Source organism: Cibotium barometz, chromosome 33 (assembly GCF_041138505.1).
Source record: "Cibotium barometz isolate CiBa-2024 chromosome 33, ASM4113850v1, whole genome shotgun sequence".
NCBI lineage: Eukaryota > Viridiplantae > Streptophyta > Polypodiopsida > Cyatheales > Cibotiaceae > Cibotium > Cibotium barometz.
This window is the reverse complement of record NC_141078.1, coordinates 30055091-30127179: the sequence shown is the minus strand read 5'-3', so window position 1 is coordinate 30127179 and position 72089 is coordinate 30055091.

The window sequence follows — 72089 nt, the reverse complement described above, 5'->3', positions numbered from 1 at the left end:
AAACTAAAAATAACCTGCCTTCCCCAAATAAACATTTTGAACTAACATATCTACTCTCGTTCGTTTTTGCCTCTTCCAACAGACACTAATAACGCAAGGAGGGAGCAGAGAAGGAGCACACACGGGTGAAGAAAACCGACCAAGAAAGAAGACTCACTTTTTCAGAGGTGAGTCAGTTTGTCCTTTGCCTTGTCTCCTTCGTCAGATTTGTCCTCAGATTTGTTTATACTATTTTCTCTTTGCTTTTTGGGTTTGTCTCCGTCCTTTTGCTTCTCTAGTTGCGATTTTGGGTGAACGATTCTGACAAGGGCGATAGTGGGCCTTTTATAAGGACACATTGTCGGAGGTCGGTCGCTTTCAAAAAAACTTTTGCGTAGATCGCGTGTATATATGCGTGTATCCTGTCTGCACAGACTTTTCACGCGGATATACATGCATTTCTAGATGGGTGTATACATGCGTTTTTGGACGGGTGTATACATGCATTTCTGGACGGGTGTATACACGAGACTGTGTTTCTTGTTTCTATGGTTTGTAGGCTGATATGTGACTTGGATGATGATGATATTTGTGCAAGTCAAGAGACAGCCCATGATGTACATGAGGATTATTTTTGCAGATTCTTTATGGATATTCCAGGTTCTTCATCTGATCCATTTGCATACAGCAATTGGCTGATGGAGATGCTAAATCATTTTGGGCACCATCCTGGTCCAGTTGAGCTTACAAAGTACATGTATGCCCATCCCCCTCCTTCCATGCCTGGTGTCTATACCCCTATCGGCCGTGAGTATCCAGGGCACTCCATTGCCGTCTATGCCTATGAGTCCGATGAGACGGCATGCAGCTTCTCCTCTTCCATGCCCATCGAGGAGACATACCTCATCCCAGACACACTCACGCACACCCTCCCAAGCACCGTCACGTCAGGACTCACAGCCACCATCACGTACTCCCTCGGAGCCACCGTCACGTCAGGGCTCACAGCCACCGTCACGTAGACAATCCCCCAGTCGTGACTCCACCCGCAGCAATAGGAAGAGTGGGAGTGGAGGATGCGGCGGGTGCTTTGGTGGTGGGGGAGGTAGTAGGGCACGTGGTGAGAGAGGAGATAGAGGGAGAAAAGTTAGAGGAGACATTTCAGAAGAGGAGGAGATGAGAGAGGTGGAGGGAGTAATCTGCTATGATGTGACGGATAGGGGCGAGATAGTGATGGATGCGAGGGGGAAAGAGGTAATGGAGTACATGTGTGGGGTAGTATCAAACTTGTATAGAAATTGTTTTATTAAATTTAAAGATCAAAATAGCCGATTAGTTGGGGAGGTGATAGAGGCTGTACATAGTCGGTACCCGAATCCCCCACATGCTACATTCTCAGATGTATGGGGAAGGACGCGAATAAGGGAGATCTTAAGTAATAAAAGACCTCACCTTAAAAAACTCGCGTACGATGATGGGCTAAATGTAGCTACGGCGGCGGGTGGCTATCCTGCCGAGAAACCTGCCACCACTGCGCACAAACGCGAGTGGAAGGAGGCAAAGAAACGAGTAGAGGGTGGCGTGAAGAGCAGGCAGCATGTGGAGGCATGACGGATCCAGATGGAGACCATTGGATCTTCGCATTTCAGATCTGGCGGCATCGAGTCATGGGAGGCAGAGTTCGTAAGTATCTTGCCACTTTATTTGATTGTTTACTTGATTCATTAATTCTATGATTGTTTTAATCGTACAAATTGTGTTGATTATGATACAGCGAGACGGGTTACGGGGAGGAAGCCCACAACCCACCACGATACTGCGTATGCTCGCTGGCATAGCAAACGTGACACGTGGGCCATCTTCAGAGCCGAGGGACGTATTACAAACATGCAGTTTGAGATGGCCATGAGACCATACGGTCGACAGGTACTTGAAAACTCTAAACGAATGATTTTGGTTTATTGAATTACATATATATATACTTATATACTATATATTACTTGAACAGGCACAAGCTACTGATGATCCACCCGCCGCCACTGCAGAGGGTGGACGTGAGTACTACTCATCGGACATTCCGACCGATGTGAGCTCATCTGAGCATGGAGGGAGCACCGAGTCATCATCTGGGTCTGAGTAGTACTCAGACTTATAGTATCACATTCCATATTGAGGATGTGGTTGTATATATTTTTTTGTAAACTCAAGCCATGGGCTACTTCGACATATGGACTCCCTTGTATATATGTGTGAAATTTTGATAGTAATATTGAATCGTGAATCGATAATATTGCATTCATGTCTGTCTTGAATCATGTATTGACAATGTATGCATTCATGTCGTTCTTGTCTTAATCTTCCTCGTGGATATGTTCTTCGTGGATGGTCCAATGCATTAAAAAAAAAAAATCCAGAGAGTGCTATTGGGTGGTGCTAGAATGCTGGAACAGCATTCAGGTACCAAATAGCACTCTTTGGATTTTTTTTTTGCTCTCTATTCGCGTGTATAAACGCGTCAGAATTGCAAAAAGTCGCGTGTATATACGCGGATAATCTGTAAAACACGCGTGTATAAACGCATCAAATCTGAGAAATACGTGTGTATAAGCACATCTAAAGTCACAAAATGCATGTATAGACGCTTGTATCAGCGCGTCTAAATGTAGCTGAACTGACAGAACGCATGTATACGCCTGTGTATCAGCGCGTCTGAACAGTCCTATACACGCGCTTTTACACGCATGTCTCTGGCCGTGATGATACACGCGCTAATACACGTGCCCGCTAATTTTTTTCACAAGTCATTTTTAGCGGCTAGGAGCACGTGTATGAGCCCGATCCCTTGTAGTGAGTATGAGTGAAAAAATGTGTTGTAGAAGAGGTTTTCCTCAATAGTATCTTCTAAAGAGACTCATAGGTGCTCCTTCCCTCGCTCTCTTTCTCAAGTCTCAACTTGTAAAACCATGTCTCATAAAAAAACATCAATCAAGAAGACACGAGTACAATGAATCATGCGAACATATGTGCAATGATAGACACGTGGTGACAAATAGTCCAATCACCGTGTGCCCTACTACCTCCCCCACCAAAGCACCCGCCGCATCCTCCACTCCCACTCTTCCTACTGCTCTACGGGTGGAGTCATGACTGGGGGATTGTCTACGTGACGGTGGCTGTGAGCCTTGACGTGACGGTGGCTCTGAGGGAGCACGTGATGGTGGCTGTGAGGGTGTACGTGAGTGTGTCTGGGACGAGGTATGTCTCCTCGGTGGACGTGGAAGAGGAGAAGCTGCATGTCGTCTCGTCGGACTCGGAGGAATAGACGGCACTGGAGTGCCCTGGATACTCGCGGTAGGGGTATAGACACCAGGCAGGGAAGGAGGGGGATGGGCATACATATACTTTGTAAGCTCAACCGGACCAGGATAGCGCCCAAAATGATTCAGCATCTCCATCAGCCAATTGCTGTACACAAATGGATCGGATGAAGAACCTGGAATATCCAAAAAGAACCTGCAACAAACATCTTCATGTACATCATGGGCTGTCTCTTGACTCACACAAATATCATCATTCAAGTCAGTTGTGTTGCCTGCAAATCATGAATTCTGAAACGTAGTCTCGTGTATACACCCGTGCAGAAGCGCGTGTATATACCCGTCAAAAAACGCATGTATACACCCGTCCAGAAACGCGTGTATATCCGCGTGAACAGACTCTGCAGACAGAGTACACGCGCTTTTACACGCGTTTCTACATGCGACCTGCGAAAAAAAAAATTCAAAAGGACCGACCCCTGCCCGACAAAGACAAAGTGTCCTTATAAAAGGACCATTGTCGCCCCTGTCAGAATCATTCACCCAATCGTGTGCACAGAAGCAAAAGGACGAAGACAAACCCAAAAAGCAAAGAGCAAATAGCATAAACAAATCTGAGGAAAGAGACAAGGCACAAGACAAACTGACTCACCTCTGAAAAAGTGAGTCCTCTCTGCTCCTTCTCTGCTCCCTCCTTCTCCCGTGTGTGCTCCTTCTCTGCTCCCTCCTTGCACTCACGTTTCGTTACTGTTGGAAGAGGTGAAAACGAAAGCAGTGTTGATATGTTAGTTCAAAATCTATATTTGGGGAAGGCGGGCTATTTTTAGTTTAAACATACCGTGGCGTTTATAAACACGTGTATATTCGCGTGTATGATGTTTTAGCTGTGTTTATACACGCGTTTTGCAGGAATTACCCGCGTTAATACACGCGATTTTTAGGAAGTAGCCGCGTTAATACACGCAATTTTTAGGAAATAGCCGCGTCAATACACGCGATTTTTATACTTTCATTAAAAACATATTATGAATTTGTGTTTTCTGGTTTGTACATAGGATGTCATCAACCTCTTCAAGCAGTTCTGGGAAAGATGAGACAATGCATCATCGTAATCACGATGTGTGGTTGGGATAACGGATCAAATGTATGTGTAATCGATGTCAAGGATGCATTGTACGAGCACGTCGAATTACCTTGAATCACATCTCCATGTATGGAGAATGGAATCAAACAGGTTTATAGGTGAGTATATGTAAATTGATGGTATTCAAATGACTCATGGTATCCAAATTAAATTAATAGAGTTGTAATATATAAACTCTAATTGAAGTAGGATGCAGTACCACACCCTAACATGGTACCCTACGCGCGACGAGAGCACGTAAAGCGTCGACGAGATGATGCTGGAGCTTCGGGATCTATTGTCAGAGATGAGTGGGAAAGGGATGACAATAGCCCTGCACCCCACGAAGTTGTGGAAGAGGAGGTGCTTGATGATATGGTGCGGAATATTTTTAAGGATGATCCCAAAGTTGTGGACGACGATGATATGGAACAAGAGCATCTTTATAAGGCTTCATCGACATCGGTGTTTGAAGGGTGCACATTCTCTGTTTTACGTGCTTCACTTGAACTACTTAATATACAAACAGTTTATGGATGGAGCAATGCAAGTCTTGACGCATTATCGAAGTAAGCATTCTAACTTACAAATTTGAATTAGTGGTTTAAGGTTTAGGATTTACGACTAATTATAATTGATGATATTGGATGTAGGCTATTATCAAACATGCTTCCAAAGGAAAATAGACTACCCACCTCAAGAGACATAGCGAGGCGCTATGTGACATCTCTTGGAGGACTGGATTATGATAAAATACATGCATGCGTCAATGATTGCATTCTCTTTCGTGGGACGCATAAGGAGGCTCTACATTGTCCCACTTGTGGTGAAGCAAGGTACAGAACAGATATGAAGAGTTTTGATGTACCTCGTAAAGTCTTGCGACACTTTCCTATAATTCCTCGCATCAAACACATGTTCAAGTGCAAATCCATAGCAGAACTCATGTCATGGCATTGCTCACATCGATCGAATGATGGCATGTGGAGAATTCCCGCAAACACTCATGCTTGGAAGCATATTGAAGATGAGTGGCCCAGCTTTAAAACAGAGCCTAGAAACTTGAGACTTGGCCTGGGTATGGATGGAGTGAATCCATTTGGTTTCAAAAGCACCGCATACAGCATGTGGCCAGTTGTGTTGGTGAATTACAACCTTCCACCATCAATGGCGATCAAGAAGGGACATCTTATGTTATCCCTTCTAATTCCAGGGAAACATAAAGTCAAGCATATGGATGTTTATCTTGAACCATTGATTGATAGGTTGGAGGAACTATGGAGAGGTGTTGCGGTGGTGGACATTAGTAGGCCTCCCTCCTCTCGACACTTCGACTTAAAAGCAGTGTTGATGTGGACAATGCATGACTTTCCAGGATACAGCGATTGTTCTGGTAAGAATTCTAATTACCTCCCTACTCTATTACTATTGGCTATATATATTAATTAGACGGTTTGACTTTATTATTCTAACTTTTATTTATATTTTAACAGGTTTGAAAACATCAGGTAAACATGCATGTCCTGTTTGTGGCCCTTCGTTAGTACATGAGTATGCTGACAGTTTGTGTAAGACTATATTCGATAATCATCATCGATTTCTCCCCTCAGATCATCCTAAATATGTTGCTAGTAAGAGTAACATTCCTCCACAAACACTTCGTGCAAAAGATTGGAAGCGTATTTGGGAGTCTACAACTATTCTTCCTCCAGATGGCATGAATAGGTATAGTGATGTTTTTTCAATCTTGTTTTGTGTAGTCTCTAATTGGATTAAAGGTCACATAGAGAAATCCCTTGTGTAGGTACTCCATTTTTTTTCGGCTGCCATATTGGACCCATCTTAAGATCAACCATCTTCTTGATCCCATGCACATCTTCAAGAATGTGGGATCTGATATTTGGGAACATATTATTGGTAAACGAGACAATGTTAGCGTACGTGAGGACTTGCGGGTCGCAGGACGTATGCGTCAAGCTTGGCCACGAGAGGTGGGTGGGCACGTTCGTCTTCCGCCTGCACCATGGATTATATCAAAGAAAGAGGAGAAGCAGGTAAAGCAGGCCATCACCACTTTGCGTACTCCCACTGGATGCATGAGATCATTGAAGGGAGCCTTTACAACCACTAAGAAAAGAGGCGTTGAGCAACTATATGGGTTGAAGTCCCACGATTGGCACAAGATGCTTCAAGTAAGTGTTTTCCAAGTCTTGTACGTACGTTGAAATTAAATTTTATAATGCCATAAACCATACATACATGTGCTCTTATGTGCGCAGTTCATACTACCTACTAGCATCGACCATTGTGTAAATAAGAGTTTGAAAAAATGTATTTATAAGATGGGCGAGCTTGTGAGGTATGTAAAACCCATGCTCAGATCACCCTTCATTATACCTTGCAAAATGAACGTGCATGAGGTATAACGTACTATTTATTTATTTTTCAGATATGTTAGTTCCAAAGCAATTGATCCAGCCACGTTGGATGATGCACGTGTTATGGCAGTGGAGGTAGTTTGTTTGGTAGAGGAGACTTTTCCGCGAACCATTCTCACAAGTCAACTACATCTCATTGTGCATTTAGTGGACGAAATTGCTTTATGTGGTACTGTGCATGCACGCTGGATGTTCTTCCTAGAGCGCTTCATGAAGACCTTAAAAGACTTTGTGAGGCAAAGTGCAAGGCTTGAAGGAAGCATGGCCGAGGGTTGGTTGATACAAGAGTCTCTTGTATATATTTCAGAATTTCTTGGTCAGGTGGACAGCTCTTTGCCACGACTATGGAGCAATGAAGAGCACTTGAGGATGACCTCTATTGTGCCTCAAGGAAAAGGACAGAGTAAAGTAATTGACAGAACATTGATTGATGATCTCAATTTCACTTGTATCCTTAATAGTGATGTGATGAGCAGATGGGTTACAAGATATGAGGATGCAAAGACAAAAAGGCAAGCAGAAAGAGCTCTCTTTCGGAGGCAACATGGCTCTCGCAAGGCGTACCCTAAGCATCTAGCAACACTTCCGAATGATATCCATGTTGATTGGTTGCATGAGGAAATGGAGAGAGCAGAGAGCGACGAGGGGCTGCATATCACAGCGGAAGAATGGGAGTATGCACGAGGATGCATGTCAAAGGTACATAGAACTAATGTTTTGCATTAGTTGTAAGTGATTTGCTTTTAATATTTATTCACATTGCTTACACAAATATTGCTTCTATTTTGGTCCAGTGCACTATGTTCAATGCTATATGGTGTGAAGGCAAGCATTTTCGAACACAAAGAATTGATGAAAAGAGAAATACACAAGATTGCGGTGTCATTAGTAGCTTTGAGGGAGCTAATGGAAAAATGGATGATTATTGTGGCATAATCCAAGACATATTTAGGCTTGAATTTCGTCGCTTCTTTGTGTATGTTTTGGATGTCAAATGGCAAATGAACGTGGTGGAAAAAGGGCCTGATGCAACGATAAAACGCCATGCAAGTGGATATGTAACTATTGACTCTACAAAGTTCTGGCAAACAAAGAAAGATAGGCTCGTATTGCCACAACAATGTGAGCAGGTATGCATTTTTTTACTAATGTGTTTCATGTACATATATATCTAAGCTCGCGTACCCCTTCACTTTTGATATGCTAATTAATTACTGTACTATGTGTATTTGAGTAGGTTATCTATCTACCAATGGTGCATGATATCAAATGGTGGTACGTCATCCCTATTGCACCACGTTCCAAAGTGATGTATAATACATTCACTGATATGGAGCATATGGAGGATGTAACAAGCCGCAATGAAGATGATGTCGAACATGCCATTGAAGATGTTGTGATCGATGATCAAGAAATAAGAGATGATCATGATAATGAGGATGAGCATGCCATTTCTCATGATCATGAGAATGACCCTACCATTGAGGATGATGGTGATGTTGATGAGGATGATCAGGACATCGATACCATTATCAATGGAGTACAGAATATCGATAGTGGAATAAATTTAGTCGTAGCCTTACAAATTGATCAAATGGATATTGATGTTGATCGTTTGGCAAGGATGGCTCTTATTGAAGATGAGATCGAACCCTAACCAATCCGTCACTGTACGTTCTAAATTGATGACATTTTTATCATCTCATATGCATGATTTATTTTTGAATATATTTCATTGTTGTAAATGCATGTAGTGGGATTCTGTAATGATGTATACTGTAATGTACTGTGAGATGGTTTAAAGAAAATAGTTTTTAATTTTGTAAAGGAATTCAGTTTTTCTCTGCCATGCGTGTATTAATCCGTGTATAGTGGCGTGTATTAATCCGTGTATAATAGCGTGTATTAATTCGTGAATATTACCGTGTATAGATGCGTGTATATAAACGCGTTTATACACGCATTGATAAATGCAAATATACACTCGAACTTAAATGCTAAAATACACGCGCTCGATTCTATTCAAATACAGGCGCGACCATACACGCGTTCGTAATTTATCACGTGTATGAAACGCATGTATGGCAGCATTGTCTTGTAGTGATTCAAAGAAATTGTTAATCAACCTACTGCTCTTGGTGCTTCTACTGCACAGGACCTCAACTTGTTTCCTAGTTTCTTCACACTATCAAAGATAAAAAATATGATAATATTTTCATTATTATTAGTTACAAAGATGGTATTGATTTTGATATTTCTTGCATATCAAAGATGGTATTGATTTTGATATTGCTTGCATATCTCTTATTGAACATTCACAGCGTCATGAATAACGCACAGAGCCCTCTGAAGATGCTCTTCTTACATGTCACTTAGATTATTTTGAGGATGATCTTCTTATCTCTAAAAGCACCCCTTTTCACGGTTCTCTCGTGGTGGAAATCGCTTTTCTCATGGGGGAAGCTGTAACCGACAATATGGTTCTAGTAGCAAGTATTGCAATTATTGTCACAAAAATGGACATTATGAATATGATTGTTTTTCCAAACTATATGATGACGAACATTGGTTCTCTCAATCTTATAAGAAATCAACCACAAGTCCACCTATGGCATGTATATGGTGGTTGTACAAATCATCCCACTTCTTAATGTCTAAAGAAAAAATATAATGATGAACGTAATCAAGCTTATGCTATTGATAAATCTCATGATGATATTGATCATGAGAAGATGAATTGTGTTAACCATCATATTTCATCAGATAAAGTGCTTCTTGTTCGTGATGGTGCTACATTTATAGTGGTTTTTGGTGCCACTAGTAACATGACATATCAAACTCAATAGCTTCAAAATTATCATGCTTTACCAATCAAGAAGATGGTTTATCTTGCTGATGAGAATACATGTCAATTTATGGGTATTGGTGATCTTTATGGTTGGGAGCACACTCCTCTACTTGAATTTTGCTAGGTGTTTTACATGTTCCTGATCTTCAATGCAATCTTTTATCAGTTGCTCGTCTTGTGGATCTTGTTTTTTTTTTGGGTTTTGACCATACTCAATGTCGGGTTGAGAAGGATGGACATACCTTAGAAAGTGTGCCTCATCAAGGTAATCTATTTGAGCTTTCATTAATAGATGATGTAGCTAATGTTGTGACTTCACTAGTCAATCGTGATAGCAAACTGTGGCATTCTTCACTTGCCCATGCTGACTTCTCAAAAATTATTGATTTATATCATTTTTAATTAATGTGTGGTCTTCAATTGAAGCCTCGCTCAACTCTTAGTGTCTATGAACATGTCTATGAACATTGCGCTTTGGGCAAACATCACCGAAAACCTTTTATTTCTTCCACTTCTCATCACTCTCAAGATCTAATAGAGCTTATTCATATTGACGTTTGTGGTCCATTCCCTCCATCCTACTTCAAATTCCTCTATTCTCTTATATTTATTGATGATTTTTCTTGATTTACACACATTTTTCTTGTACGACATAAATCAAAAGTTTTTTGTGTATTTTAGCGATACCGCAAACATGTTGAATTTCAAACTAGTCGGGATATCAAAACTATACGAAGTGAAAATGGTGGAGAATACATATTGATTTTGAAGAATATTATGTTTAAATGAATCATGAACTTAATATTCCCTATTCTCCTTAGCAAAATGGAGTTTCTGAGCGCGAAAATCGGACCATTATCAATGCCATGAGGTGCCTTCTTATTCAAGTCGGTTTATTAAAGATGTTTTGGGTAGTCACATTTCTTACAGAAATTTATATTCAAAATTATTTACCTACAAATTGTCCTTTTGGTAATATTCCCATTGCAAGTTGGACAGGTACAACACCCTCGGTCTCTCATTTATGTGTCTTTAAGGCTATAAGTTTTATGATCCTCTCTCCAATAAGGTCACTTTAAGCCGCCGTGATGTAATTTTTTTATCAACATACTATGGGTGGTGAATGGTCCATTGATGCATTTGATGATTAACAAACCATTCTAACTTCGTTTCCTTTTTTGGCAAATGAATCTCATATTATTGATTCTCAAGTTGATGTCTCTATTCCACTCTCTTCACTGGATTGTGACAAAAATAGCCCTGACATTGATATATGCATTGATCTTCCTATTAAAGATGAACATGGTTCTCATACTCGTTGATTATGATGACATTGAATTTGATGCCATGCCCATTATTGAAGACCGTATTACCTACATGCAAACTATTTCTTCTCCACAAAAGGATTAGTGGTGGCAAGATGCTATGCAAGATGAGTATGATTATCTCATCTCAAAAGGTACTTGGATTCTAACTGATCTTCCTCATGGAATGAACACCTAGTGTAAGTGGGTGTACTAGACAAAAGTTAAGGTTGATGGTTCTTTTAACAAATTTAAATCTCGTCTAGTTGCCAAAGGACACTCTCAAGTAGCAGGTGTTCCCTATCATGATACATTCTCACCTATTGTTCACATGACAAGTACGTGTTCTTTTGGCATTTGCCACTCAATTTGATTTAGAAATTCATCAAATGGATGTTAAAATAACTTTTCTCAATGGTGAATTGAAAGAAGAGATATATATGGAACAACAACTTGGTTTTGTTATACCAGGAAAGGAACATCTGCTATGCATCTTCATCGAGCTCTCTATGATTTGAAACAGGCTTCTCATGCATGGTACTTGGAAATTTATACCTTTCTTTAATCACATGGATTTGCTTCATGTTCTTCTGATCCAAATTTTTACTTGGAAAAAAAATACCACTTATTTATTATTATTACTTTATATGTAGATGATACCATCTTGGTTGCCAATGATTTATCCTTCCTTCTACATACCAAGAAGCTTTTATCCTCAACATTTGAAATGGTGGATCTTGTTGAAATTCATTCTTGTCTTGGCATTCAAATCCAACAAGCTTGCGAGAAAGGTATTTTGCTTCTTCGACATACAAAATTAATTACTGACGCTCTTGCAAAATTTTGATTGGTTGATGCACATTTGGTATGTACTCCTATTGTTATGCATTCTTCTAAGAACATGCCTTCAAAATATGATCAACCTTTGATGGATGATTTTCCATATGCAAACCTAGTTGGTTGCCTACAATTGATTGGTCTGAATACACACCCTAATGTTCTCTTCACTAAAAATCTTCTTGGTCAATATATTGCTCAACTTTGTCATGGAAATCAGATTCATGTAAAGCATGATTTGAGGTATTTAAAGAGCACTAAAGATCATGACGTCCTCTATTGTCGATAGGCATCTTCATCTCACTCTTCACCTTTATGCCTAGTTGGTTATTGTGATGATGATTAGGCAAGTTCTAATTCTTGAATGAGATCTACAAGTGGAAATTACTTTTTGGTCAATGGATGCTTGGTTTCTTGGACGAGAAAGAAACAACGTTGTGTTGCGGTTTCAACTACAGAAGCTGAATATGTAACGACATCATTAGCATCTCATGAGCTGATATGGTTACATCAGTTACTTTTAGACATTGGGTATCCTCCACCTTCTAGCAGTCCTCTTTGATGGATAATCAAAGTGCTATCAGTCCTTACAAAGGATTATGTTCAGCATAGCAAAATCAAACACATTCCTGCTCATTATCACTATGTTCACCAATGAAGTGATGAGTAAGGGATATATTATGGTTGAATATTGCCCAGCTGACCAAATGGTTGCAGATATTCTTATGAAGGGACTTGGTGAAGCTTAATTCACTTGTCTACGCAATGAACATGGAGTGACAATCGAAAATTCTTCGAAACTTATCTATGATCATCATTGTATATATTAGTTCAAAAGTTAGACACATGCACCACACATCATATTCATCCACAATTTATGGACATCGATGTATATATATATTATTGAGAACTTATCACATTCATGCACATTTAGATTATCACATTCGTATATAAATTTTCATAGATGTATGTAGCAGCTCAGGTTTTTCCCTTGTACTCCCCAAGGATTTTTTCATCCGTAGTAGTAGCTAGAGACCCTAGTTTGAGAAAGCATTTTGGACTATATATAGTTCACCCTAACTTGACCTAGAGCTCACCTATACCTATGCACTATCAATAAAATACACTACTTTGAGAGTGATGTCTCGTGTATCTCTCTTTCTCTTTTGCTCTTTATCGTATCTATCAATAGGCGTGCTTATGGTAGGCTGCAGCATCGACGAAGCCTAATACTAGGTTGTCATTATCCGCATGGAAGGTGAAGCCCTGAATGTAAGCGATGATGTCATCGATACAAAAGAGCATGCCCTGGAATGGGCCGCTTGCTCTGGATCCCGTAATGTTGGGAGTGCATAGGAACTTGTAGACGTGAGTGGGGTTGAATTGGAATTGCAAGGTGTTGGTTGCGACATCATAGGTAGCTGCCGTGACGTAGTAAGAGTGCTACTACTACTGAGTAGCTCCAGTTGATGATCCGAGTGCCTAAAAGGATGTCAAAGTGGCCTAGATCTCATGTTGTTATAGCTTCATCGGCAAACCCTTCAAGGTCACATGCATGAGCTCCACACCTACGCGATGTTGCTAAGCCAACATAGTAGCTGATCTAATGATAAGACTAGGCCTTACTATTACAAGTGGTAATTGTAGGTGGGCTACGAGCGATGATGTAGAGTGAGAGTAGCCACCTCCTCTTTATACGAATGATGTAGTGCAGCCCACTACATAACATTGCCGTCCATACTTTAAGAGGGGGAATAAAGTAAGGCCTATGTTGTTGACAGAGAAGTAGAGAGAGATGAGAGACTTTAAACATAGCTCCCAAATTGTGTGGAAAGTACACTGAGGCTAGGTATATGTAGGGGTTAGGTTGGGTAGGCTATATATAGCTCCAACACCCCTGCTCAAACAAAGGTCTCTACCTGTGGATGGAAAAACCTTTGGGGAGTAACAAGGGAAAACCCCAAAGTCTCCATATATGCCTACCATTGTATTATTATATTTGAAGTGTTACAATGGAAATATAGCAAGTACAATGGTCACATAAAGACCCTTCAGAGCCTTTAGAGCTATGGAAATATTACTGTTAGGGGCAAGGCAAAGAAGGCATTTTGGAAGGCACAATGGACGACAAGTGTGAAAGCCGGATTGAGATCCGAAGAGTTGTGGCCTTTTAGCCTTTTGGCGATCTATGTATTTGGCGGATTAGTTATCATGCAGCGTGTTCTGTAGGAAGCGCAAGATTCAGTATTTTGTCATGTGTTTTGGCAGTTTGTAGTAGATGAAGTTTCAGTTTCTGTTTTGTTTTTCCTTCATGATGATGTAGCCTTGTTTTGGATTGATGAAGAAGCAGAATTTTCGGTGTCTTTGCAATTCATGTTTTGTCACATTCATTGTCTTTGTTCATGAAGAATGTTAGTGATGATTCTCTTCTCTTTGGCACGCGAGTAAACACTGGCGATCACGGTGATAGTGGTGTGATACCATGGTCGAATTCATCATCTTCTGTGCATGGGTGACGTTTCGTATCTCCAACAGAATTCAGCGTGAAATCAGATAGTCAGACCTGGAGAGGTCACAGCAACCCACTCGCATTTACAATTTGAGGTCAAATTCATCAAGATATGGAGAGGAATATTGGAATGTTTGGGCTCAAGGTGCAGCAAGTGATGACACAGAAGGGGCAGACCAGAATGCATATGTAGAAGACTTGGAAGATGTGGAAGAATATGATGGTTCAGACGGAGAAGATCGTCGAATTAGGAAGTTTATTGGAGGAGCATTTATCCATGGAGCTTTGCGGTCAAGAAGAAGACTGCAATTTGATCCTTTAGGAGCACCAAGACAGTTGCGGGTGCGCATTCCATTGGCATTCTCAACACCATCCTCGGTGACACCACAAGTGTCATCAAATTCGTCATCTTCAGTTTCAACACCAGCAAGTCCAGCGTCTCCGAGAATGGCGGCAGCTCAGGCAAGGCAAGACCTCCGAGTCAGATTCAAGACCTTTTCAGGAACGTCTAAAGAAGACCCTGATTGCCATATAGCTCAATTTGAGAGGAAATGGCAGGCCAGTCAATTTGACGGAGTGTACGATGCCCAGACCAAGAGAATGCAATTTGAAGCCACCTTGGAAGGCAAGGCTATGCAGTGGTTGAATAATTATGGAGTAGCACATTTTGCTGACTACAATGCATTGAAAGTGGCATTTCTGAATAGATTCCGGAAGGAGAAGACTCCTTTTGAGGTACTCACAAAGCTGAAGGAAATTCAGCAAAAGAAGATGTTTGTCGAGGATTATGCCCAAAAATTCAACAGGTATCTGAATCGGTTAACTGCTCAAGAAAGACCGACAGATGAAATGCTGGCTGGATATTTCATGAATGGATTGAGGAAAGAATTGCGACATGCAGTTGCAGGAGTAGATATTGCAGGAGGAATGGATGACCTAATTGAAACAGCTACAAGGGCTGAGAGAAGGTTTGGAGTGGCTTCTTTGAGAAAGTCTTCTAGGAGAGATACAAAGAAGAAGTCTAGGAGAAGCAAGAGGTCAAAAAGTGATGACAGTGATGATGACTCTGGTGATGATTCAGAGGAGTCAGAAACAGATGAATCTGAGGATGAGGAAAACTCTGAAAATGACAGTGATCAAGAATCAGACAGTGAGTCAAAGAAAAAGTACCGCAAGAAGAAGCGGAAGGAGGAAGAAAAGAAATCCAAATCGGATGAAAAGGAGGCTGAAACCAAAATGGAGAAGTTGTTGGCTAAGAAATTGAAGGAATTAGGAGTCACAAAGGAAGTCAACAAGAAGAAAGATCAGTGTGAAATTTGTGAGAAATTCCACAAGACAAAGGATTGCTGGTATAACCCGAATTACAGGGGACCGGTTCCACCAAGAGTCCAACAAGTCATGGCAGAAGCTAGTGGAGTTGTTCCTGAGCAGCAAAGTCCTCAGCAAAATGTAGGTTGGTCAAATCCCATGAATAATTGGCGACCTCAGGGAAGGCAGTTTCGTCCTCGGTTTAATCCAAATTTTCGTCCTCGATGGCAGGGTGGTAGACCACCTTGGGGACCAAATTGGCAGCAGACACAGTCACAACCAAATTGGCAACAAGGTTGGCAAAATAATCAACAGGGATGGCAGCAACAACAGCCGAATTGGCAGCAACCTGCACAAAGCTGGAATCAGCAGAGTTGGAATTCACCACCGTGGATGCAGCAAAATGCAGCACAACAGTTACCTCAGTTGACAGCACCAGTGACAACTCAGCCAAGCACTGAGAATGTGCCAACAACAAATGTAGTGAACATTGTGATGGCTGAAGAAACATTAAAAGGAGTGGAAGTACTGGAATGCATGCCGGAATGCGATTGTTCGGATTGCAACAAATTAAAGGTAGATGCAATGGCTGTCACCAGATCAAAAGCACGATTGAAAGCTCCCATAGATTGGGAAGAGCAGAAGGATGTGCGGAATGAAGTAAGCAAAGCAGTTTTGAAAGAGCAGAAGAAGCTTACCCATAAGGAAGCACAAGAGGAAGACTCTGATAAAGTTCTTGAGAATGGCAAGTCAGAGGATTTGTTTGAGCGTCTTATGATGACACCAATGCATTTCACACTGGATCAGCTACTTTCTTTGGTTCCGATTTTCAGAGACAAATTTTACTCAGCAACAAAGGGTTTGTCAAGCAAGCCAGGCATAAAGACATTGGAGGATAGTGTGGATGCATATCAAGTGGATCCGGAAGATGTTGACTTCACAATTCCGACTGTCAAAGTTCATTGGAATGAACAGGAATATCAGGATGTACTGCTTGATGGCGGTTCAGGAGTCAATATATTGGCAGAGTCAGAATTCCTCAAAATGAAACATGTTAAGTTGGAACCAGCACCGTTTCAGGTTAGGATGGCAGATCAGAGACGTGTGCAGCCAATCGGAATGTTGAGGAAGCAAGTAATTAGAGTGCAAGACTTGAGTTTTCAAGTAAATTTTGTTGTCATCAGAATGAAGGAAGAAGACAGTTCTTATGTCATGCTATTAGGCAGACCTTGGTTCAAGACAGCTAGGCTGAAACAAGATTGGGAGAAGAATGAGATTGTGATCAAGAAGGGAGGAAAAGTGGCAAAAGTGCCAATGATTTCTAAAGTGACAGTTCCAAACTCCATAAGACCAATGTTGGTTCAGACTCTCAATTTGGCATCAGAGGTGGAAGATGAAGAGGAGACTGAATTCTTTGATGCCAATCCAACAGTCATTCCAATTTTTGAGGTTGATGTGGTAGATATTGTCAGCAGATATGTTGATCGGAATGCAAAGCAGAAGGCTCATTTGGATACTGGACAGCAAAGTTCAGAAGTGTTTAAAAAATCAGAGGAGGATGTTCAAGAAGAAGATTTGACACCACAAGAGGCAATAGATAGAGCTGAATCTTTGTATGATAAGTTAGAAAGCAGCATATCAAGGGTCCAGGAGGATGACCTGCAAGAATTGAATCTAGGCACAAAGGAGCGGCCTAGGATGGTCAGAGTGAGTGTCAATTTAGATGACAAGTTCAAGGAGGAACTGAAGGCATTACTCATTGAATTCATAGATTGTTTTGCATGGGACTATTCAGATTTGAAGGGAATGGATCCAAATGTGTACAAACATCAGATCAATTTGAAAGAAGATGCAAAACCAGTAATTCAGCAGAGATACAGAATGAATCCAAATTATGCACAGCAAGTCAAGGCTGAATTGGATAAATTGTTGGCAGTAGGATTCATTATACCAGTTGATCAGGCAGAATGGTTGTCACCAATAGTAGTCGTACCTAAGAAGTCAGGTAAGATCCGGGTATGTGTCGACTACAGGAAGCTGAATGCAGCGACAATTGCAGATCCTTTTCCATTACCTTTCATGGATTCGGTATTGGATGATGTAGCTGGGCATGAGATGTACAGTTTCTTGGATGGTTTTTCCGGCTATAATCAGATAAGTGTCGCACAGAAGGACATAATGAAGACAGCATTCATTACAGAATGGGGAGCTTATGCTTACACAGTGATGAGCTTTGGACTAAGAAATGGTCCACCATCATTTTCCAAAGCAGCAAACAAAACTTTTGAGCCTCATTTGACGACATTCATGCGGATTTTCATGGATGACTTCTCGGTGTTTGGTCAGAAGGATAAGCACCTGGAATATTTGAGGAAATGTTTAGAGAGATGCAGAATGTTCAGGATGGCACTTAATCCATACAAATGTGCAATTGCAGTTCAAAGAGGCAAACTATTGGGACATATTATTTCAAAGGAAGGCATGTCGATTGACAGGGATAAAGTCAGTGCCATTCAGAAGGCTGCAGCTCCGACTGACGTGAAAGGAGTCTTGAGAGTTGTTGGCCAGGTTAAATGGCACAGCCGATACTTGAGATATTTGGCGGATGTGACAGCGCCTTTGACACATTTGACAAAAAAGGATGTGGAATTCACGTGGGGAGCAGCACAGCAGAAGTCATTTCAGTTGCTAAAGAAAATGCTGGTGGTAGCACCAATATTGCAACCGCCGGATTGGGAATTGTCATTCCATGTTTTTGTGGATGCTTCTGATAGTGCAGTAGGAGCTGTTTTAATGCAGGAAAAAGTTAAGGGATGGTACCGACCAGTGTACTATGCAAGTCGGATGTTGAAGCCAGTAGAAAAGAACTACACAGTGACAGAGCGAGAGGCATTGGGAATGATATTTGCTTTGGATAAGCTAAGGCATTATTTGCTGGGCAATAAAGTGATTTTTCATGTGGATCACCAAGCCTTAGTCTTTTTGGAGAAGAAGCCAAAGCTGGAAGGCAGATTGGCCAGATGGATGTTGTTGCTTCAGGAGTTTGACTACATTATAATTCATACTCCAGGAAATCAGCATGCAGTAGCGGATTATTTGAGTCGGTTAGAACACTGGGAGGAATCACCAGGAGTGTCAGATGATTTGCCAGATGCAGAGTTATTTCAGGTTGTTGGAGAAGTTTATGACAACTGGTATGACCAAATGGTGCAATTTTTGACAGATGGAATTTTGCCATCAGTGATGTCAACAGACCAGAAGAAAAAGTTTGCTTTGAGAAGCAGACCATTCTTAATTATTGCTGGATCACTGTACAGAAGAGGAGCAGATCAGATTATAAGGCGGTGTGTTCCAGATGAGGAGCAACAGTTAGTCTTACAAGAAGCACATTTGGGTGCAGCAGGAGGTCATTTCTCGGGTGAGATTACAGGCAGAAAGGTCATGCAAGCAGGATTATGGTGGCCATTTTTGCTCAGGGATGCATATAAGTATGCACAATCATGCATTCAATGTCAGAGAATGGGTCAACCTACACAGTCAGATAGAATGCAAGATCATCCAGTTTTGCCTTTGGAGCCTTTTCAGAAATGGGGACTAGATTTTGTTGGTCCAATTAAGCCTAAAGGAAGAAGGACAGGAGCCAGATACATATTGGTGGCGACAGATTATGCGACAAAATGGGCAGAAGCAATTCCGCTGAGGGATAATAAAGCTGCAAGTGTGGCTAGATTTTTGTACAAGCACATCATGACTAGGTTTGGATGCCCTATTAAATTGGTGTCTGACCAGGGAGTGCATTTCCTGAATTCAGTTATTGAAGAGTTGACTTCCAAGCATATGATTATGCATAAGAAGTCTACACCATATCATCCACAGGCGAATGGGCAGGTGGAAAGCACAAATAAAGTTCTTGTCAGAATTCTGAAGAAGATTGTGTCAGAAAATAGGTCAGATTGGGATGACAAGTTGGATTCCGCATTGTGGTCATTCCGTACAGCTTATAAAGTGGCAACAGGATTGACTCCTTTTCAGCTTGTGTATGGTTTGGAGGCAGTTGTCCCAATGGAATATATTATTCCTAGTTTGCGGATTGCGGTTAAGCATCGACTCAGTCCAGAGGAATCAGTACTTCATAGACAGAGGCAGTTGCTGAAGCTGGAAGAAGACAGATTGGTGAGTGCTTACATGAATCAAGTAATGCAGAACAGGAGGCAGGCCTGGATTGGCAGGCAGATTAAATTCAAGATTTTTCAGAAAGGAGATTGGGTGATGATGTACAATTCGAAATTGGGCCAGCATCCTGGTAAGCTGAAGCTGCGGTATTTCGGGCCGTATCAGATTGTCGAAGAGATGGGTCAAGGAACATTCCGATTACAGGATGTTTTTGGAACAATGGTGCAGAAGCCTGTAAATGGATTCAGGTTGAAGAAATTTTATGGCAAAGTGCCTGAGATCCCGAGATGGATGTTAAATAAAGCAAGTGATGTGGGAGTTAAGTGTGTGAATGATGCTGATAAAGGCACAGGGGAGCTGGATAAAGACGAGAAGACAGAGGAGAAGACAGACAAGGAGGCAGTGAAGATTTCGGAGAAGGCACTAGATGCGGATGCGGATCAAGGGACTGCGGGTAACGAGTCCGCCTAGCGCTCCACCGGACAGTGCCAGGTGTTAGGGGCAAGGCAAAGAAGGCATTTTGGAAGGCACAATGGACGACAAGTGTGAAAGCCGGATTGAGATCCGAAGAGTTGTGGCCTTTTAGCCTTTTGGCGATCTATGTATTTGGCGGATTAGTTATCATGCAGCGTGTTCTGTAGGAAGCGCAAGATTCAGTATTTTGTCATGTGTTTTGGCAGTTTGTAGTAGATGAAGTTTCAGTTTCTGTTTTGTTTTTCCTTCATGATGATGTAGCCTTGTTTTGGATTGATGAAGAAGCAGAATTTTCGGTGTCTTTGCAATTCATGTTTTGTCACATTCATTGTCTTTGTTCATGAAGAATGTTAGTGATGATTCTCTTCTCTTTGGCACGCGAGTAAACAATTACAAGTACAATGGTCCATAAAGACCCTTCACAACCTATAGAGCGATGAAAATATTACAATGAGCTCGAGATGTATGGTTGAATGGCATGGGAGAATAATCCATTTTTCATCGCGAAGGAACCAACAAGGTCTATATTTAAAGACCCCCAATATTGATAAAGCTCCAAGGAGTCTTGGTGGAAATATATAAATATATAATGTAGAACTATATGGTACCTGCTAAAATTTTATATGAGTTATGCACAAAACAATGTCTTTAGAGATGGTTCGTGATGCCACTCTTTGGACAACATGAACATGTACAAAATGTTTTATGCACAATATAACATACAAGAACATGCGTGCACACACAAATACAAAGCCAACCTAAACAAGGGGCCCAAGTGTTAATAAAGTATATGGAGCAAAACTGCCCACAAAGTCGGCTTAAACAAGGGGACCAAATGGTAATAAAGTATGCAGTGCAAAACAACCCAGGAAGTCAACTTAAACAAGGGGCCCAAGTGGTAATAAAGTATGTGGAGCAAAGTTGCCCATATAGTCGACTTAAACAAGGGACCCAAGTGCTAATAAAGTATGTGGAGAAAACTGCCCACAAAGTTCACTTAAACAAGGGCCCAAGCAGTAGTAAAGTATGTGGAACAAAATTTTCCAGTCTGCATCAAATCACAACCAGAGATATAATAGAAATGCCACAAGTGATATAATCGAAATCCCACAGTTAATAATGAGAGCCACCCTTGTGTTATGAGACAAGCCATACATGCCACGATTATCTACAGAAAATGACTTAAATAAAAGGTCAATCATGATGACTCAAAATATCATTCCTTTTTTAATTTATAATTTTGACTTCTTAGCAACAACAAGAAAAGGTCGAATTTATCGATTTAAATCACTATAATAGATTTAAATCATAATCACAATTTATAAACATAGGGTTAGATTGCATCCCTAGAATGTCCATCTTGAAATAAGTATAACAAGATAAAAATAGAAAAGACGTAACAACATCCATGCTACTCCAAGGGTGCCCCTACTAAAAATCCATAAGAGTCGAGGTGGAGATGACGACCACTAGAGAAAGGAATTCGGCATGTGAAAGTCTTCGTGGTGCTTTCCTATGTGATGTGACAAAAGAACATGGTGTTGGAGCTCTATATATGGCTCACTCTACCTAACTTGGTCTCAGCTATATATATGTATCTTGTCCTCAATATGAATCAATCTTTGGGAGCGTACATGATGTGTCTCTTGTCTAGTCTCTTTCTTTCTACATTTCAACATGGTATCAGAGCATCTATAAGGGAAGCATCTATGTCTTCTTGTTAAATTCATGATTATAATTTCATGTCTTACAAGATTGTTCTTTGATTATGTGTTGTCTACATGATTTTATAGCTTAACTTGTTGTAATTAGAGTTGTTTCTTAATCCCGTCATTATGTGCAAGTGCGTAGATTGTATTGTGCTGGTGAATCCTATCAAAAAAGTTTGTCAAACGGAGTTGTGAGTCAAAAGTTATGACAATTCAGGCAAACTGCATCTGTAACAGCAAAACAGGTTCTTTGAATAAGCAAACAGGTTCTTTGTGTGAGCACACAGGTTTCGTCGTCAAGCGTCTTTGTGACCACACAGGTTTCGTCTTTGTCAAGCATCTTTTATTATTCTGCTATTTTTAGCAAACTGGCAAAATCTAGCTTTTTCGTCAAGCATCTCTTATTATTTTGCTATTTTTAGCAAAACGACCAATCTAGCTTTTTCATCAAGCGTCTATCAATAAATCTTGTGTCCCACGTCTCTCTATTTTGAGGACTCTTTTCTTATTGATGTCTCTTATCTCTTGCCATCGTCCATGTCTATGGTGTGCAGATTTTGTGATTTTATCTTATATGTCTTCTTGCAGATAGATATGGCTATGATTGTTCTCGTCAATGGGTTTCCTTATATCTTGGCACCTTATCTTCTTCAACTCGAGTTTTACGAGGGGTTTTACATGTCCCAGAACTTCAACGTAATCTTCTTTCATTTTCAAGACTTGTTGATCTTGGTTTGTTTGTTGGATTCGACCACACCAAATGCCGCATTGAGAAAGATGGACAGATTATTGCAACTGCTTCTCGTAATGGTAATTTGTTTGAGCTCTCTCTTAATGATGCTGTAGCAAATGTTGTCACTGCTCGAGTGATCATGATTACAAGATATCGCATCATCGCTTTGTTCATGCTGATTTCTCAAAGCTTATTGATCTTCATCGTCAAGTTCTTGTACGTGGCATGGATCTTAAAGCTCATCCTCATATGGGAATCTGTGAGTTTTGTGCTCTTGGCAAACACAATCGTAAACCCTTTCCTCTCTCGAATTCAGTTCATTCTCATGCTTTGTTGGATCTTGTTCATACTGACATTTGTGGACCTTTGCCACAACATCGTTATTTCATTACGTTTATTGATGATTACTCACGGTATACAGTTGTTTTCTTGCTTCGATAAAAATCTGAGGCGTTATCTGTTTTTAAGCAATTTCACAAGGTTGCCGAACTTCAAACTGGTCATCGCCTCAAGAAACTTCGCAGCAGCGATAATGGTGGAGAATATGTGTTTCGTGAGTTTGAGAGTTATTGTACGGACCATGGTATTCATCATGAACATACTATTCCATATTCACCTCAACAGAACGGTGTCGCTGAACATAAGAATCCCACTATTATCAATGCTATACGATGTATGCTGATTCATTCTGGGTTATCTCATGTTTTTTGGAGTGAAGCTCTCTTGACAGTAGTCTTTGTTCAGAATCATCTTCCTACTACTACTCCTTCTAGTTACCCATCACAGCATGGACAGGTGAAATTCTTTCTGTATCTCATTTTTGAACCTTTGGATGTATTGCTTATATTCATGTTCCTAAAGAAACACGAGCAAAGCTTGATGCTCCTAGGCTTAAAGTTATTTTTATTGGCTATTCTGACACTTCCAAAGGCTACAAATTCTATGACCCGTCCTCCAAGAAAGTGCTTGTGAATCGTGATGCTATTTTCAATGAACAGCTTATGGGCGGTACATGTTCCATGGATGATTGTGATGATACTAAATCTTTGCTTCAAGCTTTTCCATTCTTGTGTGATGATGAATCTTCTTCTATAGAGCAACTTTCCTCTTCACAACCATCTAAAGAGCAACTTTCCTCTTCACACAACCATTGATTCCGAATGCTATCATTGATAATGTTGACATTTTTATCGATCTGTCTATTGATTTTGAGCATGGGTCTTGTCATGTTTATGATGAAGATTTTGATGCTAATGTTTTCTCTACTTCTGAAGATCCTACCACGTGCAGTGATGCTATATGTTCTCAACAAAAGGATCAATGGCAAGAGGCTATGGAAGCAAAGTACGATTCTCTTATCTCTAAAGGTACATGGATACTCACCAAGCTGCCTCCTGGCCGTACTGCCATTAAGTGTAAGTGGGTATATAAGACAAAATTTAAAGCAGATGGATCCTTTGACAAATTCAAGGCACGTTTATTTGCCAAATGTTATTCTCAAGTTACTGGCGTTGATTATCATGAAACCTTTTCACCAGTTGTTCGCATTACTAGTATTTGGGTTTTATTGGCATTTGCTATTCAATTTGACTTAGAAATTTATCAGATGGACGTGCGCACAGCTTTCTTCAATGGAGATTTGAATGAAGAAATTTACATGGAGCAGCCAGAAGGATTTGTTATTGCAGGTAAGGAAGATCTTGTTGCTCGTCTTCACAGGGCTTTATATGGTCTTAAACAAGCTTCACGGGCCTGGTACATCAAGTTTGATCTTTTTCTTACCTCCCATGGCTTTCTCTCTTGCTCTTCTGATCCCAACTTATTTACCAAACACCTAAATGGTAGTTTTGTAATCCTTGCCCTTTATGTCGATGATACAATCCTTGTTTCCAATGATTTGGGATTTCTACACCAAATTAAGCAGTTGTTATCTTCGGCATTTGATATGGTGGATCTTGGAGAGCTTCACTCGTGTCTTGGCATTCAGATTCAAAGGGATCGTAGCAAAGGTATTTTATTACTTCGACAATCAAAGTTTATTGAAGATACTATTAAGAAGTTTGGTTTGGAATCTGCACATTCAGCAACTACTCCTTGTCTTGCGAGTTCCATGAGAAACACTTCTGATGGTGGTGGCCAGCTTGTTACAAATCAACCATATGCTAATTTGGTTGGATGTCTTCAAGTTGTTGGTTTGAACACTCGTCCTGACATTTTGTTTGTTACTAACTATCTCGGGCAACATTTTGCATGTCCTTCTCTTAAGCATTGGTCTTCAGCAAAGCGCGTGTTGAAATACTTAAAAGGCACTGCAGATTATGGTTTGGTTTATCAATGACAATTCACATCCGACTCCATTCCATCTCTTTCTCTTTTGGGTTACACAGATGCAGATTGGGCTAGCTCACATTTATCTATGCGATCTACTAGTGGCAATTGTTTTTTCATTAATGGTTGTCTTATTTCTTGGACCAGCAAGAAACAACGTTGTGTTGCAGTTTCTACAACCGAATCTAAATATGTTACGGCATCACTTGCAACTCGTGAAATCATTTGGCTTCGACAAGTGTTGACAGATATTGACCATTCTCCTCTTTCTAGTATACCCTTGCAGTGTGATAATCCAAGTGCTATTAGTCTTGCAAAAGACTATGTCCAACATAACAAGTCAAAACATATTGTTGTGCATTACCATAATGTTTGATACGAAGTATGCAAAGGCACTATCATGATTGAACATTGTCCAACTGACCAGATGATTGCAGATATTCTTACAAAAGGTCTCAATGAGTCACGCTTCATTCTCTTGCGCTCAGAGCTTGGAGTTACCTCGGGCTCGCTCTTTCTAGATTAGGCTCTTTACTCTTATGGTAGCTTTGTACATATATCGTTGTAATCTTCTAGACACCACGCACTTTGCACATTTCACAATCGCACACTATGACCTCTTGGTCCTTTTGTATATTTGTACATAGATGCACAATGCACTTTCACATCATTACTTCTGGTTCATATTTTCACATTTGTATAGGGGCTTGGGTTTTTCCCTTGTACTCCCCAAGGGTTTTTTCATCCATAGCTAGAGACCCTTGTTTGAATGGGGGTGTTAGAGCTCTATATATGGCTCACTCTACCTAACTTGGTCTCACCTATATATATGTATCGTGTCCTCAATATGAATCAATCTTTGGGAGCGTACATGATGTGTCTCTTCTCTCATCTCTTTCTCTCTACATTTCAACAGGATGTTCTTTCTTGAGCGTTTTATGAAGACCTTGAAGGATTTTGTAAGGCAAAATGCAAAGCCAGTGGCCGAGGGTTGGTTGGTACAAGAATAACTTATTTATATCTTAGAATACCTAGCCGAAGTGGATCCCTCTCTCCCTCGCCTATGGAGCAATGAAGAAGACTTGAGGATGACCTCTCATGTTCCTCAAGGAAAGGGAAAGACCAAAGTCATGGATACAAAGATGCATAGTAAACTTAATACCTTTTGTGTGCTTAATAGGATGTGATGAGAAGATGGGTGGCAAAGTATGAGGATTAAAAGGCAAGAAGACAAAGTGAATAAGCACCATGGACATAGTGTGCCATACCCCGAGCACCTACGATCACTTCCCAAGGATCTTGATGTAGATTGGCTACATGAGGAGATGGAGAGAGTGGCACAAGACATGAACATGCATATCACATTGGAGGAGTGGGAGTATGTCCAAGGATGCTTCAAAAAGGTAAACAAACTTGTGTTTTTAATCATATTTTAGTATGTTAAACTTGCAAAAATTTATTTTGAGGTATTAATAATTTTTTTTGTCTCGGTATAGTGCATAATGTTTAATGCTTTGTGGTCGGAGGGTAAACATTTTCACACACAAAGGATTGATGAGAAGAGGAACACCCGAGATTGTGGGGTAATTGCAAGCTTTGAGGGAGCCAATGGAGCCATGGATGATTATTGTGGATTGATCCAAAATATCATTAAGCTTGACTTTTGAAGCTTCTTTGTATATATATTTGGTTTAAGGATGTGGTGGAAAGAGGTCCTAATGCAACAATCAATGTCATGCAAGTGGCTTTGTGACCATTGACTCTATAAATTTTTGGCAAGGAAAGGATGGAGCTCTAGTGCTACCACAACATTGCGAATAGGTACATAAAATTATTGGTAATTACAATATATGCGTTTACAGATAGTAGAGATGTAATTTTTTTGTATGATATACCTTTGTGCTTGAATAGGTTGTGTATCAACCAATAATTGACAATAAGAGATGGTGGCATATAATCCCAATCTCACCATGTTCAAGATCCATTTATAGTACATTCACCCACATTGAACATATGGAGTAGCATGTCAACTCAACTATAGAGGGAGATAGCTTCGAAAACATTGATGATGATCGTGCCATTGGAGATGATGATCGTAATATTGGAGACGATGATATTGCCTCTCATGGTGATGATTCTAGTAGTGGGATGGATCTCTTTGTAGATTTGGATATAGGCATCGACATTGAGATAGATACTTTAGGAAGGGTTGCCCTCATTGAAGATGAGGTTGAACTCTAGTTCTTTCATTGTACTTTTATTATGGCTATATTGGCCTTCCTTTTGGTATAGATTCATGCTTTTTTGAGATTACATGTATAGATTCATGCCTTTTTGAGATTACGTGTATAGATTTATTATGATCTGTTGCTTTTCGTGGCATTACTTAATCATTCACCTTTGGATTGCTTTTCATAGAGATTCAAGATTTTTTTTAAAAGCTTCACTTTGATGAAAAGATGTGGGGATCGAATCATTGTCCTTTGGATTGTTTTTCATGGCATTACTTGATATACCTAAGACTTTGCATGTATCCATCCCTTTCACCACATTACTCGATTTATACCTATTTCTTTTCTCTTTCCTTAGCACATTTTTCCTTGCAAATATGCTTTCGAGAGATTCATCTGTATATAAATGCACCAAAAAATCATGCATATTATCAAGATCTTGTGCACATAGTTCAGCAAATCAAATTTTGGGTGATTGAAGATTATGTGTTTCTTTGCAAGGTCCACAATTGCAATTACATAGGAAATTGTTGTATACTGCATCTATAAGCACGTCTGTAATCCCGTCTATGCTCGTGTCTATAAGCACGTCTAATTTCAAAGGAATTAGATGCGCTTATAGACACGAGTATAGATGCAAATGTAACTTACACGTCTATAAGAGCATCTAGTTTCAAAGAAGTAGATGCCCTTATTATAGACACGAGCATAAACGCTAGTAAAGATGCCCCCGTAACTTGCACATCATTGCAATGCATCTATGCTTGCTTTATGTTGCAGTGCTTCATGACTAAGAAACACTATGTATCACGTGTGTTCAACGGACATTTAACAAACACCTTACCTGTGAATTTCTCATGAATAAAACGACCCCCGTTTTCTTTATAAACTTACAGGTTTTTTTTATTGGATAATAAAAACCTTTTTGTAAATATATTTCTATAAATTTACCTTAAAATTCCCTTCATTTGAACACATGTGCTATACTTACATAGTTTTAGGTGAACCCCCCCAAGGAAGTAATATAGCTAAGATATTTGGTTCAAGAGACAAAACTTCCAAGTAATGATGTAGGTCATAAACTTTTGGCTTTTTAATAGTTAGAATTTCTAGGAATTGTTCTAAAGAGGCTAGGGGTTGTACCTCTTGAGCCATAACTCTTATAAAGTGGTCAAGAGAGCTAAGACCACTAGGCAATGTAATGCACCTAGAGGTTAAGAGTCAAATATTCTAGGGAATGATGTATGTTGGAAAGTTTCAACTCAAGAATGCAAACTTGGGAGAGGATAGAAGATTTGATTCTTCACTAAAAAAATTAGTCAAAAAATCAAAGACCTCTAGGAAATAATATAATAAGGAAGTGTAGACTAAAGAGCCAAATCTTCTAGGAAATATTGCAATTTGGTAACTTTGGCTCAAGAGGTAAACGTTTCAGGGGTAAGCTTAGAGAAGTTTCAAATTTTGACTCTTGAACCAAAACTCTTGGAAATCAGTCCCAAGGGGCAAGGTGTCTAACAAATAAATCACGTGGTAAGCTTGGAATCAATAGCCAAAACCTCTACACAATGATGTATGATGTTGGAGAAATTTCTATCAAAGGTAAAAACTTTAAGGCAATGATGTAGCCTAAATTGTTTTGGCTGAATAGCCAAAATGTTTATAAAATGGCATGAAGAGGCTTTAAAAAAAATTTATTGACACAAAACCCTTAAAATCCACAAGTCCTGTAGACAACAATGTAGCCATAAAAACTTCAAAGCAATGATGAAGGCTAGAAATTTTTACCTCGGAAGCCTGTCATTCTAGGCAATTGCTTAAAAAGGCTAGAGTTTTTGAGTCTTGAGACAAGAAGAGTTTATGCCACATGCTAGCACTTTTTGGCACAATGTAAGAATAGGAAGTTTCTGTTGAGGACTCTTAAGAATGGGCACAAGGAGACAGTTATAATATTAAGCACAAGATTTGGCAAAGTTTTCAAAGATAAACACATAAAAGGCATTAAAATTTTGACTAAAGAGGAAAATGTAAAGCATAAGACAATATTATGCATTGGTTGTATCATTTCAAGCTAATCGTGTTATCAGATAGAATAAGATATGTCGAATATGCATATATAATCTCTATTATCATGACAATTTTTCTACATCAATCCAATACTTTAATTTAGCTTCTTCTTTTAAATCTACCATTATGAGTATATAGTTTACTTAAAAAACTATTTTTAAAATACTATTAAAGTCCTCTTCAACACTTTGCCTTTAAGAACTTGATTAGAAGGAATCAAGATTACTTAATCATATCTTTATTTTTTTGAATTCAACTCCTCAAGGTGGAACAAATGTTTAGAATTTTGTTTTTCAACACCACATACCTTGAGAGATTCTATCTTCTTGTTTTATTTCAAGTTATCTTTGTAAATATATATTAGTTTATCTTCAGTTTGATTTTTGAAATCAACATCAAAACATTTTGAATTCTAAAGTACATGTACTGATATGTTGCTTCACACACGATGAACATTTTAATTTTTAAAACTAAGAATATGTAGAAGTATTTGCTAAACTCAACATAAAAATTTTAAATATTTTAATCCAAACTTAATATTAAACCAAAAAAGAGGCTGTCATTTTGGTATTTTGGCCAAATATTTGTATGGTGGGAAATGGGATTTTCCCAATTGTCTTATATGGTGTGCTTTCCACCAACCAAAATCATGCTTTTTTTAGAATCTTAGAGAAAGAAATGCATAAAGAAGATGCAAAGAGTATGCACAAAAGAGGAGTAGCCTAAAATTGAGTTCAACCTAGATCATTATATCCCAGATCAATGTGTAGTTTAGTCAATAGTAGATATGAGTGCTGCAAAGGTGGATTTGTGTCTGTGATTGAAGCACCTACGAATGTAATATGCACTTGGAAAACTTCATGAAGGTTCATGCCTTTGAGTCTCATGCCCATAAGGCTCATGCTTGTGAAGGTTAAGGCTTGTGAGGCTCATGCTTGTGAGGTTCACGCTTCTGAGGCTCATGGTTGGGAAGGTTTATGCGTATGACGCTCACATTGGTAAAAGTTCACATCTCTCCATCAGGTGCATGATGCTGCTGACGCTTGATACATGTGCAGCTCATACTAGTGTAGGTTCAGGCACGTGAGGGTCACACTTGTGAAGGTTCACACGCATGAGGCTAAACCTCAAGAGCCACACAGTGACAGGGCTGAAAGGTGAACTCACCACCCCACTTAGCAATGCATAACACGTAGAAATATGAGAGGGGATCAATCCAATGAGTCATTGTGGCTCTAAAAGTGTGAGGAAAGTCCTCAAGGGAGACACTAAGGAGACTGGGAGATATGAGGCTCACACAAAATTGAAAGTCCAAGGACAGAAAACTCATACCTTAAAGGTAATGTAAAGGAGGCCGGAGGCATGAGCCTCATGCCCACAAATCGATAGATCCACTGTGAGATGCTAGTTGTTATGTCAGTGTTAAGTAAATGAGAAAATTGAATGCAGAAACATAAAACCACTAAATATTCCTTCATGTCAATGTAATAAGACAAAGTGCCAACAACAACCAGAAGAAACTAATGCATATCTACAACAATCAACTACCAACTTGTCACTCTAATCTATTAAAACTCTTTTCAAGTTGGCTAGGTGAGTGTCATCTACTCCCACCCCCAATTCTAGCAGAAGGTTAATAACTGATATATCTCCCCAACTAGCCTCAATATTTTTACTAGGTATGGTGTAGCAGACAACTCTCAACCCAACCACAAAGAAATAGCGAGTGAGTGGGTGACCACTAAATATTCCTTCATGTCAATGTAATAAGACAAAGTGCCAACAACAACCAGAAGAAACTAATGCATATCTACAACAATCAACTACCAACTTGTCACTCTAATCTATTAAAACTCTTTTCAAGTTGGCTAGGTGAGTGTCATCTACTCCCACCCCCAATTCTAGCAGAAGGTTAATAACTGATATATCTCCCCAACTAGCCTCAATATTTTTACTAGGTATGGTGTAGCAGACAACTCTCAACCCAACCACAAAGAAATAGCGAGTGAGTGGGTGAGTCTCATCTACTCCCACTCAAAATTCTTACTTAGATTTACATCACTATTTTCCCTAGATGCTCACAAGATATAACACATCAATAGTACACCACACCTCAAAAAGCAATTAGCAAAAAAACCATAGTAGATCACAATTAATAGATGGGGTGGTGATTAAGGAATTTAGGGATTCTTCTCATGTTGGTTTGTTCCAATCACTTGTGCATGTGCCCCAAAATTAGACTTAGTAAGAAATTGATTTGTGTTTATGGCCCTTAATGCTGATGAGCTTTCATGAGGAGAGAGAAAGATAGAAGAGATAATTCACAACATTAAAATATTAGGGAATTCACTCGGATGGGGAGAATATGAAGATCATCATCTTGAGACTAGTGCCCTCTTTTCTGTGAGCCTCTTAGAATGACACCTTATGAAACAAGTTGTGCCTCTCTTCTCTTTGGCATATCCATACCTCTCTCTGACTATTGTGCTACAATTTCACCATGCTCCTTAATTTGGCTATGCCTTGCCTTGATGTGTCGGTTTGACTCTTCTTTGCCTTCACACCTGGCTCTTGTTTGCCCTACTTTGCACCGCTAAGGCCAACCCTGTCCTTGTTGTGCACAAGTCGGGCACTAACCTTGCTATGCCCTTTTCTTAGCCTTCACAACCCATTGACTCTACAAATTTTTGGCAAGGAAAGGATGGGACTCTAGTGCTACCACAACATTGTGAATAGGTACATATAATTATTGGTAATTACAATATATGCATTTACAAATAGTAAAGATGGAATTTTTTTGTATGATATACCTTTGTGCTTGAATAGGTTGTGTATCAACCAATAATTGACAATAAGAGATGGTGGCATATAATCCCAATCTCACCATGTTCAAGATCCAATTATAGTACATTCACCCACATTGAACATATGGAGTAGCATGTCAACTCAACTATGGAGGGAGATAGCTTCGAAAACATTGATGATGATCGTGCCATTGGAGATGATGATCGTAATATTGGAGATGATGATATTGCCTCTCATGGTGATGATTCTAGTAGTGGGATAGATCTCTTTGTAGATTTGGATATAGGCATCGACATTGAGATAGATACTTTAGGAAGGGTTGACCTCATTGAAGATGAGGTTGAACTCTAGTTCTTTCATTGTACTTTTATTATGGCTATATTGGCCTTCCTTTTGGTATAGATTCATGCTTTTTTGAGATTACATGTATAGATTCATGCCTTTTTGAGATTACGTGTATAAATTTATTATGATATGTTGCTTTTCGTGGCATTACTTAATTATTCACCTTTGGACTACTTTTCATGGAGGTTCAAGATTTTTTTTTAAAGCTTCACTTTGATGAAAAGATGTGGGGATCGAATCATTGTCCTTTGGATTGTTTTTCATGGCATTACTTGATATACCTAAGACTTTGCATGTATCCATCCCTTTCACCACATTACTCAATCTATACCTATTTCTTTTCTCTTTCCTTAGCATATTTTTCCTTGCAAATATGCTTTCTAGAGATTCATCTGTATATAAATGCACCAAAAAATCATGCATAGGCCTGCTGAAAAAGGCACTCCACGACTGCATCAAGTCGGCCAGCAATATGCAGCCAGTCGGCCAGCACTGAGGATCCACGCTTTTAATACTTGTTTGCCCTTTTGACTACTCCTTGTCTAAAGGGAGGCCATGTGTTCTCCCCAACCCCCTTGTTTAAAATAATGGCAATGGGTTTACCCCTATGACCATCCCTGTGTCCAAAAGAGTGGCCATAAGTTTGGCTTTTTGACCATCCCTTGGGGCTAAAGGCGAGTGAGTGGGTGAGTCTCATCTACTCCCACTCAAAATTCTTACTTAGATTTACATCACTATTTTCCCTAGATACTCACAAGATATAACACATCAATAGTACACCACACCTCAAAAAGCAATTAGCAAAAAAACCATAGTAGATCACAATTAATAGATGGGGTGGTGATTAAGGAATTTAGGAATTCTTCTCACGTTGGTTTGCTCCAATCACTTGTGCATGTGCCCCAAAATTACACTTAGTAAGAAATTGATTTGTGTTTATGGCCCTTAATGCTGATGAGCTTTCATGAGGAGAGAGAAAGAGATAAGAGATAATTCACAACATTAAAATATTAGGGAATTCACTCGGATGGGGAGAATATGAAGATCATCATCTTGAGACTAGTGCCCTCTTTTCTGTGAGCCTCTTAGAATGACACCTTATGAAGCAAGTTGTGCCTCTCTTCTCTTTGGCATATCCATACCTCTCTTTGACTCTTGTGCTACAATGTCACCATGCTCCTTAATTTGGCTATGCCTTGCCTTGATGTGTCGGCTTGACTCTTCTTTGCCTTCACACCTGGCTCTTGTTTGCCCTACTTTGCACCGCTAAGGCCAACCCTTTCCTTGTTGTGCACAAGTCAGGCACTAACCTTGCTATGCCCTTTTCTTAGCCTTCACAACCCATCCTTGGCTTCATAGGACATCCTTGTGCTTGGCCTTGTGCTAGCTCAGATCCCCTCCTTCTTCTTGCCTATGCTGCACACCATGAAGCCTAGATGCCTTGCTTCACTCTGTGTGGGGTTAAAGCATGGTTAGGTGGTATCACTTTTTTGTGTTCAAGTAGAAAAAAGATGATTGATTTTAGGGTTCCTATTACGGTTTCAAATTCAAAAATAATGTCTTGCAAAGTACTTTTATGGATAATAATCTTAAAAAGTAATACTAGTATTTTCTAAATTTACCTAAAAGTCTCCAAAATAAAATAAAAAGTAGTGTCAAAGACACTACTTTTTGTACCACATATCCATGCTTTCACCCTGTGCCTGCTCCTCCTTATTCTTTCCTATTCTTCATGCCGTGAAGCCAACTGCATTACTTTACTCCAAGCGCCTTGCACGCTAGGTTACAACCCCTCCTTCTTCTTGCCTATGCTTCATGTTGTGAAGCCAACTACCTTGCTTCACTCCATGTGCCTTGCGCTAGCTCACAACCCTCCATCTTCTTGCCCATGATTCATGTGGTAACTCCCAACCACTTTGCTTCTCTCCTCGCTTTTGGCATCTCCCCTCTGCTCCATGTTGTGAAGCCTTTCACTATGATTTTGTCTTGGTTGTTGAGCACCTCTCTTTAACTATGTTATCAGACGTTGTCATACAAAACAAAACGTCTTACGTGCCCTTAATTTTGAATATGCTAGGCATAGAAAATCCGATCGAGAAAACTACAAACTTTACACAAAAGGATTGATAAGGAAAACAATAAGAAATAATGACTATGCACTATTATGCCATTATAGAATGTTTTAGTATTGAAAATGGAAGATGCAGGTGCCCCAAATGAAAACATACTCCAAGTTGCTAATCTAGGCTTTAATATTGTTAGTTTTTGCAAATCAATAGCAAGTACTACATGTGAAGGCTAGAAAGCTCTATAAAATTCAAGCAATTTATGCATGTTAGAAATGTGAAAAACACTTATCCATGAGGTGATGTTATAACACATCATTTCACATGTGGCATACAATGGAGGGTTCTTACATAGGCTCACAAAAAAAAGCAATCTACTTAAGGTATCCAATCCCGAGGCCCATCCATCGATGACTAATCATAGGATATATTCTTTAGAGTTTTGTACACACATAAGTATGAGTGGAAAAATGTATTGTATCTTCTATTTAGAAGAGTTTTTCCTCAATAGTATCTTCTAAGAGGTGGCTCAAGGGCACTCCTCTCTCTCTCTCTCTCTCTCTCTCTCTCTCTCAACCTCTAAGACATTGTCTCATCAAAGACATCAATTACACAAACACACATGGAATGAATCAAGTGAACACACGTGCAATCGACGGACAGGTAACAAACAAGAAGTCTAACTAAGTAGCTTTATTAGTATAGCAAACCATCCTTCGCCAAAAGGTCGACTAGGACGGGCTATTTCTTTATAGCAACAAGAGCCACATTATTGATAACGTATAGCCATCTACTTGAATGCCCACGTTACTGAGCCTCTTCCTTTACCGGTGCAAGGCCAACGACGACGGGTTCGGTGTTGGCATGCATCTTCATCACAAGAGTCTATTGTTTGTCATGTGGGAGTTCACAATCTTGACAAAACTTTAAGCAAAACAACGAGTCTTATGTGCCCTTAATCTTGAATAAGCTAGGCCTAGAGAATACGACTGAGAAAACTACAAACTTTGCACAAAAGGATTGATAAGGAAAAGAATAAGCACTAATGACTATGCACTATTATGCCATGATAGAATGTTTTAGGATATAAAATTGCATATGCGAGTGCCCCAAATGAAAAACATACTCCAAGTTGCTAATCTAGGCATTAATTTTGTTTAGTTTTTGCGAATCGATAGCAACCACTACATGTCAAGGCTATAAACCTCTATAAATTTTAAGCCATTTATGCATGTTAACAATGTGAAAAACACCCGTCCATGAGGTGACGCTATAACACATCATTTCACATGCGACATACAATGGAGGGTTTTTACATAGGCTCACAAAGAAAAGTAATCTACTTAAGGTATCCAATCCCGAAGCCCATCCACATGATAAATCATAGGATATGTTCTTTAGAGTTTTGTCCACGCAGATAAGTATGAGTGGGAAAATGTCTTGTTAGAAGAGGTTTTCCTCGATACTATCTTCTAAGAGACTCATAGGTGCTCTTCTCTCTCTCTCTTTCTCAAGTCTCAACGTCTAACACCTTGTCTCATAAAAAACATCAATCACGTGGACACACGTGCAATGAATCATACGAACACATGTGTAATGCAATGACCGACACGTGACAAAGAGGCAAGAAGTCCAATTAAGTAGCTTTATTAGTATAGGAAGCCATCTTTATTTATTAGTGGAGATTGGCTATTTCGTTATAGCAGCAAGGGCCGCATTATTGATGACGTATAGCCATCTACTTCAACGCCCACGTTCCTGAGCCGCTGCCATTGCCGGCAAGGCCGACGACGGGCTCGGCGTCGGCGCGCTTGTCGTAGGCTGCACCAGTGCGGAAGCCCAGCACCAGGTTGTCGCTATCCGCATGGAAGGTGAAGCCCTGCGTGCAAGCGGCGATGTCGCCCTCGCAGAAGAGCGTGCCCTGGAACGGGCCGCTCGCTCCGGATCCGGTAATGCTGGCAGTGCCTAGGAACTTGTAGAGGCCACTCGTGTCGAATTGGAATTGCAGGGTGTTGGTGGAGGCGTCATAGGTAGCGCTGCCCGTGACGTAGTAAGATTGCTGCTGATTAGCTCCACCTGACGTGCCGAGCGCCTGGAAGGAGGTCAAAGCAGCCTGGATCTCATGCGGCTGCAGCGTCATCGGCATGCCCTCCAAGGGCACACGCATGACCTCCGCGCCTACACGATGCTGCTGAGCCATAGCTGATCTAATGATAAGACTAGGCCTTACTATTACGAGTGCTAATTGCAGGTGGACTACGAGCGATGATGCAGACTGAGGGTAGCCACCTCCTCTTTATACGAATGATGCAGTGCAGCCCACTAGACGACGTTGCCGTCCATACTTTGAGCTGGCGGTATAAAGGACCACTCGAGCACTACCTGGGGTCCATCAGATGCATACAGAATGGCCTGCACATACGCATCGTCCTCGTGGAAACACCCTCGAATCAGTTGACATGTTAATGGTCAGAGAGGGAGAGGGAGGGACGCGGGTACTAATAAAGCATAAAGTAACTAAGGAATAAAGTTAGGCCTATGTTATGCTCTTCCACTAGTGCATGCGCGCAACTTCCAGATTCTGGCCACCTGGGGTAAGGGTGTCAAAATTTGGTGTTGTGCATGTCTTATGATGTTTGCAAGAAGTTACTTGAGCCTCTAGAATAAGAAATATACACGTCGTACCAAACGTGGTTGGCCAATGTCATATTTTAGCTGAATTTGAAGCCTCATATTTTGAGAATCTTGAGGCCCTTATCATAGTTGAACCATAAGCATGTTAGTTATCACGGTCATTGTGTTCACACTTAATTTCAAGTACTGTACTCCATTTGTGTACAACTATATGTGTGTAGCATAGTAGTTATGTGTGGGTTTAACAATAGAAGCCCTCAATATGTAAAGTGTTATGTAGGGTATGTCTAGTGTGCGATAACATTAAGCAAGAAGGCTATTGTGAAGAATGCTTAATACTAGTCTTGTAGAGAAAAACTACATTTTTGTAGCTTTGAGAGACTTTTGAAAATATTTTTTTTCTTCTCACCTATAATCTATAAATAAAATGGTTTTAGGGAAATATGCCATTGACATTATCTATGCTTATATTGCCATCTCTTGGGGGTCATTTGGCTAAATTGCTCAATTTTTTGATAAATTAACTAAAAACATCTCAAATATTTTTTAATAAATCAACTAGAAAACACATGTGGCAGGCTTGGCATTGATGCTGTTGGACTATATATAGCGCACCCTAACTTGACCTTGATCTCACCTATATATACCTATGCACTATCAATAATATACACTACTTTCGGAGCAATGTCTCGTGTACTTCTCATTCTCTCTTGCTCTTTATCATATCTCTCAACATGGTATGAGAGCGAGTTACCCTTTTAACAATGTAGAAGATTGGTTTGAACAATTTCGGAGCAATGTCTCGTGTACCTCTCATTCTCTCTTGCTCTTTATCATATCTCTCAACATGGTATGAGAGCGAGTTACCCTTTTAACAATGTAGAAGATTGGTTTGAACAATTTTGGATGTTTTTGTTTTGCACTAAATTATGGATTTTGTTGGTTTGTTTTAGCAAAAAACTATGGTGATCTGTGTAAGTATCTATGATTTTTCATGAAACATCACTTTTGTCCTTGTTGTGTATTGAAACAAGTTGTAGGATTTTGACCCCCTAGGCTTACCAACAAATTTTGAGGGCCTTTTGGTCCAAATTTGAAGATTTGGCTAACAAACAGAATAATATATGGTATTTGTTGCAGGCTTGAAATCATAGAGCCACTCGGGCCCTCAATTTTGAATGAAAGTTATGATTGTTGTTGTGTTATGTAGTTTTTGGGTGTTCTGCATGCATCATCATGCAGAAGTTTCCTCAGCTTTTTCACTTATTATTTTTTATTTGGATCTCTATTTTTGGTGATCGCATGCCCTTATACATATACACTTTGGGTACTTTTTCCTATTTTTGACATATTATTCTTTAAATCTGAAAAAGCATTAACACTGTTACTGCATCGTTTTTCTTCTTCACGCTCTGTCCATGGCGAATATTTCTCTTATTAATGGTTATACTTCTAGTCAACACTCTATTCCTATTTTTCAAGGCCATGGTTTTCTTGGTTGGAAGGCAAAGATGACTTTGAATCTTGAAGGTGACGATCTTTTTGATATTGTATATGGAAATTCTCCACGTCCTTAGCGACCTATTGATGTTACTAGTTCACTTACCAATGGGAAGTTATTTAGTGATTGGCAAATACTTTCATCCGAATGGACAAAGAAAGATAAGGTTGCTCGATGGTATATTTTGTCTGCTCTTCATGATTCTCCTATATTGGATGTATTTAATCTTCCCACTTCCAATGATATTTGGAAATATCATATTTCTACTTTTGAGAAGAAATCTATCATCAAATTTCTATATCTTCATAATATGCTGGACAGGTTGGATTACAAACTTTCTACTTTTATGAAGAAATCTACTTTTGAGAAGAAATCTATCATCAAAATTCTATATCTTCATAATATGCTGGATAGGTTGGATTACAAAGTTTCTACTTCTATGACTTCTCATATTGAATCATTCAAAGAAATTGTTAATCAACTTGCTGCTCCTAGTGCTTCTACTCCACAGGACCTCAACTTGTTTCCTAGTTTCTTCACACTATCAAAGATGAAAAAAATGATAATATTTTCATGATTATTTCTTACAAAGATGGTATTGATTTTGATATTTCTTGCATATCAAAGATGGTATTGATTTTGATATTGCTTGCATATCTCTTATTGAATATTCACACCGTCATGAATAATGTACAGAGCCCACTCTGCAGATGCTCTTCTTACATGTCACTTAGATTATTCTGAGGATGATCTTCTTACCTCCAAAAGCGCCCCTTTTCACGGTTCTCTCGTGGTGGAAATCGCTTTTCTCATGGGGGAAACCGTAAATAACCGACAATATGGTTCTAGTAGCAAGTATTACAATTATTGTCACAAAAATGGACATTATGAATATGATTGTTTTTCCAAACTATCTGATGAAGAACATTGGTTCTCTCGATCTTATAAGAGATCAACCACAAGTCCACCTATGGCATGTACATATTGTGGTTGTACAAATCATCCCACTTCTTAATGTCTAAAGAAAAAGTATAATGATGATCGTAATCATCCCACTTCTTAATGTCTAAAGAAAAAGTATAATGATGATCGTAATCAAGCTTATGCTATCGATAAATCTCATGATGATACTGATCATGAGAAGATGAATTGTGTTAACCATCATATTTCATCAGATAAAGTGCTTCTTGTTCGTGATGGTGCTACATTTATAGTGGTTTTCAGTGCCACTAGTAACATGCCAATATCAAGGTCAATAGCTTCAAAATTATCATGCTTTACCAATCAAGAAGATGGTTTATCTTGCTGATGAGAATACATGTCAATTTATGGGTATTGGTGATCTTTACAGTTGGGAACACACTCCGTTGGTTTTGACCATACTCAATGTCGGGTTGAGAAGGATGGACATACCTTAGAAAGTGTGCCTTATCAAGGTAATCTATTTAAACTTTCATTTACAGATGATGTAACTAATGTCGTGACTTCACTAGTCAATCGTGATAGCAAACTTTGGCATTCTTCACTTGCCCATGCTGACTTCTCAAAAATTATTGATTTATATCATTTTTAATTAGTGCGTGGTCTTCAACTGAAGCCTCGCTCAACTCTTAGTGTCTATGAACATTGCACTTTGGGCAAACATCACCGAAAACCTTTTATTTCTTCCACTTCTCATCACTCTCAAGATCTAATAGAGCTTATTCATATTAACGTTTGTGGTCCATTCCCTCCATCCTACTTCAAATTCCTCTATTCTCTTATATTTATTGATGATTTTTCTTGATTTACACATATGTTTCTTGCACGACATAAATCAAAAGTTTTTTGTGAATTTTAGCGATACCGCAAACATGTTGAATTTCAAACTAGTCGGGATATCAAAACTATACGAAGTGAAAATGGTGGAGAATACATATTCAATAATTTTGAAATATATTGTGTTTAAATGAATCATGAACTTAATATTCCCTATTCTCCTTAGCAAAATGGAGTTGCTGAGCACGAAAATCGGACCATTATCAATGCCATGAGGTGTCTTCTTATTCAAATCGGTCTATCAAAGATGTTTTGGATAGTCGACATTTCTTACAGAAATTTATATTCAAAATTATTTACCTACAAATTGTCCTTTTGGTAATATTCCCATTGCAAGTTGGATAGGTACAACACCCTCGATCTCTCATTTATGTGTCTTTGGTTGCATCACCTATATTCATGTTCCTAAAGAGACACGAATAAAGATTGATCCTCCTACTAAGAAGGTCATTTTAATTGGGTATCTTGATAATTCCAAAGGCTATAAGTTTTATGATCCTCTCTCCAAGAAGGTCACTTTAAGCCGCCATGATGTAATTTTTGATGAACATACTATGGGTGGTGAATGGTCCATTGATGCATTTGATGATTAATAAACCATTCTAACTTCATTTCCTTTTCCAGCAAATGAATCTCATATTATTGATTCTCAAGTTGATGTCTCTATTCCACTCTCTTCACTGGATTGTGACAAAAATAGCCCTGACATTGATACGTGCATTGATCTTCCTATTAAAGATGAACATGGTTCTCATACTCGTTGATTATGATGACATTCAATTTGATGCCATGCCCATTATTGAAGACCGTATTACCTACATGCAAACTATTTCTTCTCCACAAAAGGATCAGTGGCAAGATGCTATGCAAGCTGAGTATGATTATCTCATCTCGAAAGGTACTTGGATTCTAACTAATCTTCCTCATGGACGAACACCTATCAAGTGTAAGTGGGAGTACTAGACAAAAGTTAAGGCTGATGGTTCTTTTAACAAATTTAAATCTCGTCTAGTTGACAAAGGACACTCTCAAGTAGCAGGTGTTCCCTATCATGATACATTCTCACCTATTGTTCACATGACAAGTACGTGTTCTTTTGGCATTTGCCACTCAATTTGATTTAGAAATTCATCAAATGGATGTTAAAATAACTTTTCTCAATGGTGAATTGAAAGAAGAGATATATATGGAACAACAACTTGGTTTTGTTATACTAGGAAAGGAACATCTGCTAGGCATCTTCATCGAGCTCTCTATGATTTGAAACAGGCTTCTCATGCATGGTACTTAGAAATTTATGCCTTTTTTTAATCACATGGATTTGCTTCATGTTCTTCTGATCCAAATTTTTACTTGGAACAAAAATACCACTTATTTATTATTATTACTTTATATGTAGATGATACCATCTTGGTTGCCAATGATTTATCCTTCCTTCTACATACTAAGAAGCTTTTATCCTCAACATTTGAACTGGTGGATCTTGTTGATTGGTTGATGCACATTTGGTATCTACTCCTATTGTTATGCATTCTTCTAAGAACATGCCTTCAAAATATAATCATCCTTTGATGGATGATTTCCCATATGCAAACCTAGTTGGTTGCCTACAATTGATTGGTCTGAATACACACCCTAATGTTCTCTTCACTAAAAATCTTCTTGGTCAATATATTGCTCAACTTTCTCATGGAAATTAGATTGATGTAAAGTGTGATTTGAGGTATTTAAAGAGCACTAAAGGTCATAACCTCCTCTATTGTCGATAGGCATCTTCTTCTCACTCTTCACCTTTATGCCTAGTTGGTTATTGTGATGATGATTAGGCAAGTTCTAATTCTTCAATGAGATCTACAAGTGGAAATTACTTTTTGGTCAATGGATGCTTGGTTTCTTGGAGGAGAAAGAAACAACCTTGTGTTGCAGTTTCAACTACAAAAGCTGAAGGGATGAGGAAGGGATCTATTATGGTTGAATATTGCCCAGCTGATCAAATGGTTGGAGATATTCTTACGAAGGGACTTGGTGAAGCTTAATTCACTTATCTACGCAATGAACATGGAGTGACAATCGAAAATTCTTCGAAACTCATCTATGATCATCATTGTATATATTAATTCAAAAGTTAGACACATGCACCACACAGCATATTCATCCACAATTTAGGGACATCGATGTATATATATATTATTGAGAACTTATCACATTCATGCACATTTCAATTATCACATTTGTATATAAATTTTCATAGATGTATGTAGAAGCTCAGGTTTTTCCCTTGTACTCCCCAAGGGTTTTTTCATCCGTAGTAGTAGTAGTAGCTAGAGACCCTAGTTTGAGAAAGAGTTTTGGACTATATATAGTTCACCCTAACTTGACCTAGAGCTCACCTATACCTATTCACTATCAATAAAATACACTACTTTGAGAGTGATGTCTCGTGTATCTCTCTTTCTCTCTTGCTCTTTATCGTATCTATCAATAGGCGTGCTTATGGTAGGCTGCAGCATCGACGAAGCCCAATACTACGTTGTCATTATCCGCATGGAAGGTGAAGCCCTGAATGTAAGCGATGATGTCGTCGATACAAAAGAGTGTGCCCTAGAACGGGCCGCTTTCTCTGGATCCCGTAATGTTCGCAGTGCATAGGAACTTGTAGACGCGAGTGGGGTTGAATTGGAATTGCAAGGTGTTGCTTGTGACATCATAAAAGGTAGCGCTTCCATGACGTAGTAAGAGTGCTACTATTGAGTAGCTCCACTTGATAAGCCGAGTGCCTAAAAGGATGTCAAAGTAGCCTAGATCTCATGTGGTTATAGCTTCATCGGCATACCCTTCAAGGTCACATGCATGACCTCCATGCCTACGCGATGTTGCTAAGCCACCATAGTAGCTGATCTAATGATAAGACTAGGCCTTACTATTACAAGTGGTAATTGTAGGTGGGCTACGAGCAATGATGCAGAGTGAGAGTAGCCACCTCCTCTTTATACGAATGATGTAGTGTAGCCCACTACACAACATTGCCGTCCATACTTTAAGAGGGGGGATAAAGTAAGGCCTATGTTGTTGATAGAGAAGAAGATAGAGATGAGAGACTCTAAACATAGCTCCCAAATTGTGTGGAAAGTACACTGAGGCTAGGTATATATATAGGGGTTAGGTTGGGTAGGCTATATATAGCTCCAACACCCCTGCTCAAACAAAGGTCTGTACCTGTGGATGAAAAAACCTTTGGGGAGTAACAAGGGAAAAACCCAAAGTCTCGATATATGCCTACCATTGTACTATTATATTTTAAGTGTTACAATGGAAATATTGCAAGTACAATGGTCACATAAAGACCCTTCAGAGCCTTTAGAGCTATGGAAATATTATAAGTACAATGGTCCATAAAGACCCTTCACAACCTATAGAGCGATGGAAATATTACAATGAACTCGAGATGTATGGTTGAATGGCATGGGAGAATAATCCATTTTCACCGAGAAGGAACCAACAAGGTCTATATTTAAAGACCCCTAATATTGATAAAGCTCCAAGGAGTCTTGGAAATATATAAATATATAATGTAGAACTATATGGTACCTGCTAAAAATTTGTATGAGTTATGCACCAAACAATGTCTTTAGAGATGGTTCGTGATGCCACTCTTTGGACAACATGAACATGTACAAAATGTTTTATGCACAATATAACATACAAGAACATGCATGCACACACAAATACAAAGCCAACTTAAACAAGGGGCCCAAGCGTTAATAAAGTATGTGGAGCAAAACTGCCCACAAAGTCGGCTTAAACAAGGGGACAAAACGGTAATAAAGTATGCAGAGAAAAACAGCCCACGAAGTTAACTTAAACAAGGGGCCCAAGCGGTAATAAAGTATGTGGAGCAAAGTTGCCCATATAGTCGACTTAAACAGGGGACCCAAGCGCTAATAAATTATGTGGAGAAAACTACCCACAAAGTCCACTTAAACAAGGGCCCAAGCAATAATAAAGTATGTGGAACAAAATCTTCCAGTCTGCATCAAATCACAACCAAAGATATAATAGAAATGCCACAAGTGATATAATCAAAATCCCACAATTAATAATCAGAGCCACCCTTGTGTTATAAGACAAGCCATACATGTCACGATTATCTACAAAAAATGACTTAAATAAAAGGTCATTCATGATGACTCAAAATATCATTCCTTTTGTAATTTATAATTTTGACTTCTTAGCAACAATAAGAAAAGGTTGAATTTGTCAATTTAAATCACTATAATAGATTTAAATCATAATCACAATTTATAAACATAGGGTTAGATTGCATCCCTAGAATGTCCATCTTGAAATAAGTATAACGAGATAAAAATAGAAAAGATGTAACAACATCCATGCTACTCCAAGGGTGCCCCTACTAAAAATCCATAAGAGTCGAGGTGGAGATGACCACCACTAGAGAAAGGAATTCAGCATGTGAAAGCCTTCGTGGTGCTTTCCTATGTGATGTTACAAAAGAACATGGTGGTTGTTCCAAGAGCTTCCAAAAGTACAAAGATCTTCATGTCTTCAAAAACAAGAATAATGCATAGATAGTCATGCTTTCCATGTTAAATTTGGAAATCAAGGGAATCTCCTTGTGAGAATACCCACTAGCCAAGATGAACATTATTTGCTGATAGTGGGAAAAGTCCACAATAATACTTATTGTCCGCATAGTATATCAACATCGATAAATACTATAAAGTCTATCATGATCTCATGGTAAAGAAGACCAAAAACGGCTACAATATATAGCCATAGATCAACTCAACACAAATTTGTTTGATGATTTTAGAAATCTTCATTGCCTTAGAAAAGAGAAAACACAAATCTCTTTGATGATTCCTACTGCATAACCTTGCTTTGGCCTCCTAAAACTGAAACAAAAAGAGTATATATCTAAAGATAAAGCTTCTCCAAATCTATAGTTATGCCTACTTTAAAAAGGATATTCATGCATGAGGCACATGTAACCGTAGCCTCATTAGAGAAAGCCACATGCAACCATAGCCTTGTTAGAGAAATTCACATGTAACCAAAGCCATGAAGTAATTTTTTTTAAAAAAGGAAAGGAAATCTTTGAACCTAATTAGAAAAAGAGAACCATCCAAAATGAAAAATATCTAAAAGAAAAGCATTTGTGAAATTCAACGTTAATACTTTTTGAAATAGAATTTAGAATTAATGAATAAAGCAGTTACTCACAATAGAATTTGTTGATTTTAAACTTGTCAAAAGAATACTAATCTTAATCATGTATAATCACATATAAATTTATTATGATGATTAAACTTGTCAAAAGAATACCAATCTTAATCATGTATAATCGCATATAAATTTATTATGATGAATAAAATCAAAATAACAATATCAAAGGGAGTAGATTAGAATTGTGCACCTGATCGGGAAGCTATCTCATTGTTGTAAAAAATTGGTAGTGCAACATTTGATGAATTTGAGATAACCAGCAACTTCATAAAGCCTTTAAACCCCCTAAAATGACTTAGATGATTGAATTTGGATATCGTATGAGTTATAATTGTTTTAAGTTTTTGAAGAGTGTAGAATTCTCTGCATGCACAAGTTTTTTGCACGTGCAGATTTTCGCATGTGCAATGGGCACGATTGCACTCTGATACCATGTTGACGAAGAAGAATATAGAGATGAGAGACTCTAAACATAGCTCCCAAAGTGTGTGGAAAGCACACTGAGGTGGTTAGGTATATATAGGTGAGACCTATGATTAGAATATTTCTAGGGGTTTGAATAAAGAGAGAATGGGATATTTGGCTCTTGAGCCAAAAGTCTTTAAATGGCTCATGATCCAAAACATTTAGGCAATGTTATAGGTCGGTAAGTTTTGGTTTAAAAGTCAAAACCTCTAGAGGTTTGATTAAAGAGGATATGACTTTAGGATAAGACTTTTGCCTATTAAGGCGAAGCTATTCACAAAAGAGCCAATACTTTTACACAATAATGTAGTTGTCAAGTTTTGACTCAAAAGCTAAAACCTTTAAGAAATGATGTCACTAGGAAGTTCTCGCTAAAGAACTACAATTTGTAGGAAATCATGTAGGTTGGAAAGTTTTATATCGAGAGGTAAAACCTTTAGGGGTTTCTTTAAAGGGCATAGAAGTTTTAATTCTTAAGCACAAAGCCTTGGAAGTAAGCTAGAGAGCCAAGACCTTTAGGATATAATGTGGATCAAATGTTTTGGCATAAGAGCCAATCTTTAGAGGCAATGATGTAGGTTGGATGAAGAGACAAATATTCTAGGGTTTGGTTGAAAAGGATAGAGCTTTGGGTCTTAAGCCAAGACCTAATAATGTAGTTGTGGGAGGTTGATTGAAAGAAGCTATCAACTTTGACTCTTAATTTGGAAAGTAGTCAAAACATCAAATAACTGTAGGCACTAACAGGTCTTGGAAATTTGGGTCAAGAGGAAAAAATAAATGTAGGCCATTAAGTATTGGCTTAATAGCTAGAATTTCTAGGGATTTTTCTAAACAGGCAAGAGGTTTTAGCTCTTGAGCCATAAATCTTATAAAGTAGTCAAGAGAGCCAAGACCAATACGCAATGTGATGCACCTAGAGGTTAAGAGACATATATTCCAAGGAATGATGTATGTTGGAAATTTTCAACTCAAAGGGTTATATGCTTCTTGCTAATCATGCAGGTTTTCTTTTGAAAATGTTGGTGCTTGGGTGCTGCTCCGCAATCCTAGACTTTTAAAAATATTGGTACTAATCCTAGACTTTAAAAAATATTGGTACTTGGGTGCTACTCCACAATCCTATAATTTCTCATATCGTTTGAGGCAACATAGCACAGGTGCCCAAACCTCTTGTGTCATAGCCTACTAGTACTTAGGTGCTACTCCACAATCCTAGACTTTTAAAAATATTGGTACTTAGGTGCTACTCCACAATCCTAGACTTTTAAAAATACTGGTACTTAGGTGCTGCTCCACAATCCTAAACTTTTGCATATCTTTCGAGGCAACATAGCACATGTGCCTGAACCTCTTGTGTCATGCCTACTAGTGCCCATAATATTGGGTCATAATGTAAAGAGGGTCGATGTTCCATATGGATTATTCCTCTCCCCACCACAACATTGTTGTTGACATGCAAGATGACTACATGACTACATCATTCCAATCAAAGTGAACCTTTAGGTCACGATTAGTCATGGCCACAACAAAGAGCACATTTTGCTTTAATCTACTACACAGTTGACCTTTTTTATTTTTTTATATTTGACATAAAAGAGATAGTACCTACACCTTTTGTTGGGTATTTGGCCTCATTCGGGCAGGATGGATTCTTGTACTAGTGGTGGTAGGGAGGTGTACTAGTCCTTCTATTACAATCCACTTTAGCTCTCTCAAAGAAATCATACTCTCTCTCTCTCTCTCTCTCATTCATAAAGAAAACAAGAACAAGACTCAACATGTCGAGAGCTTACTAATGTGCTACAATAGATGCAAACCCTCTCTTCTTTCACAGAGCTCTACAGTGTCATACTTCTCGCGATTTCATTATCATGTTGTCTTCATTATAGTCTATTGTGTAGCCACACACTTTGCTCTCTCACACCTATGGTAGCTACACAAGCATATTCTTGATAGAGTAGAGAAGTAACACCAAGACTCAATTACACAATTCGAGAGTTGGTTATATTTTGAGGTAAACTGACATATATAAAAGGCCATAAGTGTTCACACACGCTTAAATTGTGGTCGACCAGGCACAATGCAAAAGTGTGTTATATTATGAGGAAAATTGACAAATATAAAAGTCCATAAGTGTTCACACACGCTTAAACTATGGTTGGCTAGGCACCCAAGGCATCATTTAGACTCGTGATGATGATGTATCTACTATTAAAGTTGAAAAACTATTGGATAGGAAAGGAATTAATCAGCATGCAAGGCTAATGGTGAGTTTCTTCAATTTTCATAAGAGTGGAATGTGGGGTTTGTATGGTGAAGATATTTAGTTAAGGAGCCATGTTGTTGGTGAGGTTTGGATAGTATGGTGGTGTGAGGTGAAAAAAAGAAAGAAATACCTGCCTCTATAGCTCTTCCACCTCCCAAACTTGGAAACACTACCACGAACGGGGCACCACCAGCCACCGGCTGGAACACTCTCTCAACATTCGCCACCCACCCACACCATAAGACAGCTCAGAACCATGAAGGACAGATGATCATTCAACAAAACACACAGCACCATACACACTGTATAAACACAGCAAATACACCAAAGACCAGGACTCTGGCCAGGATTTACTGCCAAAGGAATACACCCTTGCGTCTGACGACCAAGCCTCTGTCTCCCGATCTCTGCAATCTCCAGAGGGCGCCCACACCAGCAACCCTTCTTCACTTCTTCTGTAGCCCGGCTACTCTCTGTCTGCTGCTATCTGCCAATTGTCGTAGGCGAGCCCCACTGTCTCCAGCCCACACATCAGCAACACTTCTGCATCCCAACACACACAAAAACCCAAGGCTCCCTCTCTGGTCAGCATCCACGCACTGCCTGCAATCATCGCCCACACAAGACCAGCTACTCTCTCCAGAAGGCGCCCACACCAGCTAACCTTCACTCAGCAGCTCCCACTCTCTGTATGTCGTGACCAGCAGTTTCACCAACCCCAGAGCCTCGCACAATCCTCAACACCACAACCCACTGCTCACCGCAGCATCCCAGATATCTAGCCCAAGCCACATCTCATGTACCCTTCCTCACAGCAGCCTTCTTTGCTGCTCCAATCAGATGCCCACACTAGACATCACCCAAGAGACCTGCAGCCTCTTTCTCTGTTCACCTGGCTGTTCTCCAGCCCACTTATAACCAACACACAAGGCCCCTACCAGCCTCTGTATTTTCCCGTCATCACTTCAGAGCCACAGCAGCTCTCCACTTCCCTGTACACTGTTCCCAGTAGCCCTCATGGCTCCCAAGCTTCTTTTCTCTCCAGCATCAAACACACGGGCCTCAGACCTCTGCTCTGCTCTGCAGCAGCACCACTCTCCACGTCTTTCACGCCAGCCACCTTACTGCAGCTAGCTCCCTCTCTTTTCCTTTGCACCCCCACGCCAGCTTCCAAAGGCGGCTCCTTCTCTGAAGACCTGCGGCTGGCTCTCCTCTCTCACGGCCCTCCCTCTTGTGCTGGCAGCCGGTGCCCCAGTCGACCAGCAGCCCTACTTCAAAACGGCCGCCGCCTTCACTTCCAAACTCCCGGCAGCCACTCCAGCCTCGAGCCCTTCACACCCGGGTGCCTCCACTACAGCAGGCGCCTTCCTTTAACCACCAGCCGGCTGCGCCTCTCTACAGACCTCTGCTCTGCTCCAGCCCTTAGCCTTTGACGCCGGCACTTCACACACACAGCAGCCGCTCGGCTCTCCCCTGGCTCTTCACTGTCAGCAAGGCGACTCTCTCCTGGCGTTGCAGCCCACTCGCAAGGCGACGACCCACTTCTCACTACTGCACCCGGCTCCCTTCAAAACGGCCGCCGCCTTCATCTTTTACGCCTTCGACACTTTCACCAGCTTCTAGAGCTCTAAGCTGGCGACCACCCATGCCTTCACGTGGCTGTTTAAATTGGCCATATTATATATTTAATATTTTTCTAAAAAGCCTCCAAACCACATAATTATGGCCACCACTACTATTACAAGAACCCCTTCCTTATACTTTTCCAGAACATCACACCGCGCCGAACCTTCCAATAAATGCGAGAGTTGTCTGCATTCTCGTCAGCTGCATCATTAACTTGCTAAACACGATGATTACCCATCAATTTCCCAGTCGGTGCTCTGCTTAGTAACCATCTGCGCACCACACAGTTGCCATAAAAACTCCAAACTCCAGCATCTTCTCGGAAAAGAAAACACGTGCAAATACCAGCTCACAACCAAACCACTTGGCCTGTACACTTGCCAGGGCATTCAGGGCAAATTTTATTCACACACCACACGCACCATATGTACACTGACCAAAAAACCCTTTCAGATTTTAGCCTGACAGGTGGCATACTTGTTGGGCTTGCACCTTTTAAGGAAAATCCAGATTCAATGTATTTGATATCAAAATCGTATTTGCATAGGAGGTCCAACCACCTCCTTTGCTTGTTGTTCAACAAAGGTTGAGTGAATAGATATTTAAAACTTTGAAGTTCAGTCTAAAGTTCAAACTTAACAGCAAGTAGGAAATATCTCCAATGCTTAAGGGCATTCACAATTACGGCCAACTTGTGGTCATGGGTAGGATACTTCTCTTCATGGCTCCTACATTTCCTTGACTCATATTCTACTGCTTATCCATCTTGAGAGAGAACGCACCCAATTTGTGTTCCACTAGCATTGCAAAAGTTACTACAAAAGGTTTTCCCATCTCTGGTATTTTCAAAATATAATTCTCAACAACCTTAGCTTTTAAAGTGTCAAAAGCTACTTGACACCTTTCATTCCACCTGAACTTATTTTCTTGTTTGGTGAGATCGGTCAATGGAGAAGCTATCTTAGAGAGGTCTCTAATGTGTTTTCTCTCAAATTGTGCCAATCCTATGAAGCTCCTCACATCTATCACACATTTGTGTATAGGCCATTCCATAATCACTTTAATCTTCTCGGGATCTATGTGGATAGAGTCCTTAGAAAATGACATAGCCTAAATACACAACCTTGTCCTTAGGCAAAGAAATACTTGCTCATCTCTGCATACAACTTGTGATCCTGCAACTTTTGAAGTGTTTTCCTAAGATGAATTTCATGATCTTTTCCATTCTTTGAATACACAAAAATATCATCTAAGAATGCAAGAATGAAATCATCCAAATATTCATGAAACACATTATTCATCAAACACATGAAAGTAGCAGGTGCATGAAACACATTATTCATCAAACACATGAAAGTAGCAGATGCATTAGTCAATCTGAAAGGAAGAACAGTGAACTCATAATGTCCATACCAAGTCCTAAATGCAATCTTAGGAATGACCACTTCTGTGATGTGAAATTCATGGTATCCAAGTTGCAAGTCAATCTTGGTAAAGATTGACTTGCAACTTGGATACCATCACTTGCATGACCCACTCAGTTGTCTGAAGAACTCATCTATGTGAGGTAAAGGGTACTTATTCTTAATGGTCTGCCTATATTCAACCGTATATAGTCAATGCAAAGTCTGTAAGTCCCATCCTTTTTCGTTTGAAACAAAATTGGACTACCCCAAGGAGAAACACTAGGTCTATTAAAACTCTTTTGCATCAAGTCATCCAACTAAAGCTTCAGCTCTCTCAACTCATCAACATTAAACCTTTAGGGTGTTGCCCTAGAGTAAGGTTGGGTTCCTGGTTCTACTTCTATGGCATGATCTAAGTCTCTAGGAGGAGGCATCCCAGGTAGGTCATCCGGAAACATCACGATATTCATCGAGGCATTTCCTCACGTACTCGAGATGCTCTTCCTTCATCACTCTCTCTTCCTTAAGCTCATCAAAAAAGATTAAGAATGTCTCACACCCTTGCCTAATACCTCTTAAAAGTTTCATGGTTGAAATTAGAAAGGCCTCACTACTCCTCTCTTCCCCCTCAATAACTTGGGTTTCTCCCTCCTCACTAACAAAACTCACTATTCACATAGTTAATCAGGGATTTGTTGGAGAGACTAACCAATCCATCCCAATTATTGCATCACACTTATCCATCTCGATGGCATAAAAGTCTCCCTTACACTTCCTTCTCACTAAGGTGAAAGATAAGGTTTCCAAACAAGAACCCTTGGGTGTAGTGAGTTTTTCCATTGGCAAGTTGGAGGGGCCTATTTACTTGATTTCCTAATCTTAAGTGTTGTGATTGCACAAGTTTTGGAGTAATAAATCAATGAGTACTACCCGAGTCAGAGCTAAAAATTGAACATCCCGATTTCTAATCTTTCCTTTCATTCTTATCATTGAAGCATGTGCATGAGATGCAGAAGAAACCATGCATTTCATTATAGGTACGAAACTCACCTTCTTCCCCTGCGTCCTTGATTGTCAGATCCATCTCAATCAACTTCGCTTGCATCTTGGGTCCAGTCTTAAAATTGAGTTTAGCTTTGTTCCGACACTCAAATGTGCAATGTCCGTGCTCCTCTGACGATCCCAAATCTAGCCATATCTGAATCATACAACTTAATCTAAGAAAACATTAAAATCACTTAATCGTGCTATTTCTACATAGCAATACAATCAAATCAATCCTCGCAAATAGCAAAATAAGCATGCATGCCATATCCAAGATTCTTATCACAATCATGTAATCTCAAACAAATATTCACATAATATACATCTCTATCAATTAAAATATAGCATCTCAATCAATCACAATGTATGTGTCTATCTCAAGATTCTATCATCATCACCATGCGCGATAACATGGTTAGTCATGATAACCAAAATCCAGCCAATCTAGTGCCTTATCCGATGCCCATCCACCCAACCTCCACATTGGACATCACGGCTATCTCAGGTGTGCCTCTTTATGAATCTTATCCTCTCTGGGTTCTATCACATGGCTCCCAGAGGGCATAAATCTCGTTCTCTGACTTGCGTTCCCTGTCTAAAGACGGCCGCCTCTTGAATCTCAAAATCTCATGTTGAGTCTCATCATACACATACATATCAATCAGTAATTTCAAAACAAATCAATCACAAGTCATACATATCATCTTACACTCATCTCTAGTCCATAATCTTCCAAGGCATGCATATTCAAATCAATCAAAATCAACTTCAAGTATAAAACAAGCTTTTAATTCAAATAGTCTCTAACTTCTCTTATTCTTTTAATTCTTTCAAGTCATATGGGAATCTTTATTTTTTAACATAATCAATTATCATGTTCTAACCTGCGAGATCATCTCTAGATACTATAGCTAAGTCTTAGCTATGCTTATGCATTAGTCCATCCAATCTATGCGTTGGTCCATTCGATCTATATAGATAAGATAGTCAATCTTGATGGTGATTTCTAAGGTAAAGCCTTACAAGTAGTCTCTTTGGAAGAGTAATATCTTCCAATCTATTTGGGATTTGAGAAAAGTCAAAACTATAAAGTTTTAGGAATAAACACGTCTATACACACGTCTAAAAACGCATCTATTCTACAAAGTAGATGCATTTATAGACGCGCTTCTAGATGCATTTTTTGATGCATGTATAGACGTGTTTATAGACACAAAACAGATTATTCTTTTTTTGAATATGCAGGATGTCTTCATCAATCAGTTCTTCTAGTGATGATAAGTCCCTTCGTATTCAAAATCGAGATCGTTGGTTGCAACAAAAAATAAAATGTATGTGTGATCGTTTGTCGAGGATGTATGCATCGATAAAGTAGGTGGCATCTAGGCCAGAGAGCTTGAAGAAAGTGATATATGAGAATCATCATCGATTTCTCCCTCATCATCATCCCAAATTTGTTCGTTCTTGGATGGGAGTCTCTCCACATCCACTAAGCATGGGAGATTGGAAGGCATTATGGAATGGAGTGGAAAGTCCTCCTCCCCCCAGCATGAATAGGTAATATATCTTTGACACAGAATTCCAATACAAGCTTTAGATGACAAGATAATTCTCTTAATATTTGTTGTTATTTGATAAGGTACTATATCTTCTTTCGCCTACCATATTGGATGAGCCTCAAAATAAACCATCTTAATATTAGATGACAAGATAATCCTCTTAATATTTGTTGTTATTTGATAAGGTACTATATCTTCTTTCACCTACCATATTGGATGAGCCTCAAAATCAACCATCTTCTTGATCCAATGCACATCTTCAAGAATGTCGCCTCTAACATTTGGGAGCACTTGAGAGGAACATAGGACTCCTTGCTTATAAGAGAGGATCTACAAAGCATAGAGAGGATGCAAAGAGCTTGGCCACAAGAGGGACCAAATGGGAAGACAATTCTACCTCGAGCACCTTGGATATTGACAAATAAGGAGGAGAAGTTGGTGAAAGATGCCATCACTACATTCTGTACTCCAACGGGGAGCATGAGGGGTTTAAAAGTTCCTTCACAAAGACAAACAAGAGAGGTGTTGAGCAATTATATGGCTTGAAGTCCCACGATTGGCACAAGGTGCTTAAAGTAAGTGAAACATTGAAGTTGTTTGTATTTAGCTTGTTTAATCATGATGTATCTAATGATGTATAAATGTTTATAGTTCATTCTTCCTACAAGCATTTCCAATTGTGCATCCTACGAAGTGCCAGAGACGATTTATAAGATGGGGGAGCTTGTGAGGTTTTTACCCCAAACCCTCATAGCCAATTTTGTACACGCGTTTTCCTTAAAATGATTTGTTTATTGTTTCACATTGTAGATATGTGAGCTCAAAGGAAATCGATCCATGTACACTTGACTATGCAAGAGTCATGGGCGGTGGAGGTGGTTTGTTTGGTGGAGGAGACATTCCCACGATCAATTCTCACAAGACAACTTTATCTTATGGTTCATTTAATTGATCAGAATTTCATATGTAGCATTGTGCATGCTCGATGGATGTTCTTTCTTGAGCGTTTTATGAAGACCTTATAGGATTTTGTAAGGCAAAATGCAAAGCCAGAAGGTAGTATGGCCTAGGGTTGGCTAGTACAAGAATCACTTGTTTATATCTTAGAATACCTAGCCGAAGTGGATCCCTCTCTCCCTCGCCTATGGAGAAATGAAGAAGACTTGAGGATGACCTCTCATGTTCCTCAAGGAAAGGGAAAGACCAAAGTCAGGGATACAGAGATGCATAGTAAACTTAATACCTTTTGTGTGCTTAATAGTGATGTGATGAGAAGATGGGTGGCAAAGTATGAGGATGAAAAGGCAAGAAGACAAAGTGAAAGGTTGGCATTCCGTAAGCACCATGGACATAGTGTGCCATACCCCGAGCACCTAAGATCACTTCCCAAGGATCTTGATGTAGATTGGCTACATGAGGAGATGGAGAGAGTGGCGCAAGACGAAAACATGCATATCACATTGGAGGAGTGGGAGTATGTCCAAGGATGCTTCAAAAAGGTAAACAAACTTGTGTTCTCAATCATATTTAGTATGTTAAACTTGCAAATTTTAATTTTGAGGTATTTATAATTTTTTTTGTCTTGGTATAGTGCATAATGTTTAATGCTTTGTGGTTGGAGGGTAAACATTTTCGCACACAAAGAATTGATGAGAACAGGAACACCCGAGATTCTGGGGTAATCGCAAGCTTTGAGGGAGCCAATGGAGCCATGGATGATTATTGTGGATTGATCCAAAATATCATTAAGCTTGACTTTTGAAGCTTCTTTGTATATATATTTGGATGTCAAGTGGTTTAAGGATGTGGTGGAAAGAGGTCCTAATGCAACAATCAATATCATGCAAGTGGCTTTGTGACCATTGACTCTACAAATTTTTGGCAAGAAAAGGATGGGACTCTAGTGCTACCACAATATTGTGAGCAGGTTCATATAATTATTGGTAATTACAATATATGCGTTTACAAATAGTAGAGATGTAATTTTTTTGTATGATATACCTTTGTGCTTGAATAGGTTGTGTATCAACCAATATTTGACAATTAGAAATGGTGGCATATAATCCCAATCTCACCAAATTCAAGATCCATTTACAATACATTCACCCACATTGAACATATGGAGTAGCATGTCAACTCAACTATGGAGGGAGATAGCTTCAAAAACATTGATGATGATCGTGCCATTGGAGATGATGATTGTGATATTGGAGATGATGATATTGCCTCTCATAGTAAAGATTCTAGTAGTGGGATGGATCTCTTTGTAGATTTGGATATATGCATCAACATTGAGATAGATAGTTTAGGAAGGGTTGATCTCATTGAAGATGAGGTTGAACTCTAGTTCTTTCATTGTACTTTTATTATGGCTATATTGTCCTTCCTTTTGGTATAGATTCATGCTTTTTTGAGATTACATGTATAGATTGATGCCTTTTTGAGATTACATGTATAGATTTATTATGATATGTTACTTTTCGTGGCATTACTTAATCATTCACCTTTGGACTACTTTTCATGGAGGTTTAAGATTTTCTTTAAAAGCTTCACTTTGATGAAAGATGTGGGGATCGAATCATTGTCCTTTGGATTGTTTTTCATGGCATTAATTGATATACCTAAGACTTTACATGTATCCATCCCTTTCAACACATTACTTGATTTATACCTATTTCTTTTCTCTTTCCTTAGCATATTTTTCCTTGCAAATATGCTTTCTAGAGATTCATCTGTATATAAATGCACCAAAAAATCATGCATATTATCAAGATCTTGTGCACATAGTTGAGCAAATGATGTTTTGGGGGATTGAAGATTATGTTTTTCTTTGCAAGGTCCACAATTGCAATTGCATAGGAAATTGTTGTATACTTCATCTATAAGCACGTCTGTAATCCCGTCTATGCTCGTGTCTATAAGCACGTCTAATTTCAAAGAAGTTAGATGTGCTTATAGACACGAGCATAGACGCAAATGTAACTTACACATCTATAAGAGCATCAAGTTTCAAAGAAGTAGATGCCCTTATTATAGACATGAGCATAAACGCTAGTAAAGATGCCCCCATATCTTGCACATCAATGCAATGCATCTATGCTTGCTTTATGTTGCAGTGGTTCATGACTAAGAAACCCTATGTATCACGTGCGTTCAAGGGACATTTAACAAACACCTTACCTGTGAATTTTGTATGAATAAAACGACCCGTTTTCTTTATAAACTTATAGGTTTTTTTTAAATGGATAATAAAAACCCTTTTGAAAATGTATTTCTATAAATTTACCTTAAAATTCCCTTCATTTGAACACATGTGCTATACTTACATAGTTTTAGGTGAACCCCCCCAAGGAAGTAATATAGCTAAGATATTTGATTCAAGAGACAAAACTTCCAAGTAATGATGTAGGTCATTACTTGGAGCTAAGACCACTAGGCAATGTAATGCACCTAGAGGTTAAGAGTCAAATATTCTAGGAATGATGTATGTTGGAAAGTTTCAACTCAAGAATGCAAACTTGTAGGGAGAGGATAGAAGATTTTATTCTTCACTAAAAACTCTTAAAAAATTAGTCAAAAAATGAAAGACCTCTAGGAAATAATACAACAAGGAAGTGTAGGCTGAAGAGCCAAATCTTCTAGGAAATATTGCAATTTGGTAACTTTGGCTCAAGAGGTAAATGTTTCAGGGGTAAGCTTAGAGAAGTTCTAAATTTTGGCTCTTGAACCAAAACTCTTGGAAATCAGTCCCAAAAGGGGCAAGGTGTCTAACAAATAAATCACTTGGTAAGCTTGGAATCAATAGCCAAAACCTTTACACAATGATGTATGATGTTGGAGAAATTTCTCTCAAAGGTAAAAACTTTAAGGCAGTGATGTAGCCTAAATTGTTTTGGCTGAATAGCCAAAATGTTTATACAATGGCATCAAGAGGCTTTTTAAAAAAAATTTATTGATACAAAACTCTTAAAATCCACAAGACCTATAGACAACAATGTAGCCATAAAAACTTCAAAGCAATGATGAAGGCTAGAAATTTTTACCTCAGAAGCCTGTCATTCTAGGCAATTGCTTAAAAAGGCTAGAGTTTTTGAGTCTTGAGGCAAGAAGAGTTTATGCCACATGCTAGCACTTTTTGGCACAATGTAAGAATAGGAAGTTTTTGTTGAGGACTCTTAAGAATGGGCACAAGGAGACACTTATAATCTTAAGCACAAGATTTGGCAAAGTTTTCAAAGGGAAACACATAAAAGGCATAAAATTTTTGACTAAAGAGGAAAATGTAAAGCATATTACAATATTATGCATTGGTTGTATCATTTCAAGCTAATCGTGTTATCACATAGAATAAGATATGTCGAATATGCATATATAATCTCTATTATCATGACAATTTTTCTACATCAATCCAATACTTTAATTTAGCTTCTTTTAAATCTACCATTATGAGTATATAGTTTACTTAAAAAACTATTTTTAAAATACTATTAAAGTCCTCTTTAAGTGCATGCTTTGTTTAAATTTATGTATAAGATGCTAGCAACACTTTGACTTTAAGAACTTGACTAGAAGGAATCAAGATTACTTAATTATATCTTTATTTTTTTGAATTCAACTCCTCAAGGTGGAACAAATGTTTAGAATTGTGTTTTTCAACACCACATACCTTGAGAGATTCTATCTTCTTGTTTTATTTCAAGTTATCTTTGTAAATATATATTACTTTATCTTCAGTTCGATTTTTGACATCAGCATCAAAACATTTTCAATTCTAGAGTACATGTACTGATATGTTGCTTCACACACAATGAAAGTTTTAATGTTTAAAACTAAGAATATGTAGAAGTTTTTGCTAAACTCAACATAAAATTTTTAAATATTTTTATCCAAATTTAATATTAAACCAAAAAAGAGGCTGTCATTTTGGTATTTTGGCCAAATATTTGTATGGTGGAAAATGGGATTTTCCCAATTGTCTAATATGGTGCTTTCCACCAACCAAAATCATGATTTTTTTAGAATCTTAGAGAAAGAAATGCATAAAGAAGATGCAAAGAGTATGCACAAAAGAGGAGTAACCTAAAATTGAGTTTAACCTAGATCATTATATCCCAGATCAATGTGTAGTTTAGTCACTACGTTCAATAATAGATACGAGTGCTGCAAAGGTGGATTTGTGTTTGTGATTGAAGCACCTACAACTATAATATGCACTTGGAAAACTTCATGAAGGTTCATGCCTTTGAGTCTCATGCCCATAAGGCTCATGCTTGTGAAGGTTCAAGCCTGTGAGGCTCATACTTGTGAGGTTCAGGCCTGTGAGGCTCATGATTAGGAAGGTTTATGCATATGAGGCTCACATTGGTAAAAGTTCACACCTGTCATCAGGTGCATGCTGCTGATGCTTGATACATGTGCGGCTCATACCAGTGTAGGTTGAGGCACGTGAGGGTCACACGCATGAGGCTAAACCTCAAGAGCCACACAGTGACAGGGCTAAAAGGTGAACGCACCACCCCACTTTAGCAATGCATAACACATAGAAATATGAGAGGGGATCAATCCAATGAGTCATTGTGGCTCTAAAACTGTGAGGAAAGTCCTCAAGGGAGACACTAAGGAGACTAGGAGATATGAGGCTCACACAAAATTGAAAGTCCAAGGACAGAAAACTCATACCTCAAAGGTAATGTAAAGGAGGCCGGAGGCACGAGCCTCATGTCCCCAAATCCATAGATCCACTATGAGATGCTAGTTGTTATGTCAGTGTTAAGTAAATGAGAAAATTGAATGCAGAAACATAAAACCACTAAATATTCCTTCATGTCAATGTAATAAGACAAAGCGCCAACAACAACCAGAAGAAACTAATGCATATCTACAACAATCAACTACCAACCTGTCACTCTAATCTATTAAAACTCTTTTCAAGTTGGCTAGGTGAGTGTCATCTACTCCCACCCCCAATTCTAGCAGAAGGTTAATAACTGATATATCTCCCCACTAACTACCCTCAATATTTTTACTAGATATGGTGTAGCAGACAACTCTCAACCCAACCACCAAGAAATTGTAGCGAGTGAGTGGGTGAGTCTCATCTACTCCCACTCAAAATTCTTACTTAGATCTGCATCACTATTTTCCCTAGATGCTCACAAGATATAACACATAAATAGTACACCACACCTCAAAAAGCAATTAGCAAAAAAACCATAGTACATCACAATTAATAGATGGGGTGGTGATTAAGGAATTTAGGGATTCTTCTCAGGTTGGTTTTCTCCAATCACTTGTGCATGTGCCCCAAAATTAGACTTAGTAAGAAATTGATTTGTGTTTATGGCCCTTAATGCTGATGAGATTTCATGAGGAGAGAGAAAGAGAGGAGATAATTAACAACATTAAAATCTTAGGGAATTCACTCGGATGGGGAGAATGTGAAGATTGTCATCTTGAGAGTAGTGCCTTCTTTTCTGTGAGCCTCTTAGAATGACACCTTCTGAAGCAAGTTGTGCGTCTCTTCTCTTTGGCATATCCATACCTCTCTCTGGCTATTGTGCTACAATTTCACCATGCTCCTTACTTTGGCTATGCCTTGCCTTGATGTGTAGGCTTGACTCTTCTTTGCATTCACACCTGGCTCTTGTTTGCCCTACTCTGCACCGCTAAGGCCAACCCTTTCCTTGTTGTGCACAAGTCGGGCACAAACCTTGCTATGCCCTTTTCTTAGCCTTCACAACCCATCCTTGGCTTCATAGGACTTCCTTGTGCTTGGCCTTGTGCTAGCTCAGATCCCCTCCTTCTTCTTGCTTATGCTGCACACCGTGAAGCATAGATGCCTTGCTTCACTCTATGTGGGGTTAAAGCATGGTTAGGTGGTATCACTTTTTTGTGTTCAAGTAGAAAAAAGATGATTGATTTTAGGGCTCCTATTACGGTTTCAAATTCAAAAATAATGTCTGCAAAGTACTTTTATGGATAATAATCTTAAAAAGTAATACTAGTATTTTCTAAATTTACCTAAAAGTCTCCAAAATAAAATAAAAAGTAGTGTCAAAGACACTACTTTTTGTACCACATATCCATGCTACACATATCCATGCTTTCACCCTATGCCTTGTGCTGCCTCATAGCCCCTCCTTATTCTTTCCTATTCTTCATGCCGTAAAGCCAACTGCATTACTTTACTCCAAGCGCCTTGCACGCTAGCTCACAACCCCTCCTTCTTCTTGCCTATGCTTCATGTTGTGAAGCCAACTGCCTTGCTTCACTTCATGTGCCTTGGGCTAGCTCACAACCCTCCGTCTTCTTGCCCATGATTCATGTGGTAACTCCCAACCACTTTGCTTCTCTCCTCGCTTTTGGCATCTCCCCTCTGCTCCATGTTGTGAAGCCTTTCACTATGATTTTGTCTTGGTTGTTGAGCACCTCTCTTTCACTATGCTATCAGACGTTGTCATACAAAACAAAACGTCTTACGTGCCCTTAATTTTGAATATGCTAGGCATAGAAAATCCGACTGAGAAAACTACAAACTTTGCACAAAAGGATTGATAAGGAAAAGAATAAGAAATAATGACTATGCACTATTATGCCATGATAGAATGTTTTAGTATTGAAAATTTAAGATGCAGGTGCCCCAAATGAAAACATACTCCAAGTTGCTATTCTAGGTTTTAATATTGTTAGTTTTTGCAAATCAATAGCAAGTACTACATGTGAAGGCTAGAAAGCTCTATAAAATTCAAGGAATTTATGCATGTTAGAAATTAGAAAAACACTTATCCATGAGGTGATGTTATAACACATCATTTCACATGTGACATACAATGGAGGGTTCTTACATAGGCTCACAAAGAAAAGCAATCTACTTAAGGTATCCAATCCCGAGGCCCATCCATCAATGATTAATCATAGGATATATTCTTTAGAGTTTTGTACACACACATAAGTATGAGTGGAAAAATGTATTGTATCTTCTATTTAGAAAAGGTTTTCCTCAATAGTATCTTCTAAGAGGCGGTTCAAGGGCACTCCTCTCTCTCTCTCTCTCTCTCTCTCTCTCTCTCTCAACCTCTAAGACATTGTCTCATCAAAGACATCAATTACACAAACACACATGGAATGAATCAAGTGAACACACGTGCAATCGACGGACAGGTAACAAACAAGAAGTCTAACTAAGTAGCTTTATTAGTATAGCAAACCATCCTTGGCCAAAAGGCCCGACGAGGACAGGCTATCTCTTTATAGCAACAAGAGCCACATTATTGATAACGTATAGCCATCTACTTGAATGCCCATGTTCCTGAGCCTCTTCCTTTACCGGCGCAAGGCCAACAACGAGACGGGTTCGGTGTTGGCATGCATCTTCATCACAAGGGTCTATTGTTTGTCATGTGGGAGTTCACAATCTTGACAAAACTTTAAACAAAACAACGAGTCTTATGTGCCCTTAATCTTGAATAAGCTAGGCCCAGAGAATACGACTGAGAAAACTACAAACTTTGCACAAAAGGATTGATAAGGAAAAGAATAAGCACTAATGACTATGCACTATTATGCTATGATAGAATGTTTTAGGATATTAAATTGCATATGCGAGTGCCCCAAATGAAAAACATACTCCAAGTTGCTAATCTAGGCATTAATTTTGTTTAGTTTTTGCGAATCGATAGCAACCACTACATGTCAAGGCTATAAAGCTCTATAAAATTTAAGCCATTTATGCATGTTAACAATGTGAAAAACACCCGTCCATGAGGTGACGCTATAACACATCATTTCACATGCGACATACAATGGAGGGTTCTTACATAGGCTCACAAAGAAAAGTAATCTACTTAAGGTATCCAATCCCGAAGCCCATCCACATGATAAATCATAGGATATGTTCTTTAGAGTTTTGTCCACGCAGATAAGTATGAGTGGGAAAATGTCTTGTTAGAAGAGGTTTTCCTCGATACTATCTTCTAAGAGACTCATAGGTGCTCTTCTCTCTCTCTCTCTTTCTCAAGTCTCAACGTCTAACACCTTGTCTCATAAAAAAACATCAATCACGTGGACACACGTGCAATGAATCATACGAACACATGTGTAATGCAATGACCGACACGTGACAAAGAGGCAAGAAGTCCAATTAAGTAGCTTTATTAGTATAGGAAGCCATCTTTATTTATTAGTGGAGATTGGCTATTTCGTTATAGCAGCAAGGGCCGCATTATTGATGACGTATAGCCATCTACTTCAACACCCACGTTCCTGAGCCGCTGCCATTGCCGGCAAGGCCGACGACGGGCTCGGCGTCGGCGCGCTTGTCGTAGGCTGCACCAGTGCGGAAGCCCAGCACCAGGTTGTCGCTATCCGCATGGAAGGTGAAGCCCTGCGTGCAAGCGGCGATGTCGCCCTCGCAGAAGAGCGTGCCCTGGAACGGGCCGCTCGCTCCGGATCCGGTAATGCTGGCAGTGCCTAGGAACTTGTAGAGGCCAGTCGTGTCGAATTGGAATTGCAGGGTGTTGGTGGAGGCGTCATAGGTAGCGCTGCCCGTGACGTACTAAGACTGCTGCTGATTAGCTCCACCTGACGCGCCGAGCGCCTGGAAGGAGGTCAAAGCAGCCTGGATCTCATGCGGCTGCAGCGTCATCGGCATGCCCTCCAAGGGCACACGCATGACCTCCGCGCCTACACGATGCTGCTGAGCCATAGCTGATCTAATGATAAGACTAGGCCTTACTATTACGAGTGCTAATTGCAGGTGGACTACGAGCGATGATGCAGACTGAGGGTAGCCACCTCCTCATAGGGAATCATGTAGGTTGGGAAGTTTCATATCGAGAGGTAAAACATTTAGGGGTTTTCTTACAGGGCATAGAAGTTTTAACTGTTAAGCACAAAGTCTTGGAAGTAAGCCAGAGAGCCAAGTCCTCTAGGATATAATGTAGATCAAAAGTTTAGGCCCCCGTTTTCATGAATAAAATGACCCCCGTTTTCTTTACAAGCTTACAGTTTTTTTTACAAAATGGAATTAAAAAAGCCCTTTTGTAAATGTTTTTCTGTAAATCTACTTTAAATTTTTGAATTTAAAATTCCCTTCATTTGAGCTCATGTGCTATACTTACATAGTTTTTGGTGAACCCCCGAGGCACTAATATAGCTTGGAAATTTGGTTCGAGAGGCAAAACTTCCAAGTAATGATGTAGGTTATAAAATTTAGACATAATAGCCAGACTTTCTAGGAATTGTTCTAAAGAAGCTATAGGTTTTATCTCTTGAGCCATTACTCTTATAAAGTAGTCAAGAGATCCAAGACAACTAGGCAATGTAATGCACCTAGAGGCTAAGAGCCAAATATTGTAAGGAATGATGTATGTTGGAAAGTGTTAACTCAAGAACCCAAACTTATAGGGAGAGGATAGAAGTTTTGATTCTTGACTAAAAACTCTTAGAAATTAGTCAAAAAAGTGAAGTACAACAAGGAAGTCTAGGCTGAATAGAAAAATATTCTAGGAAATGTTGCAATTTGGTAAACTTTGCTCAAGAGCCAAACGTTTCAAGGTTTGTCTTAGAGAAGTTTCAAATTTTGGCTCTTGAACCAAAACCCTTGAAAATCAGTCCCAAGGGGCAAGGCCTCTAAGAAATAAATCACGTAGTAAGTTTGTAATTAATAGCCAAAAACTCTACACAATGATGTAGGAAGTTGGAGAAATTTCTCTCAAAGGTCAAAACTTTAAGGTATTGATGTAGCCTAAATTGTTTTGGCTGAATAGCCAGAACTTTTATGTAATGGCATAAAGAGGCTAGAATTTTTATCTATTGATACAAAATTCTTAAAATACATAAGTCTAGGCAACAATGTAGCCATGAAAACTTCAAAGCAATGAAGAAGGCTTGAAAGTTTTGGCTCGGAAGCCTATCATTCTAGGTAGTTACTCAAAAAGGCTAGAGTTTTTGTCTCTTAAAGCAAGAAGAGTTTATGTCATATGCTAGCACTCATTCGCACAATGTAAGAATATGAAGTTTTGGCTCGGAAGCCTATCATTCTAGGTAGTTACTCAAAAAGGCTAGAGTTTTTGTCTCTTAAAGCAAGAAGAGTTTATGTCATATGCTAGCACTCATTCGCACAATGTAAGAATATGAAGTTTTGGTTGAGGAGTCTTAAGAATGGGCACAAGTAGACACTTACAATCATAAGCACAAGATTTGGAAAAGTTTTCAAAGATATACACATAAAAAGCATAATGTTTTTGACTAAAGAGCCAAATGTAAAGCTAAAGGTAAAGCATAACACAATATTATGCATTGGTTATATAGTTTCAAGCTAATCATTTTAGCACATAGAATAAGACATGTCAAATGAGCAAATGTAATGTCTATTATCATGATGATGTTTCTACATCAATCCATTACTTTAATTTAGCTTCTAGTTTTAAATCTACCATTATGAGTATACAATTTACATAAAAACTACTTTTAAAATACTATTACAGTCCTCTTCAAGTGCGCGTTTTGTTTAAATTTATCTATTAGATGCTAGCAACACTTTGCCTATAAGAACTTGATTACAAGGAATCAAGATTAGTTAATTATATCTTTATTTTTTTGAATTCAACTCCTCAAGGTGGAACAAATGTTTAGAATGGTGTTTCTCAACACTAGATACACTGAGAGATACTATCTTTTTGGTTCGGTTCAACACAGATACGTTCGGTTTCTCACATCAACATCAAAAAATTATCCCTGACTTGAAGGATACTTTGATAGTATTGTTTAAGCTCTCTTCCATTCACATGTCAAGTAGGCTCTTATAGAAGTCCTCTTAAAGAAATTAAGGTTTCTTATCATAGCCTTTGAATGCTTCCATCATACCCGAAGTGAAATCTCAAAATTGGTATTTCTCAACACCACCTATCTCAAAAGATAAGTTTCTCTTCCTTTTATTTGAGTTCTTGATGTTTACTCATGTCTTTAAATGTTTAACAATTAATTTGGCCAATCTAAAATATATTAAAGTATTTGGTAAATCCACATTTTTGTGTTGGGCAATCTCAAATGATTATAAAACTTTCCTCAAATATAATGATTGATGCTATAGTTTATATCATCCAATGTAAATTTGAATAAAAGTTGGGCCTCCAATTTTCTATTCGGACCAAAAATCTAATATCAAAGGACAAGTTTTTCCAAAATCGTCTTTTGCAACAACCCTTTTTAGTCCAAACATTTCCTTTCATTTTAAGTATATAGTGACTAACTATTGTTCAAGTTCTCATTTGTTCATATGTCAAGATTTTCCTAAATTCTCTTATGTGATAACCCTTTACCCTTTACCCTCCCCTGACCTTTATGTCAAAATACTTCCATTAGCTTCAAATATACAATGACTTATTATTGTTCTTGTTCTCATTTTTCAGATGTCAAGTTAGCTAGAAAAAATATAGATTTATTAATAAAATCTTGGAGTACTTTTATTAGCTCCTCAAAGTGCTGACAATAAAAAATGATGTTTCACAACATGGCCTATCTTAAGAGAAAATATCCTCTTGCTCCTATTTTGAATTCTAGAGTACATGTAGTGATATGTTGTTTCACACATAATGAATGTTTTAATTTTTAAAACTCAAAATATGTAGAAGTATTTGCTAAACTGAACACAAAATTTATAAATATTTTAATCCAAATGCAACATTAAACCAAAAAAGAGGCTGTCATTTTGGTATTTTGGCTAAATATTTGTGAGGTGGGAAATGGGTTTTTTCCAAATTGTCTAATATGGTGCTTTACACAAACCGGAATTATGCTCTTGAGAAGCTTAAAGCAAGAAATACACAAAGAAGATTCAAAGAGTATGCATAAAAGAGTAGCCTAAAGCTGAGTGCAACCTAGATCAATATATCCCAGATCAATGTGTAGTTTAGTCACTACATTTAACATATGAGTGCTGCAAAGGTGGATTTGTGTTCGTGATTGAAGCACCTATGAATGTAATATGCACTTGGAAAACTTCATGAAGGTTCAATGCATGACAAGAAGAAATATGAGGGGATCAATTCAACAATTAATTGTGGATCTAAAAGTGTGAGGAACACACCTTGAGGGAAACACTAAGGAGACTGGGAGATATGAGGGTCACACAAAACCAAAAGTCCAAGGACAGAGAACTCATACCTCGGAGGTAACATAGAAAAGGGCGGGGGCGTGAGCCTCACACGCGCAAATTGATAGATCCACTGTTAGATGCTAGTTGTTATGTAAGTGTCAAGTAAATGAGGAAATTGAATGCACAAACATAACACTACTAAATGTTCCTTCACTTCAGACAAACTGCTATAGCAACCAAAAAAACTAATGCATATGTGCAACAATCAACTACCAACCTCCCACTCTAATCAATTAAAACTCTTTGCCAGTGGGCTATGTGAGTCTCATCTACTCTTTGCCAATGGGCTAGGTGGGTCTCATCTACTCCCATCTCCAACTCTAGTAGAAGGTTAATAACTGATATCTCTTCCCACTAAATAGCCACTCAAAAATTTCAATGGTTATGGTGTAGCAGACAACTATCAATGCAACCACTTCCACAAATCTTAGCGAGTGAGTGGACGAGTCTCATCTACTTCCACTCAAAATTCTAACTTAGATCTACATCCTAACTTAGATCTACATCATCACTGATTTCCCCAACTACTCACAAGCTGTCACACATCAATAGTACACCACACCTCAAAAAAGCACTTAGCAAAAACACCGCAATAGATCACAATTAATAGATGGGGTGGTGGTTAAGGAATTTAAGGATACTTCTCAACTTGGTTTTCTCCAATCACATGTGCATGTGCCCCACAATTAGACTTGGCTTTCACGAGAGAGAAAGAGAGATGAAATATTTCACCACATTAAAATCTTAGGGAATTAACTTTGATGGGGAGAATGAGAAGAACGTGGTCTTGAGAGTAGTGCCCCCTTTTATGTGATCCTCTTGGAATGGTGCCTTCTTAAGTAAGTTGTGTGTCTTTTCTCTTTTTCATAGGCCTCTTCTCTTCTCTTTCCCCTCTCTCTGGCTGCTGCTATTATGTTTCAGTTTCACCACACTCCTTGCTTTGGCTATGCCTTGCTGTGATGTGTAGGCTCTCGACTCTTCTTTGTCTTCACATTTGGGTGTTGTCTACTCCACTGGTGTGCTAAGGACAACCCTTTCCTTGTTGTGCACAAGTTGGGCACTTACCTTACTATTCCCTTTGCTTTGCTTTCTTAGCCTTCAGAGTCCCTCCCTGCTTCATAACCCTTCCTCTTGTGCTGGCCTTGCGGCATCTTAGATCCGCGCCTTCTTCTTGCCTATGATTCACACCATGAAACCTAGCCGCCTTGCTTAACTCTGTGTGCCTTGCGCTCCCTCATAGCCCCTCCTTCTTCTTTCCTATTCTACATGCCGTGAATCTAGCGGCCTTGCTTTACTCCAAGGGCCTTTCACTCTAGCTCACAACCCCTCCTTATTTCCCATGCTTCATGCTATGAAGCTAGCCGCCTTGCTTCACCCCATGCGCCTTGTGTTGGATCACAACCCCTCCATCTTCTTGCCTATGCTTCATGTTGTGAATCCTAGCCGCTTTGCTTCTCCCCTCGCTTTTGGCAGCTCCCTTATCCCCCATGCTCTGAAGCCCTTTAGTATGATTTTGTCTTGGCTGCTAAGCACCTCTCCTTCACTATGCTATCAATCGTCGTAATACAAAACAAGAGGTCTTATGTGCCCTTAATTTTGAATAAGCTATGCGTAGAAAATACGACTGAGAAAATATAGACTTTGCACAAAATGATTGATAAGGAAAAGAATACAAAATAATGACTATGCACTATTATGCCATAACAGATTGAATATTGCAGATGCAAGATCCCCAAATGAGAACAAACTCGAAGATGTTAGTCCAGGCATTAATTTTCTTTAGTTTTTGTAAATCAATATATACTACTACATGTCAAGGCTAGAACGGTGTAGAAAATTCAAGCCATTTATGTATGTTAGAAATGTGAAAGCACTCATCCATGAGGTGATGCTACAACACATCATTTCACATGTTACACATACAATGGAGTGTTCTTCCGTAGGCTCACAAAGAAAACCAATCTACTTAAGGTATCCAATCCTGAGGCCCATACATTAGATTAATCATAGGATATGTTCTTTTTAGAGTTTTGTACACACACATAAGTATGAGTGGAAAAATGTGTTGTATCTTATATATTTAAAAGAGGTTTTCCTCAATAGTATCTTCTAAGAGGTGGCTCAAGGAGCATCTTGATTAATTGATGGTAGTTTCTACTATTTGTCGTGTGTGGAAGTTCAAAATCTTGACAAAATTTTATACAAAACAATAGGTCTTTTGTTCCATTAATTTTAAATAAACTAAGCCTAGAAAATACGACTGAGAAAACTAAAAACTTTGCACAAAAGGATTGATAAGGAAAAGAATAAGAAATAATGACTATGCGCTATTATGTCCCATGATAGAATGTTTTAGGATTAAAAGTTGCATATGCGAGTTTCCCAAATGAAAAACATACTCGAAGTTTCTAATCTAGGAATTAATTTTGTTTAGTTTTTGTGAATCAATAGCAATTTCTATATATCAGGACTAGAAAGCTCTATAAAATTTAAGCCATGTATGCATGTTAGAAATGTGCAAAACACTCATCTATGAAGTGAAGCTATAATACATCATTTCACATTTGACATGAAACAGAGGGTTCTAATGTAGGCTAAATAAGAAAAGTAATCTACTTAAGGTATCCAATCTCCAGGCCCATCCACTAATAATTAATCATAAGATATGTTATTAATAATTTTTTCCACATGTAGATCAGTATTAGTGAAAAAATGTGTTGTTAGAAGAGGTTTTTCTCAATAGTATCTTCTAAGAGGATCATAGGCGCTCCTTCTTTCTCTTTCGTTCTCAAGTCTCAACCTCTAAGACCTTATCTCATAAAGAACATCAGTCACGCAAACACATATGCAATGAGAGACATGTAACAAAGAGGCAAGTAGTCCAATTAAGTAGCTTTATTAGGATAGCAAGCCATCTTGATTTATTATGGGAGATTGGCTATTTTGTTATAGAAACAAGGGCTACATTATTGAAAATGCATTGCCACAAGGCGAACTATGACGTGCTATTTTGTTATCACAGCAATAGCCACATTATTGATAACATATAGCCATCTACTTGAACTCCCACATTCCTAAGCCTATGCCATTGTCAACAAGGCCAATGATAATGGGCTCAGCATTGGTGAGGGTCTACTGTTTGTTGTGTGGGGGTTTACAATCTTGACAAAACGTTATACAAAACAACCAAGATTTTGTGCACTTAATTTTAAATAAGATAGGCCTGGAAAATAAGATTGAGAAAACTACAAACTTTGCACAAAAGGATTGATAAGGAAAAGAAGAAGAAATAATGACTATGCATTGTTATGCCATGATATAATGTTTTAGGATTGAAAATTGCATATGCGAGTGCCCCAAATGAAAAACATACTCAAATTTGCTAATCTAGGCATTAATTTTGTTTAGTTTCTGTGAGTTAGCAACTACTACATATCAAGGCTAGAAAGCTCTACAAAATATAAGCCATTTATGTATGTTAGAATTGTGATAAACACTCGTAAATGAGGTGATGCTATAATACATCATTTCACATGTGAAATTGAAGGGTTCTTAAGTAGGCTCACAGAGAAAATCAATGTACTTAAGGTATCCAATCTTCAGACCCATCCACTGATAGGATATTCTCTTTAGAGTTTGAAAAATGTGTTGTAGAAGAGGTTTTCCTCAATAGTATCTTCTAAAGAGACTCATAGGTGCTCCTTCCCTTGCTCTCTTTCTCAAGTCTCAACCTGTAAAACCTTGTCTCATAAAAAAACATCAATCAACAAGACACGAGTATAATGAATCATGCGAACATATGTGCAATGATAGACACGCAGTGACAAATAGTCCAATAAAGTAGCTTTATTAGTACATCAAGCCATCTTTATTTATTATTGGAGATTGGATATTTTGTTATAGCAGCAAGAAACACCACATTATTAATAATGTATAACCATCTACTTGAACACCCATTTTCCGAAGCCTGTGCCATTATCGACAGGCTTGGCATTGATGCTGTTGGACTATATATAGCGCACCCTAACTTGACCTTGATCTCACCTATATATACCTATGCATTATCAATAATATACACTACTTTCGGAGCAATGTCTCGTGTACCTCTCATTCTTACTTGCTCTCTATCATATCTGTCAACATGGTATGAGAGCGAGTTACGCTTTTAACAATGTAGAAGACTGGTTCGAACAATTTTGGACGTTTTTGTTTTGCACTAGATTATGGATTTTGTTGGTTTGTTTCAGCAAAAAACTATGGTTATCTGTGTAAGTATCTATGATTTTTCATGAAACATCACTTTTGTCCTTGTTGTGTATTGAAACAAGAAGTAGGATTTTGACCCCCTAGGCTTACCGACAAATTTTGAGGGCCTTCTGGTCCAAATTTGAAGATTTGGTTGACAAACAGGATAATATATGGTATTTGTTGTAGGCTTGAAATCATAGAGCCATTGGGGCCCTTGATTTTGAATGAAAGTTATGATTGTTGTTGTGTTATGCAGTTTTTGGGTGTTCTACATGCATCATCATGCAGAAGTTTCTTGAGCTTTTTCACTTCTTATTTTTTATTTGGATCTCTATTTTTGGTGATCGCATGCCCTTATACATGTACACTTTAGGGAATCTCATCGAGTCATTTTATTCTGCAGGTCTTTTTTGATATTGTGGAGAGTGTATACGTGGTTATGTCTTCAAAAGGTATTGGTTCCTAAGCCAACATGTCCTTACTAGTCTTTATTGTTCATTTACCATCATCATCACCGGCAATCGGATC